Source organism: Bufo bufo, chromosome 4 (assembly GCF_905171765.1).
Source record: "Bufo bufo chromosome 4, aBufBuf1.1, whole genome shotgun sequence".
NCBI lineage: Eukaryota > Metazoa > Chordata > Amphibia > Anura > Bufonidae > Bufo > Bufo bufo.
Window position 1 is genome coordinate 51,819,551 of NC_053392.1, and position 72,089 is coordinate 51,891,639.

General features: G+C 43.8%; 1 protein-coding gene across 1 annotated transcript; it reads left to right on the forward strand.

The window, feature by feature from the left end:
• Positions 1-1,065: 1,065 nt before the first annotated feature.
• LOC120997229 (serotriflin-like) lies at positions 1,066-50,642 on the forward strand. Its single transcript, XM_040427225.1, has 10 exons — positions 1,066-1,124; positions 2,585-2,633; positions 2,727-2,825; positions 16,794-16,913; positions 20,672-20,791; positions 22,938-23,028; positions 29,948-30,090; positions 48,351-48,445; positions 48,664-48,749; positions 50,311-50,642. Exons 2-10 carry the CDS (start codon positions 2,589-2,591, stop codon positions 50,436-50,438), a joined length of 927 nt encoding a protein of 308 aa, XP_040283159.1. The 5' UTR covers positions 1,066-1,124; positions 2,585-2,588; the 3' UTR covers positions 50,439-50,642.
• The last annotated feature ends 21,447 nt before the right edge of the window (positions 50,643-72,089 follow it).

The window sequence follows — 72,089 nt, forward strand, 5'->3', positions numbered from 1 at the left end:
CGTCACTCCACAGGAGATGAACGTAGTTAGCAAGAAGCGGCGCTTGCATGGAGTGCCGGATTTCGCTAAACAGCTGGCTGGCGGGGATGCCAGGTGTTGGACCCACGCCAATCTGATACTGGTGACCTATCCTGAGGATAGGTCATCATTTTATATGGCACTTTTAATTACACTGGCCCGATGATCAGCCAGATCATCACTAACAAACGTTTGTAATCCTGATCTGCTGCAGGCAAACAACGAGTCAGTACGGGGATGAATGTTGACATTAGCGATCGCTTCTCACCATATAGTGGAGGAGATTGTTACATGTTATAGTAGCGGTCCCCTCTACTAATGAGCAGGAACACTACTTTCCCAACAATCGCCTGCCTGATCACATACTGTAGTGTATTGCAACCCTTAGATGATTCAATGGTTTCATTTTGAACCCAAAAGGTTCCCTCACAGATTTCAGTGGTTTACAAAAGTTCCCAAAAGAGGGACACCTTGTGATCACCTTACCATTGGGATTATCTTGAGTGGACAACTCCTTTAACAGTTAACTCCTGTTGGACCCCAAACCTTTACCTTTGATATTATAAGAGAAGGAGAAGAGACCACAAGACATTGAATAATGCTTTGAGCCATATATACCAGAACATCTGTAACCATATCTAGCCTCATTTTTTATGAAGGTCCTTGGGGATTCATGAGACCATGTCTGCTGCAGTAGAGTGAGATGGAAAACTGACCATCACGAGTCTGAATGCCTCAAGCCAGAGAAAACATAATCGTGCTGCCATATACTGAGATGAAGGTTACAAACAACAGGTAACTAGTATCATTTTAAGACAACGGATATGAGGTGCTTGCACCACGATATGTTTTAAGACTAAGTTACTTGTTGTCATACATTCTTGGAAATATGTAGCTGGAATGCACCATGTAGCTCATGTTATTTAATATTTTATGTTACAAGAATGTACCCATAAAATTGATTAGAATAAAAAAAAAGTCAGACAGGAAATCTTCCTGATTCCCGCCTTATATATACACCTTTCAGACCTGCTATAATTTACATCACCTGAGACTTTGCTTTCCAACACACAGAGCTCTGAGAAGAAGCCAAGATTCAAATTCAGGTAACAGACACCAGAAAGGATCATTACTTGAGACTACACTGCCTAGGTTCTTAGGTATTATAGGTTATTAGAAGTTACTCTATTTATGATTTTATATATATATATATATATATATATATACACATCCCAGAAACATCAGAAATATGTAAATGACTAGATTACTAGTATAAGTACAATGGTAGAACCCTAACCCTACGTGATCTGTAGATTTATTCCAGTTCTCTACATGACAGTGACCAAATGAATTAACCTAATCTATACATAAAGGGAGTGTCTATCATCTATCTAATTCAAATATTAGCATTGCCATAGCAAATAGGAAATAATTCTGTAGGGATGGGGATAGGGACAGATCTAGTGTGGGGGTATAGAAGTCCATGGAATGTCATGCTCCTCTCAGTCTATGGTAGGGACTGATATATTGTGCTGCTATGGCTACCGTGTCTTCCTCTTCCCCTAGCAGTATGGATAATCGCTCCTCCTCCATGGTGGTGAAGTCTGGGAAGAGTTTAGACAGTCTCCTGAAGTGAATGTCCATCACTGCTGAATATTTGAGTCACCACAGCAATATGTAGGCCTCAACCTCCATAGTCACACTTCTGGCACAGTCTGATCTCCCTAGGCTTGTAGTTCTGTCAGTGCCACACGGATTTGATGAGCAGGCTGTGGGCAATCAGTCTGTCCCAGCTCAGGATCTGTTGGTTTCTGGTGTTGAGTTGTTTATCCAGATATGGAGACATTTTGTACTCCCTGTATAGGCTCTGGTATATTGTCAGCTTATGTGTTGCATTAATGTAATTCATCCAGAAGCTGATATGTTCTTCTTTGCTTTTGTGTATCGTCTTCCGGAGTCCCCCTTAGTCATACTGTACTGGTTGGTGGTATGGTCAGGCTGGGTTTGGCTTGCTTGTTCCTGGGTGCTTCATTTTTCTGCAGCTTCTTGGTGCAGCAAGAATCTGTGATGATAGATGTTTAGACTACTGCTTTGCAGATAGGTCAGTTCTGAATGATAGCACCCTTTACGTGTAGGTTGGAATCTGCCCAGTTCTGCTCGTATGTGCTGTTTGAGGTGCTCTGGTGGACATGGAGATGATGTTTGAGAATTCCTGAAGAAATATTTCTGTTGGTCCAGAATCCAACTTTGGCAAGTCTGGGTATGTATTTTTGGGCAACTCTGATTAAATTGCTGAAGGAGGCTCTGAACAGAACCTCTGAAGGGGATATAAGTTTGTATCAAGTGAGACATCACCCACCCTAGTCTGCAGAGAGACCATTACCTTTAAGGACCATTGAATAATGCTTCATTTCCCCAACTGAAGCTTCATCTTAAGTTTTACACTGGAGTTTTCTTTTCTCTGTGGTCAATCAAACAAACTAAACAACTTCTTAGTGTTAAACAGACCTTCGAGCAGAGACTTGTAGTGCAATGGAAATTAGTCTTGAGTCTTCCTGTTTTACAGAAAGATGAAGCTGCGTCTTGAAAAGCTGCTGATGCTGACACTAATACAGGTCTGTTTAGGATACAAGTAAAATCTATATCATAAATATAAACCACTGTGTAGATACTGATACATTGTAACAAACTGCATAATGTACTCACAGGGGGAGATTTGTTTCATCTTCTCCATCCCTGATCACAATGCTGTGGTTTCCAACTCCGATGAAACAGATGCAGAATATCCTGATGACATCCCAAATCCAGTGAGTATTTCTTAAAGGGACACTAAGCCATAATCGTTTATGCAATAATGACTTTTTTCAGTGTTTGACAGTCTTTTTTCTGATACCACTCTTCCATTGGTGTATGATTTGGTTGATTGGTCTATTTTATTAGATATATATTGGGCAAACTAATATCAGCTGGACTTGTAAACCTCGTAATGTGTAAGAAGGTGTCCCAACTCTCCCTGATGGCATATTGTGTTCCCAACAGAGAAGAATCAGACTGTTGGATTTCCATATTAATGTACGGAAAGAAGAAAAAATAAAATTCTATGAAAAATAGAGGTTGAAGTATACTGTATATTAAGGGTGCATACCCAAAATATATAGAGTGACGGGCACCAGGAGAGAGGATAGGACAGCAAGTGAAAAGCCGATGTTGACACGGATGTGATAAGGAATATTAGACGGAAGGCTACCTAGTGGTCAGGGTATAGCAAGGCTAACTTGCAGAAATGAATGGGTATATGGCATAACATGGATATTGGAGGCTCAGAAAAAAAAGAGGGCACCCAGAAACACCACAAATAACCGTCAAGTTAAGACCCACTAAAATGGCGTCATTGTTGTGTCAGAATAAATGAGTACTAATAATATAGCACGAGGGGGAAAAAGTAATATTAAAATGTTATACAACCATTAAAAAATTCTGAAAGAGAGCACTGTACGAAAAACTTAAAACATAAGTAGAACTCATTTTACTAGGGGGATGTCTGTCGGATAAAGCTCAAGACACCTTCAGACAGAGCCCCCCTGGTTGGGTTTGCATCTAGAATAGTAGAAATGATGGCAGCCAGGTATCCAGCGTCTGGTCATTTTTCCTTTATTCAAAACTCAGGGCACCCACATTTCGGGGGTCTGAGGTGAAACCCCCTTCTTCAGGAGTGATATAGATACAGTATATACAAACATACATATAGCTGCAACTTATATATCATCATATGTATTTTAAAAAAAGCGGAACTTCAAATACCGGAAGTGACGTCATGAGGTACGTCACTTAGGGTTGCATGCGTTCCACAGTGGAACGCGCGCTAAAATTAAATAAATTAATAATAGTAAAATTAGTAAAAAAGAGAGAGAGATCCTCAGTTACAAGAGACTGGTCAGGGCGCCGGTTCCAGTCCTATGCGATGCAGGGTGGAACGCAAGGAGACGGATGTGTAGGAGGCTGGATGATGGAAGGCGACGGAGAGCATGACCCAGGAAGCCATGCAGTATCAGACATGCGTTCCACTGTGAAACGCAGCAGTATTTTATGCGATTTATGTATAGTTAACATGATGTCATGATTGGATAAAAAACTAAAGACCATAATGAGGTAAAATATCCCAATGTTTGTCAATAAAAGGTAATACTTTATAAAATATTCTTATATTAAAGGGTGCAGTTATAGTAAAAAATAAAATATAAATTTCATAAACGCAAAAAAGTAAAAATTTAAGAAAGAGAAAAAAAGGGAGATAAGAAATCCCTCATGAGTCCCTAAAAAACATGGGATGGGATTGTCAGTCACCCAGAGGTTAAGAGAAATCAATATATTATATAAAAGGTATACTTATGGGAAGTATATACAGTATATAGTGCATAAATATATAAATATGTAATAAAAGAACATATAAATGCACAAAAATACACCAATATATCCGATCAAGGTAAAAATAGGATTGGTATATCTATATATATAGTGCATAAATATATGTAAAAGTATAGATATGTAAATAAAGGAACATATAAACACATACTGTAAATATATTTAATCAAGGTATAAATAGAATGAGTCAATAGTTTGTATATTCCAGTGACTCATTTAGACCAAATGGTGTCAAGGTATTAAGACGAAATATCCAAAACATTTCTTTACGACACAACTGTTGATAAGATAAGATTGAGGTGACCATTCAATCAGGGTCACTCGTAAGGGAGTAGGGTCTCCATTATGGAACAATGTGAAATGATGTGAGATGCTATGAGTCACTATTTTCCTAGTAATGTTTGAATGATGCTCATTCATTCTCTTCCTTAGTGTCTGAGTAGTACGTCCCACATAAAGTAACTCGCAGGGGCATAGTAGTAGGTATACAACATTAGCTGTTCCGCAATCCATTCTGTGACGGAGTTAATGGTTTCTTTGTTTTGTGGAACTGAAACTTCTTTTGTATTATGTGTAATGATGGTGCAGCATTTACATCTTCTAATTCCACACTTGAAGGCCCATGCGTCTTTTTGTTTCTTGGTGTGCCTATTAGCAGTATTACATTTCGGACAGGAGGGGGCTATTAGATCTTTTAGCGTCTTTGCTCTACAGAAAATGATGGTGGGTACTCGAGGAATAATTTTGCCTGAGATGGGGTCTTTTAGTAGCACTGCCCAATTTTTTACTAGGGAGTTTCTAATACGAGTGTGTTGAGAGTTAAATCTGGTAATCAGACTAAGCTGATGGGTTTGTATTTGTGGCTCCTGCTCTTTAGATTTCTTTTGATTGCTATCACGTGGTAATAGGCTCTCCCCCTGGGAAACTTTAAGGATTCTTTTTGTGGATTCCTCGATACCTTTGGGTACCCCTTATCTTTAAATCTATTTTTTAGAATATTTATTTGGCTCCTTATTATCTGATTATCGGAGAAATTTCTCCTAATTCACTTCATTTGGCTAAATGGAATGTTTTGTTTCTATTTTTGGTGATGGCAGCTACTATATCCAAATAACTATTAGCGTCTACGGTTTTAAAGTATGTCTTGGTGGAGATCTTCTTATTGTAAACAGTAAGGTGTAAATACAAAAAAACTATCTCAACTGGGTTATATTCAAGGGTAAAAGATAGGTTGCAATCATTAGAGTTAAGAGATTTAACAAATAGATTGCGTTCGTCTATCTCTCCTTGCCAAATGAAAATTATATTGTCAATATATCTGCGATAGAATTTCACTTTGGGGTGTAATAGTAGTCCAAATGTTTCTTCAAAGATGCCCATAAAAAGGTTTATATATGATGGAGCAAATTTTGTCCCCATCGCAGTACCATTTATCTGGATGTGGTAGGTATCATTGAAGACATAATAATTATGGTGGAGTATGAAATTAATGGCTTCGAGAATGAACTCTTTCTGGGATTTTGGCATGGCTAAATTATTAGTGAGAGTATGGGTTATGGCTCTGATTCTTAGGTCGTGTCTGATGTTGCTATATAAGGATGAAACGTCAAGTGTAACCCATATGTAATCATCTTCCCATGTGAGCGGGTCAAATAGCTCAATAAGATGGGAAGCAACTCTTAGATAGGAAGGAAGCGCGGGAACATAATTCTGTAAAAAACTGGAGATGATAGGGGGTTTTCAAGAGATTTGTGGAATTTTTGTAAGAAGTAAAACCGGGATACGGATGGGTGTAAAATTTTTACAAAAGCTCTTTATTTTTTATTAATAATACCTTGTCCATACCCTGCATCTACTAATTCAAAAAGTGATTTTTTGAAAACCTTCGTTGGATCTTCTTTAAAGATTTTTTAGTAGCCTTGATCAGATAATATTCTCTGTGACTCTGTTAAATAATAATAATAATCCGCTCCCATGATGACCAAACCTGCTCCCTAATGCTACTTTCACACTTGCGGCAGTGTGATCCGGCAGGCAGTTCCGATCTGCCGCTGACTGAAAGCATTTGTGAGACAGATCCGGATGCGGATCCGTCTCACAAATCTATTGCAAGGACGGATCCGTCTCTCCGCTTGTCATGCGGACAGACGGATCCGTCTTGTACATTTTTTCACATTTTTACCGCATGCGCAGGCCGGAAGGACGGATCCGGCATTCCGGTATTCTGAATGCCGGATCCGGCGCTAATACATTCGTATGGGAAAAAATGCTGGATCCGGCATTCAGGCAAGTCTTTAGTTTTTTTCGCCAGAGAGAAAACCGTAGCATGCTGCGGTTTTCTCTTTTGCCTGATCAGTCAAAATGACTGAACTGAAGACATCCTGATGCAAACTGAACGGATTACTCTCCATTCAGAATACATGGGGATAAAACTGATCAGTTCTTTTCCGGTATAGAGCCCCTGTGACGGAACTCTATGCCGGAAAAGAAAAACGCAAGTGTGAAAGTACCCTTATCCGCACTTTTTATTACTACAGTATCTCTTTATTTTCCATAAGGTTCTTTAGAGCCAATTGTTCCTCAACAGTGAGATTGTTTTGGTAATCCTTTCCTAAATAACAATGAAAAGCCTAAAAGGAACAATCTTTCAAGTCATCCATAACCATGTTTCTGAACTTACAGACATTCTATTCCCTTCCACCTCTTACCTATTTCTATCCAACCAATCTGTTCGACTGGCAGGTATATTTATCTGTCAGTTTTAACGTATATATTTTTTGTGTATAGTTTTTAGAATAAAACTAATGATTTAATCGTTCCAGTTTTGCCCTTGTTACTTCATTATCTGGTCTATGCTAAGAATTCTGTCCTCAGAAGAGACGTACTACTACATTGTCTTATTTCTATAAATTGTTAATTGGTTAGCTATCCGGGGTCTATTCGCCCCAATTCAATATGAAGAGTGGTGGCAGCAAATTAATTTGATTTCTAGCGCGAATTCAATCATTTTATTTTACCGATTGTACATACAATTGCGATTGTATCATGTATGGGCACAGCAACCAATCCTAAACGTCTGCTGTGCTAACGTCTACTGTGCTCACAGTGGATTCGGCTACAGAAGTCTCTAGTGGATGAGACCTGTATGGCAACTGTGGCATAGTACGAGGGGATTGGTGGGTGGTTGTCACATGTGACAAAAGGACTTCCTGATAAACTCATAAAATGGGAGGGGATGGGACCCATAAGAGGGTCCACACCCTTGGTAGAGACACTGTCGGCGCAACTGTACGACCAGGTCAGCATTGCAACTGTACGACCCTTTTCTTTATTTCAAGGTAGACAATGCGTTTCGGAGCAGACAGTGCTTCTTTTTCAAGTCTGGTGGCTGCTTGGCGCGGTGCCGGGCATGCCCGGCACCGCGCCAAGCAGGACGCACCAGCCATCATCAGCCGCCGGCACACCAGACTTGAAAAAGGAGCACTGTCTGCTCTGAAACGCGTTGTCTACCTTGAAATAAAGAAAAGTGTGTATCAAATACTGCCCTGGTCGTACAGTTGTGCCGACAGTGTCTCTACCAAGGGTAAGGGTGTGGATCCTCTTATGGGTCCCATCCCCTCCCATTTTATTGTTCACCTCACAAGGGCTGGCAAGTGGCAACCCATCCAAGTGAGGACCAGACGACACTGGCAGCACCGACCTCACACTATCACCAACGCACACTAGTGTTATGCCTACGATAGCACAACCACACAAGATGAGCCTGAATTTCTCCAAAACGACCCTCTCCATCACGTACATACCACCCTATGAGCGCCTTTTCCCCTCTTCTTGCCATTTTTGCTGATAAACTCATAGGTAGTGCTAGGAATTGGTCTGGACTATTGGGGGATATATAGTGGGTGGATCGAAATGGCTGTATTTAGAGTGTCGGTGGGGTAATCGTTATCAGACTTAGAAGTTTAGAACTTAGAAGTTTCGCTTGCTGTTGAGGGTAAGGTGGAAATTGGTGTTTTATATATGGCCATAGGGGTTTTGTAAATGGAATTGTTCAGGTCCTCCACTGGAGAACCCACAATCTGTTCTAGTGTTGCTGCCTGGCATGAATTTGAATTAAGGGTCTTATCTTCCTTGGTGTATCGCCCCCAGAGCTAAGTCTTCTGGTATTGGCAGTATTGGGGTGCTCCCTAAGTTCAATATCCACAGGGGGATTTTTTGGAGGTTCATGAATGGAGTGGTGTTGGAGGTCCTGAACTGTACGGTTACCATATACCCAAGAGGAAGTGTTTCGGTGACTAGTGATGGGCATATGTAAAGGGATAGTGATCCCTGACTTGGAATAATTCTTTCTTCTAGTGGTGGAGATATGAAGGGTATCATTTATGCCAGGAATGGCTCCAGTAGTATGGTTTTGATGTTGCTAGCTCGTACTATTATTGTATATAGTTCTGCCTTTATAGTGTCTGCTGGCAACCTGAACATAGGTATAGGGAACCTTAGTGTTAGATCAGTGTGTGATTTATTCCTGGGGGTAGCCTCAAACTGTTCAGTCAGTGCTTTTTCATAAAGGAATGCTAATTTTCATAACCTTGATCTTCTTTTCTTCTTTGAAAGATATTCATATTAGCTTTCCTTCCAAAAAGATATACCTATTTGATGCCAGCAGAACTGAAATATGCTAATCTGCATATATTTTCCCAGAGAGCAAAGCAGCATTGGTTGCACTACAATACTCATCATGCATACTAGCCATGCTAGGTTGTGATGAGAGAGAGTACCCCCAAGACCCCAACAATGGCCACTCAGCTAACCTGGGCAACTTTTGTTTGCTCCTTTGGAAAGTAAACTGGCATGAATTCCTGATGCAGGGACACTCAGTGGGGTATTATGCGCGAGTCTTTCTGATTTGCCCTAAATGAACCACAAGAAATTCAGGATGAACTACTTATTTACTTTCAATATACTCATCTCTAGTATATACCAGACTTCCTTCCAAAAGGGAAAAAAAAAAAGTCAATGCTCAGACTTTTAACCCCTTAGTGACCACTAATAAGCATTTTTACTGAAGTAAACATAAGGGGTTTAAGCTAAACGACTGGCTTTATTGATTATATGTACCCCAAAAAATAAGCCGTTATGTAGCTACATTGATGAAAAAAACAAAAAAAGGTTATAGCTCTTGAAATGCGATTCAGAAAAAATGAGCATGGTCACTACAGGCCATAACCTGATTGCTTGGGATAGGGAAGTTCCAGAGAATGATTGAAGCTCATGAGAAGTCTTAAAAATGGGAGTGAGAGGTTTAGATTTGGATTACGGTGGATGTTAGTCTTAAAGGGGTTGTTCGGGTTCAGAGCTCAACCCAGAGATATCCCCAATTTCACCCATGCAGCCCCCGTGACAAGAGCATCGGAGCAGTTTATGCTCCGATGCTCTCCTTTGCCCTGCTCTAAATCGCGCAGGGCAAAGGCATTTTCTGGAGTTCAGGTGAGGAACTGGGCTCTCCATAGAGCTGCCAGTGAGCCCGGTGAAGTCACTGGCACTGATGAGCACGCTTTAGCGCTGCCTTAGCCTGTAAAATGGCTAGGGCAGCGCTAAAGTCCCCCCATCAGAGCCTATGATGTCACCTAACACACTGCTGGGCGGAAGCCTCCGCCCAGTAGTATGTTATTGTAAATAAAAGAGCCCTTGCCCTGCGCTATCCAGCGCAGGGCAAGGGAGCACATTGGAGCATGAAATGCTCTGATGCTCTTGTCAGGGGGTCTGCTTGGGTGAAATTATAAGTATGTCAGCTCTGAACCCGGACAACCCCTTTAAATCATTTGCAGAATGTAAAGCACCGATAGGGTGGTAGGTACAGTTTAGTGTTGAGCGAAGAGATCTGTCTTCGTACAGTATTAGAATGTATGGGCTCTGATGAGCCAAAGTTAGTTACTCTCGAAGTCGAGCGTGACTTTGTTGAACAATAGAAATGGCCTTGCAGTTCACCCGGCGGTCGTTTTGCGGCGAAATTGGTGCATTCGCGATTCGTCGAGCATGCGAACATGATGCGAACGCGATGTCCCCCGCGCCATAAATTCTTTTGCATTGCGTGGAACTTTGACCCATGACACATCCATCAGGTAAGACAGGACAGCCAATTGAGATGTTTCAGCACATGGACAAACCACCACCCTATAAAAAAAAAAAAAACGATCTGGCAGCCATTTTACATTCTGTGTTTTGCCAGTGTAGGGAGAGGTTGCTTTGTGGAGCAGGGACAGACTGTTAGGGACACCAAACGCTAGCTAATAGAGTCACAAAAGTATTTTTAAGGACTGGTATAGGTGTGTTATCGATAGGTGTGATATACTGAGGGGTGTGATATACTTACAATATACTTTCTAACATAGAAAGTATGTTAGTGCATTTGCATTGTGCAGCAGTTGTGTGCGGTTCTGCTACGATACCGCAGCTATATAGAGGGACAAATGCTATTGGAACAACTAATTGCAACAGGTGTGATATACCTGTTGCCCCAAATAAACAGGGTGGTGTGATATAACTGTTGTGGCAAAAAAAATAATTGAGGGGTGTGATATACCTGCTTCCACAAAATACTGATTAAGGGGTTCAATATACCTGTTTCCACCAAATATTGATTGCGTGGTGCGATATACCTGCTTCCACAAAATTTTGGTTAAGGTGTTCAATATACCTGTTTCCACCAAATATTGATTGAGGCATGTGATATACCTGCTTCCACAAAATACCGATTAAGGGGTTTGATATACCTGCTTCCACAAAATACTGATTGAGGGGTTCAATATACCTATTTCCACCAAATATTGATTGAGGCCTGCGATATACCTGGTTCCACAAAATACTGATTAAGGGATTCGATATACCTATTTCCACCAAATATTGATTGAGGCATGCAATATACCTGCTTCCACAAAATACCGATTAAGGGGTTTGATATAACTTCTTCCACAAAATACTGATTGAGGGCTATGATATACCTGCTTCCACAAAATACTGATTAAGGGGTTTGATATACCTGCTTCCACAAATACTGCTCTTCTCTAGAGACTTAGGCACAGGGTCATTTTGAAAATGACAGGCAGAGGAAGAGGCAGGCCGTTCCGCAGGGGTGGTAGGGGTGGGGTAGGTACACCAGGCCTGAGCCTAAGTGGGGAGTTGGAGAAAACGCGTGAGAGTACTTCAAAGGATGCACCTGAGTTGGTTGAGTGGCTCACTCAGCCTGCCGCTTCTGCACCCTCCTCATCCTCTGTATCTGCACCCTCCTCACACCCTGCTGAATGCACCCCCAAATACACCACCACCACCATAGCCCCTCCACTCAAGTCAGAGAAATTATTTTCCCATCCATTCCCAGACCTTACCGATGCGCAGCCATTCTTGACATCGCATGAGGAAGAGGAGGTAGCAACGGCCGCCACCCAGCGGTCTGACGACAGTACCCAGATCGTCCCAAGGAGGGAGGTCCCCGCTGTTACTGCCTACTCCGAGATCTCAAATGTCAGTGTTGGTGAAGGTGACCATGATGACGTGTCAATGGACGTCATGTGGGTGCCCACAAGAAAGGAAGAGGAGGGGAGTTCAGTGGGAGAGACGGAGCAGTAGAGAGGGAGGAGAAGGAGGAGAAGCGGGCAGAGCTCGCAGGGCACAGTAGGCAAAAAGCAGACTGCAAATGTATCTGGAGTGAGCCATCCACCATGCACGGTCACTTCTGGCGCTCCCAGGAAGCCGGCATATGGCTCCGCGGTGTGGGCTTTTTTTTATGTGTCAGCTGCTAGTCAACAGTGTTGCCATCTGCAGCCTGTGCTGTCAACGCATAAGTCGCGGTAAGCCCAACACTCACCTATAAACGACCGCCTTAAGAAGGCACCTGTCCTCCCATCACCGAGCCCAGAGGGAGCAATGCCGTCAGAACCCACAAAGCCACACTCTCAGTGCTCCATGTCCTGCTTCTTCTCCTTTTCTTCTCTCCTCCAATTTGTCCTCCACTCCACCTTTCACTGTGCCGTCGTCACATTCATCTGGCAGAAGGTAGGCTTCCATGACCCAAATGTTCGAGCGTAAAAAGTTAATGATGCCGGATAACCCTCTTGCCCAACAGCTGACCGCTGGCTTGTCGGAAATGCTAGCCCGCCAAATACTGCCATATAAACTGGTGGACTCGGAGGCCTTTAAAAAATTTGTGGCCATTGGTACACCGCAATGGAAGGTCCCCGGAAGGAAATATTTCTCCCAGAAGGGCATCCCAGAGCTATATGGCCATGTTCAGCGGCAAGTGAATATATCTATGGCACACAGTGTCAGTGCCAAGATACATCTGACCACAGACACGTGGTCTAGCAAACAAAGGAAGGTACTTAACTTTTACTGTCCACTGGGAGAACCTTCTGACGGCCGTCAAGCATGTAACCCGTGGCTCCCGTGTGGATTTGGTGTTACCACCAAGGATTGCATGCAGGCCTGCCTCTTCTTCTCCTCCTCCTACTCCATCTTCCTTCTCCTTCAGTGCTGACTCCTCCTTTTCCACTGCTACCGCCTCTTCCGCTGCGCCCCCCAAGCTCCCCAGAACCTATTTAACGTTGCCATGCTGTGCTGCAGCTGTTGTGCCTGGAAGCCAAGAGCCACACCGGTCCTTCACTGCTTTCAGCTCTGCGGTCACAGGCCGATCAGTGGCTAACCCTGTTCAAGTTGACAGTTGGTAAAGTGGTGTGCGACAACGGTGCCAATCTGCTGAGCGCACTGAAACAGGGCAAAATGACACCCGTGCCGTGCATGGCACACGCCCTGAACTTAGTCGTGCAGCGATTCATTGTCAAATACCTCGGGGTCCAGGACGTCTTTCGGCAGGCCAGGAAAATCTCTGTCCATTTTAGAAGATCTTACACGGCCATGGCTCGCCTTGCTGATGTTCAGCGGCGACACCACTTGCCCGTCAGACGTCTGATTTGTGACTGCCCGATGCGCTGGAACTCCACCTTGTATATGCTTGATAGGCTGCTCTAGCAGAAACGTGCCGTTAACGACTACCTGTACGAACAGGACAGGTTCTGGGGAGCTTGGTTTCTTTTCACCGCGCCAGTGGCTGCTCATGTGCGATGCATGCAGACTTCTGCGGCCATTTGATGAGATCACCAAACTGGTCAGTCGCAGCCAGGGCGCCAACAGTGACATTGTACCTTATGCCTTCTTTCTGGAATGTGCATTGCGTTGTGTCATTGATCAAGCCGTCGAGGCGCAGGAGCTGGAAGATGAGGAAGTCGCAAAGCTGAATGAATTTCCAGGGGGGGGGGGCTACTGTATCTGGGACAATTCAGCAGGAGTCTGAAGAGGAGTCAGAGGAGGATGGTGGCTGGGGGGAGGAAGAGGAGGAGGAGGAGCAACAAGAGCAGGCTTTGTGGGGGACTTTAAACTTTTTGGGGATCCCTGGTGTTGTCTGTTGCTGGGGTGAGGAGATAGAGGACGACATTCTCCTGGGCAATAAGCAGGAGCCAGGGCGCTCCACCGCTTCCAGTTTAGTGCAAATGGGGGGCCTTCATGCTCCAGTGTTTGAAGAGGGACCCCCGTATGAAAAGCATAAAGGGCAAGGACCAGTACTAGGTGGCAACGTACTTAGACACCTGGTACAAACAGAAAATGGTGGACATGTTACCAGCATCACAGAGGGCTGGCAGAATGCAGCATTTGCAGGCCCTGCTGCGAGAGATGCTGCATTCTGCTGTTGCGGGTGCTGGCAGAGGAATTTCCACCCACAGCGAAATAGGTGCGGGTACCAATCCTACTGCGCCTGCAAGAAGAGGGTGGTTTGAAGATGTGTTGTTCACTTCGGATATGAGATCATTCTTGCAGCCAACTTATCGACAGCAGCCCTCCGGATCCAACCTCAGAGAATGCCTAGATTGACAGGTGTCCGACTACATAGGGTTAATGACCGATGTGGACTCTGAGAAGCGAGGAATCCCTGGACTACTGGGTGTGCAGTCTTGACCTGTGGCCAGAGCTGGCACAATGTGCCATGGAACTCTTGGCTTGCCCCTCGTCCAGTGTCTTGTCCGAAGGGATGTTCAGCACAGCAGGGGGAATCGTGACCGATAAGCGCACTCGCCTAGCTCACGACAGTGTGGAATACCTCACATTTCTAAAAATAAATGAGGCATGGATCTCGGAGGAATTCAACACCTGTGACGACCACGTGTAATTGAATTTCCTTATTCCAGCCCACACATCCGCCACCACTCAGAACAAAGAATAGTCCTTGTCTTATGTATATACAGCGGCATAAAAGGCCTTTTCTGTCAGGTGAATTCCTAATTTTTGGGGCCTGTACTCCAGTGGCCTACAGTAAAATTTTTATCCAGTGACCGCCTAATGTACCTCCAGACACATCATCACAAGTTCTTTTCTGTCAGGTGAATGCCTAATTTTTGGGGCCTGTACTCCTGTGGCCTAAAATAAAAATTTTCTAGGCTCCAGCAAGGAACATTTTTGAGAGTTTACCTTTAAGACACATAAAAATGGCCCCTGATTAAAATACATTTTTTTTGTGGGAATTTTTGCCAATGTTCCCCCTCTGGTATATCACTGTCCATGTTGTGGGACTATTTGTGCACTTCTAGTAAGTATTTGGTGGCTGCAAATATAACCTGAATGTTTTTCAGGTTCGCCTGCCATTAAAGTTAATGGGGCCCGCCGCGAACGAGGGTTCGCGAACATTTGATTGTGAGCGCTCATTCGCGAACCGTCCCAGCTGATGTTCATCCATCACTATTGAACAACTTTAGAAGTTGATTTTTGAAGTGCAAACCACTTTAAAACTTGAAACCGAACTCGACCTTAGTTCCAAGGTACTAGTTGGAACCAAAGCCGCATTGCTATCCATGCATTGCTATTGGGAAGGAATTGTGATCTGCTTGGAACTTTGCCTTAATACTGCTGGATTTAGTCCTACTCCTATCCTGCAGTTTAGTAAAGAGAGACTGATTTATTTGTATCTACTGGCCTGGTTACTGACTCCTTCTTCATGTAACATAGTTTACATTGTAACACAGTTTATAAGGCTGAAAAAAGACATTTGTCCATCCAGTTCGGCCTGTCATCCTGCAAGTTGATTTAGAGGAAGACAAAAAAAAAAAAACTGAGAGGTAGAATCCAATTTTCCTCACTTTAGGGTAAAAAAAATTCCTTCCCGGCTCCAATCAGGCAATCAGAATAACTCCCTGGATCAACGACCCCTCTCTAGTAGCTATAGCCTGTAATATTATTACACTCCAGAAACACATCCAGGCCCCTCTTGAATTCCTTTATTGTACTCACCATCACCACCTCCTCAGGCAGAGAGTTCCATAGTCTCACTGCTCTTACCGTAAAGAATCCTCTTCTATGTTTGTGTACAAACCTTCTTTCCTCCAGATACACAGGATGTCCCCTCGTCACAGTCCTGGGGATAAATAGAGTATGAGAGAGATCTCTCAGTACTGACCCCTGATATTTTTATACATACTGTAGTTATTAGATCTCCCCTCAGTTGTCTCTTTTCTGAAGTGAATTATCCTAATTTTGATAATCTTTCAGGGTACTGTAGTCCAACCATTTCAGTTATTACTGTGCAGACACTTAATCCATATGTCTACCTTGCACCCTGCCAAAACACTTAAAGGGGTTCTCAGGGTTTATAGCTGAACCCGAACATAACCCCTTCCTCCCTCATTCTTCCCCCTTGCCCTGCGCTGTATCTTTATCTGTATCTGCATTTTATTTAGATCCGTTGACGTACTGGCTCTGCATGGGAATGCTAGGCAGAGCCTTCCACCTAGCATTGAGCTTGGTGACATCACCGGCACTAATGAGCGGTCTTTAGTGCTGCCGTAGCCTGTAAAACAGCCTAGAGCAGCGCTATAGACCGCCCCTTAGTTAAGGTGATGTCACCAGGATCACTGTTAGATGGAAGCCTTCGTCTAGTAGTGTAAAAAGGTAAACAAAACAGCCGTGATGAAGTGCTGCGCAAGGGGGAGCATCAGAGCATAAATATGCTGAATAAGTGACATCAAGGGCACCACAATCATAACCAGGCAGAAGCCCCAATACCAAGGTGTGCGCGAGTGGAAAAAAGGTGTGCCCTCCAGTCACTGTATGGCCTCAGGGAGAGACAAAAAGGAGAAATTGCCACTGTGAGTACTACTACCACTCTCTGCTCCCCTCTACTGGGCAATCTGACACCGAGGTCCTATCTCTGAGAATTGGGCCACAACATTGGTGCATTACATGCTTTGTTTTCCCCATGCACACTTGTCTTTCCAGGACTGATTTTATGTCTCACATATGCTCTTATTTTACAGAATAAAGCTTATTTACCTCCTCATGTCAACGAGTATGTCAATGTGAAGAACAGAAAGACTGTGCAAAAACGAGCGGTTGGAAGACAAGTGAATATCCCTGCTTCGGTTATTGAGAGCATGGTAGGTGTAATGCCAATAAGCGATAACTGGTAAATACTATGGAATACTGGTATACATTACTATGGATCCTAGAGGAAGACTTCTGCTGTTCAAACTCTTCAGGAACAGCTTCCCAGTTTACAAATAACTCCCAACATTTCCATGCTAAATCTCTAGATATTTTAAACTTAACCCTATCCTGTCTTACTAAGTAATGCCCCAAGATCACATAAAACTTTTCTTTTTACATACCTGTTTCACATTTGCCAACATATCCTGTGACATTTAAACCGCAAAAAAATATATATAAAATCCTGCACAATGTGATAAATACATATGTGGATGTACATGGCTACATTTGAAAAGAAAAATCACTGAAAATAATGCATCAACACAATAGATGCAAAAACTATATATAGACTAAACCCTCATTCTAATATGATAAAATCTGAGATTTATAGCCAATATATTTTGATCAAAACACATCTGTGCCTGCCTACCTGCGCCAAGGTGGTCTCAGTCAGGCAGGTCCTACTCTAATGCCTACCTCTATGCCGTTGGGCATCTACATTCAGGAGAGCAGACCCTCCAGATATAGGGGCACATTTGTTAAGACCGGCATATCCAACACCAGTTCTAAATGTAAGACAGCTTCCAAGTTGTCTAACATTTAAACCTTTTTCTATGCCTAAAACAGGGGTAGAAAATGGTGAAAGAGACAGGCCACCCCACTTTTTTTTAGATCTGGCCTGAGTGGGGAGAAGTAGTCATCTGAGCATAAAATACACTTAATTTAGGTGAATTTCAGCTTAGTAAATGACCCCTATATTGTGTTACTTGTTACCTCTATCTGCAATCAAGGAACCAATGAGAGGAAGAGCACACATAGTTATATGTACCTCTTAATCAAAGTCACTTGTGAAATAGGGGGGCAAAAGTGCACAAAAAACTGCTACTCCCAAGGTGGAATAATAGGAGCGCATTCAGACTTGAAGAGTATACTAAAAACATAATCTCAGATTTTATTACATCAGAATGTTAGTCTGGAATCAGAAGGTTTAGTCTGTATATAATGTTTGCATCTATTGTGTGAGTGCAATTATTTTCATAGATTTTAATTTTTTAAATTTAGCCATGTACATCCGCATATTTATTTATCACATCATGCAGGATGTTTTATCTTTTCAGTGATTTTTTTTTTCTGTTTGCAGTACATACTTGAAGGAGTGGCACCTTTAAGTTTGAATGTGCACCTATTCCACCTTGGAAGTAGCAGTTTTTTGTGCACTTTTGCCCCTCCTATCTATCAGGCGACTTTGTTTAGGTGGTACATATGGCTGTGTATGCTTCCTCTTATTGGATGCTTTACCACACACAGAGGTAACAAATAGCAGCACATTATATGTACAGGGTATGCTCTCCTGCATGTAGATGCCCAATGGCATAGAGGTAGGTATTAGAGTAAGTTCCTGCCTGACTGAGACCACCTTGGCGCTGGTAGGCGGGCACAGATGTGTTTTGATCAAAATATATTGGCTGAGAGTTTCAGATTTTATCATAGCAGAGTGATTTTTCTTTTTTGACATTTAAACCCTACCCACTTGACTGCTCACCCGTTTCATTGGGACCAATCAGTCCCACCACCCCAGGAAATTCCCGTAAACTGCTTACTTGGGGGCAAATTGGCATAAACATTGCCCCCTTTCTCACACATTGGCTGTCGTTCCCACTTGATTCTTTTGGCAATTATACAGTTTATGAGAAATTAAAGGGATCATTTGATAAATGAAAAAGAAAATATCTGGAGTAATGAACGCTATGATTTTTCAATATCACTGTAAAACACATTTTCTCCTGTGCAATTTCCTCTTTTTTACCTTTTTTACTCATCCCTCTCTAACACTGGTCTCTTCCCTTGATGTTGGTGGACAGCAGCTCATTCAATGTGACTACTAAGCACCAACTAACCTCTTCTCCTGTCCTCCTCCTCCTCTGCATAGAAAATGGTCCCTCACACACAGCCCTAGCAATTCCACTAATAGAAAGGACTATGTTCTACCATGTAATGTCCTTCTCCACTGTCTAGACAGAGGTATAGCTATATATTTCATTGAACTTAGATAAATGAATGAAAGGTGCGAAGGCCACTTAAAGGGGTTATCCAGTATCTACAACAGCCCCCCCATGTGCCGGGCCCCTCCATGTGAATATACTTACCCTGCTCCCCGCACCGCTCCTGGTCCCCGCACTGCCGTTGCTGCTTCTCCCTGTACACGGATGAAAAAATCCGGTGTCGGGGGGGAGCAGCCAATGGCAGACGGGGACGAGCCTCCAAAACGTCAGCTGCGCAGGGAGCGGGGTAAGCATATTTCCACGGAGGGGCCCAGCACATGGGGGGGCTGGTGTAGATATTAGATAACCCCTTTAACCTGCTTCTCTATGAAACCACAATGCCAGCTTTAAGAGGAAGAAGAAAGCAGGGAAGCATTTTGGGGGTGTGGCCTATGTATTAAGGGGGCTAAAGTAAACAAGTGTGACTTTAGATGGTCCACCCCAGCTTCTCCTCTTCCGGCTCTGTTTGATTAACAGGTCTCTCGCTATAAGCCAAGGGGGAGGAAGCTAGCAGAGATCCATCATCCCCATGACTCTTCTACTCATTGCTGGCTCATTTTTAAGCAATATTTTCTCAGAAACATCATAGCTGTTTATAACCAGGAAACCTGTTGAGCCATGGTTTGCACTCAATCAGTCTTTTGACAGGTTCCCTTTATATGGGTTATCATGCAAATGTAAAGGAAATCTGTCACCAGTTTTATGCTGCTAACGCATGCCAACAAGTCCTGATATTCATGAGCTTCCGGCTTTTTACTCCCACTGGCCACTGATTGACTGGTTTTATTTTTTTCAACTGAGTTAGCAGCAGCGGGTGGAGAAAAGCAGGATCTCTTGGATGTTCAGGACTTATTGGCATGCACTGGAGCTCTTCAGGCCAAGTGACCTGACATTTTATTAAGGGGATATGTCACTAGTTGATGTTGCCCTTAGTTAGGACACCATGAAATTGGAGACCGATTCCCTTTAAAACTTTTTCAGTCACATACCTAGAGAACTTTCTTACCTCGTCAAGCATCTGCATCTCACAGGATGGATTGAAATTAGATCGTTAACTTCTTCCCCCGCATAAAAAATAATTCCTCACATATAGTCCCAGAGATACCTAGGGTATGTAATGCCCCACAATTCCCTTCTCCACTTTCTAGAAAGAGAGAGTGATACATTTTTATGAATTTAGAAGTAGGCATGAATGAATAAAAGGTGTCTGGGCCGCTCCACCTGCTTCTCTAAAAGATCACTATGCTGTTTCTGAGAGGAGAAAACGAGAAGGGAAGCAACTTAGTATGTCGGTCTACCACTGAAGGCAGGAGAAGGGAAACCAGAACTTTTGGCCATAGGAAGAACAGATAAAATGCAGATATGAACCTGCCATTGTGTCTTTGGCAGATCTGATACATGTGAACATTCACCACAAAAGGTTAGATTACCACAAGGGGGTAGTGGGTCAACAAATGCATCAGACTATGCAGGATTTGCTTCTTGTAGTCTGGAGCGATGGAATCACATAATTCTGCATAGTAGCTAAAGACACAAACGGTGGAGAATTTTAAAACTGTTGACAAAGTTGCTTCATTTTTTTAAATCTTAGGTACCAGGGAGTAATACTAAATTGTTTGCAAACTGTACCCACGCTTTAATTAGGCTAACATATTTCGATATTACAGGCTAATACCCCAGTTTCAGCTTTGTCAACCAAGATCCCAGCTAACCAGAAAGTCATTCTTGATTGTCACAATAACTATAGAAGAAACGCTAGTCCAAGCGCAAGAAATATGCTGAAGATGGTAAGTAAAAATTATGTAAAATAAGATATACAGTAGTGGTACAGTAAGTACGGCTTCATAATAGATTTACTTACCTATTTGCTTCTATCAGATTCTAGTGGCATAAAAAAATACTCCTTGGCACCATCTAGTGGTAAGTCCAGTGAACCTTTCCAAGTTCCTGGCAGTGTTATATGCTTAGTTCCTTAATAACTTAGTGATATACATGTAGCCCAGGAATTATGTAGATTTTGTGGCCTGGTGTCACGGCTATGTCTCGGTCTTGTTGTTGTGCGCCGTGACAAAATAGCCGTGCATGCTGGTTGCCAGGGGCAACGTGTTGTTTTGCAGCATGTGTGTGCTTTCCTCCTTTGACCTGCTCCCTTTTCCCTGTGTCCAGGCCTAGTTGCTTTCCTATTTCCCTCTTGGTGTTCGGTGGGGAATATTCCCATGACAGTATGTCCCACTAGGTGGCACTCAAGGACTGGGCAGATGAAACACCCAGGACAGGAGCATAGCTCCAGCACCAACAGAGGCTGGAGGACAACTGACTCCACTCTACAAGCCACAGGCAATATAAACACCAAGTGACCACACCCAGCCAGGTAGTTAACCCCTCCAGAACCAGACAGAGAGGGAACCAGGAGAAAGGAGGAAAGCACACACACGTGTCACGGCGCACAACAACAATACCGAGACACCTGGATACCTTGTTGAGCTGTATTTTATCTTTTTTGAGATGATCCAATCTGGGCCACTGGAATTTTTTTTACCCTTTATCAACAAGATCCTCTGTTATCTCCTGCAGTGTGATTGATTTGTGTTTTGGAAATCTTAGATTTTTTTCCTCCTTATCATTCAGTTTTTTCATGATCTTTTTGTTTTGGGCTTTGATCTTCATTCAGGATATATTTTTACAGGTCCATGAAGTACTGGAGCCAGATGTTGTCGTTGTGAATATGGAGGTTGTTGTTCTTACAGTTTGTGGCCATGTGGTTCCAAAGTTCTCTGAAAGAGTTATCTTGGAGGCCATCTTGAATTTGGAGAAGTTTGGTAGAGATGTGACTTTGCTTTGTCTTTTTGAAGATGGCTATGTTGTACAGTTGTGCAGTGTAGTAGACTTCCCTCAGCCCAGAGTTGTTTGGGTCTGTATGTTTTATATTTAAAGCCATTCCTAGGGCCTTCCTTATGGCTTTACACTCCATGTCAAACCAACTGCTGGGATGTTGCTTCTTCTGGGTTCAGCTCGTACACATTATTATAGAAGTTATGGACTTGTGGAGCATCTCTTTGATCTCCGGTCTGTTGAATGCGTCTGTATATTTTGGAGGCAACCTCTTGGACCATTTAAATAATGGAGTAAGGCTAGAGACCAGTCTTCTGGTGCGTTTGTGTGGGTGGTTTTCTTGTGTATTTAATGTATAGGGGCAGTTGTTGTGGTCTGAGAGGTGAATTTGTGGAGTGACAATGAAGCACCAATGTTTTCATTGTCCATATCTGTTATGGGGTAGTCTACCACACTGTTGCCTACATGGCCCCATATCTGGAAATAACTAACCCCAGAGACCTATAGATCCTGAGTCGGCACAGATAGATAGATAGATAGATAGATAGATAGATAAATAGATAGAAAAGGGGACTCATAGCGAAAACTGAGACATTTGCATGATGGCTATAGGTCAGTCAATGGGTACAACATAGTTGTAGGCTACTGCAGGCATTGGGACAAAAATTCAAGAATTCAACTTGCTTTTTAAATACCTTGCCTCTCTAGCACTAACGGTACATCTGAGATATATAGATATATCAGAGATACCAAGATCCACATTATGAAATCGCTTACACCAATGCCCTGTTGCCCAAAAATATATAACATTTTGAGAATATTGCACCCCGCCTGCCAATTTTACAGCAGGACATACAGGACCTAGTGGGCCCAGCCTGATTATTATAATTTATATGCTAGAAAAAGCATACTGTACTTGAATTTTACACAAGTTCTTTATTGGTTTAGATTTTGGTTCTGGTGCAAGGCGGGCCGATATGAGCCACATAGCTTAAGGAAGCCATACAAAATACTGGTATTAATAACTACCCCCCCTTGCCAATAGCTTTTCTATTCTGAAAAAAAAAAATATAATAAATATGTAGCATTTTCTATTTACAGATTTGGAATGCAAAGGCTGCAAATACAGCTGAAGCTTGGGCCAAAAAATGCAAAGAGGGACACAGTCCTCAAAATGAAAGAACAATACCCGGTAAGCATTAATAGAATATTTTTTTCCCCCCTAACTTTGATATAGGATGGTGATAATAGTGTATTTTGGCATTGATTACAAATGAAATGTGGTGTGTCCGAGTCACAATTTAACATAACTAATACTGCACAAACAGTTGTATGGGTTATGCCTTTCATTGAGCTTATTGAATTCATAGCAGTGAGAAAAAGTAAGTGAACCCTTGAATCTAATAACCTGCAGATCCTCCTTTAGCAGCAATCACCTCCATCAAAAGTCTCCTGTAGTTGCAAATAAAATTTGCATAAGGTTGAATTTTGGACCATTCCTCACTGCTAATGTGCTTCATGCACAACCCTTTGCAGCTCATGTCACCACATCTCGATATGGTTAAAGAGATTCTACGCCTTTTTATTACTGGTGATGATCTGTCCTTTTGTCGTTTGATAGATCATCAGCATTGGATCGGCAGGGGTCCAACACTGGGGACCCCCGCTGATCAGCTGTTTGAGAAGGCAGCGGCACCTGCTGTAGTGCTGTAGCCTTCTTGCTGTTTCCCGTAGGCCCAGTGATGTCATGACTAGTGTTGATCACGAATATTCGAATTGCGAATTTTAATCGCGAATATCGGCACTTCGAAAATTCGCGAATATTTAGAATATCGCAAAATATTTTCGTAATCGTGAATATTCTATTTTTTTTTTAAATACCAGTTCATTCGCATTTTTATGCGAATATTTTAGGCGAATTTTAGGCAAAATTTTTGCAATCAAGAAAATAATGCCTGGAGATCATGAATTCGCGAATTCTCGAATATATGGCGAATATTCTCCCAAATATTCGCGAAATATCGTGAATTCGAATATTGCCCCTGCCGCTCATCACTAGTCATGACTATTATCACTGGCCAGGGCGTGCCTGAACCCCGTTCACTTCATTGGCCCAGGCTTGTGATAACAGTCGTGACTTCACTGGGTCTGCAGGAATCAGCGAGAAGGCCATGGAACTACTGTGAGCGTCACTGCTTTTTCCAACAGCTGATCGGCAGGTGTCTGAATCCCACTAATAAGATGCTAATGAGCTATTCAAAGGATAGATCATCAGTAATAAAAATGTGTAGAACCCCTTTAAAGCAAAGACTCGGGCTTCACCATTCTAAAACACAAATCTTTTCAACCATTCTTTAGTTGATTTACTAATATGCTTTTGGTGATTGTCTTCTTGTATTACCTAATGTCTCTTGACCTCATGGACATCTGCCATTATATTCCTCTGTAAATTGTTCTCACACACCTTTGAATTCATTGTTCCCTCAATAATCACAAGGTATCTATGGCAACTATGTTGCTATGGCAACAAAGCAGCCCCAAACTATGATGCTTGCTCTACCATGCGGTGCAATGAAGATGAAGTTTTGTGCATTTGTTGTGCACATGTGCTAGAGTTCTACTTATGTCATCTGTCAATAGAACATTTTCCCATAAGCATTGTGGAACATTCAGATGGTCACAGGACATACCAGCCACAATAATTTTTTTTTGGACAGCAGTGGTTTCTTTTATGGGGTCCTTCCATGAACACCGTTCTTGTTCTTTGTTTTTCTAAGGCAGAATGCACACGGCCGTGTTCTGCGGCCGAGAGCGGTCCGTGGTATGCCGGGCTGGATTCCTGTTCAGAGCAGGAGCGCACGGTGTCATTGGTTGCTATGACACCGTGCGCATCATGCCGCCGCTGCTGTACAGTAATACACTCATATAGAGTATTACTGTAGTGCAGCGGCGGCATTAAGCGCACGGCGTCATAGCAACCAATGACGCCGTGCGCTCCTGCTCTGAACAGGAATCCAGCCCGGCATACCACGGACCGCTCTCGGCCGCGGAACACGGCCGTGTGCATTCGGCCTAATAGTGGACACGTGGACAGGCTGTAGCGTCTTCTGTAGGTCTTTTGTTGTTACCCTTGGGTTTTTTCACACCTCTTTCAGGATTGCCCCTTGTGCTCTTGGAGTGATCTTAACAGATTGTCCAACTCATAGGAAAAGTAGCAACTGTCCTTAATTTTATCCATTTGTGGATAACTAGTCTAATCATGGATTGTTGTGCTCCCAAAGGTCTTTAGCAATGCTCTTGTAGTCTTTTCCAACTTCCTCTCTATAACATGTTTGCAGAGGTCTTCTGAAAATTGTTTACATCAAGGGATCATTAACACTGAACAATCTTTCTGGAGAAGAACAGATTGGTCAGTAACCAGCCTTTGTGTCCCTTTATTTATTGAGAAAAACACTAGTGAAACCCACAAATCCAAACTTGTTTTCCGAACTGAAATACATTTTAACAATTAGATCCTGAAGAAGTTATTAACACAGAGGTTCATTTACTTTTTCCTTCTGCTCTGTGGATCATTACTCAATGTTCTCAATAAAAGTCATGTTTGTGTTATTACACTGCGTGCAGAATAATTAGGCAAATGAGTATTTTGACCACATCATCCTCTTTATGCATGTTGTCTTACTCCAAGCTGTATAGGCTCGAAAGCCTACTACCAATTAAGCATATTAGGTGATGTGCATCTCTGTAATGAGAAGGGGTGTGGTCTAATGACATCAACACCCTATATTAGGTGTGCATAATTATTAGGCAACTTCCTTTCCTTTGGCAAAATGGGTCAAAAGAAGGAATTGACAGGCTCAGAAAAGTCAAAAATAGTGAGATATCTTGCAGAGGGATGCAGCACTCTTAAAATTGCAAAGCTTCTGAAGCGTGATCATCGAACAATCAAGCGTTTCATTCAAAATAGTCAACAGGGTTGCAAGAAGCGTGTGGAAAAACCAAGGCGCAAAATAACTGCCCATGAACTGAGAAAAGTCAAGCGTGCAGCTGCCAAGATGCCACTTGCCACCAGTTTGGCCATATTTCAGAGCTGCAACATCACTGGAGTGCCCAAAAGCACAAGGTGTGCAATACTCAGAGACATGGCCAAGGTAAGAAAGGATGAAAGACGACCACCACTGAACAAGACACACAAGCTGAAACGTCAAGACTGGGCCAAGAAATATCTCAAGACTGATTTTTCTAAGGTTTTATAGACTGATGAAATGAGAGTGAGTCTTGATGGGCCAGATGGATGGGCCCGTGGCTGGATTGGTAAAGGGCAGAGAGCTCCAGTCCGACTCAGACGCCAGCAAGGTGGAGGTGGAGTACTGGTTTGGGCTGGTATCATCAAAGATTAGCTTGTGGGGCCTTTTCGGGTTGAGGATGGAGTCAAGCTCAACTCCCAGTCCTACTGCCAGTTTCTGGAAGACACCTTCTTCAAGCAGTGGTACAGGAAGAAGTCTGCATCCTTCAAGAAAAACATGATTTTCATGCAGGACAATGCTCCATCACACGCGTCCAAGTACTCCACAGCGTGGCTGGCAAGAAAGGGTATAGAAGAAGAAAATCTAATGACATGGCCTCCTTGTTCACCTGTTCTGAACCCCATTGAGAACCTGTGGTCCATCATCAAATGTGAGATTCACAAGGAGGGAAAACAGTACACCTCTCTGAACAGTGTCTGGGAGGCTGTGGTTGCTGCTGCACGCAATGTTGATGGTGAACAGATCAAAACACTGACAGAATCCATGGATGGCAGGCTTTTGAGTGTCCTTGCAAAGAAAGGTGGCTATATTGGTCACTGATGTGTTTTTGTTTTGTTTTTGAATGTCAGAAATGTATATTTGTGAATGTTGAGATGTTATATTGGTTTCACTGGTAAAAATAAATAATTGAAATGGGTATATATTAGTTTTTTGTTAAGTTGCCTAATAATTATGCACAGTAATAGTCACCTGCACACACAGATATCCCCCTAAAATAGCTAAAACTAAAAACAAACTAAAAACTACTTCCAAAAATATTCAGCTTTGATATTAATGAGTTTTTTGGGTTCATTGAGAACATGGTTGTTGTTCAATAATAAAATTAATCCTCAAAAATACAACTTGCCTAATAATTCTGCACTCCCTGTAGTTTAGATTGTTGTTGTCTTTAATGGTGGCTGAGATAAGAACCAGACCACATTTTATAAGTAATAAATATAAAAATTCAGATAACACCAAATTAGTAATCAATTAAAGAATCCAGGTAGTTCTAAAAAGTTCACTTATGTTTTCTTGCTACTATAGCTCTTTGAAGAGAACTCCTCAGCTCCACTACATCACATACTTTTTCCATTCTGTTTGATTCTCCCCTTTTCTCAGTTCCAAATTAAGGGTAATTTGCAGCACTTTCACTGCAGCAAAGAGAGTCCTATGGCTCTGAATTATACTTCACGTGCTGCTTTATTATTATAATTTTTTTATTTATTTTAAAGCGCCATTAATTCCATGGTGCTGTACATCAAGATAGGGTTACACATAAATAATATGGGAAGAAAGGGATCCCCAGAATTCCAGAGGGGCATGTATGGCCTATAAGTAGGCCTACATGCCGATTAAGGCACTCTCTTCCCAAGGAGAAATAGTACCCCCAAAAAACATAAATATAAACTACAGTAAACAAGAAACTATTAGCAGACTGGTACAGAAAGGGAGAGGACCCCTGCCTTACAATCTACAAGGGAAGGAGAAGGAACACAGTAGGTGAGGGTAAAGGCTGTTTATCTGGCTGTGGGGGGCAGCGTGCCTATTGCAGGTGGTAGGCTTTTCTGAAGAGGTGGGTTTTCAGGTTGCTTTTGAAAGTTTGGATGTTGGGGGAGAGTCTGATGTGCTGGAGTAGTGAGTTCCAGAGTAAGAGAGAGGCACCTGAGAAATCTTGTAGTCGATTGCGTTATGAACAGATGAGCTTAGAACAAAGCAGAATGTCTTGTGAGGATTGGAGATTATGTGTGAGGATGTATCAGGAAAGCAGGTGAGAGATGTAAGGAGGGGACTGGTTGTGGACTAGCTTATATGTAGTTGTAAGTATTTTGAACTGATTTCGTCGAGCAATGGAGAACCAATGAAGGGATTGGCAGAGGGGAGCAGCAGAGGAGAAAAAAGGGTAGAGGTGGATTAACCGGGCAGCAGAGTTAATAATAGATAGGAGGGGTTGAGAGTGCTAGATTGGGGGGCCACAGAGGAGAATGTTGCAGTAGTCCAGTTGGGAGAGGCACTAACATTTTAGTTGACACAGGAGTGAGGATTGAGCGAATACGAGAAATGTTCTTGAGTTGAAAGTGGCAGATGTTGGTGAGGGTTTGGATGTGTGGCCTAAAGGACAGAGCAGACTCAAATGTTATCCCCAGGAAGTGGACCTGCAAGACTGGAGAAAGTGCCATGCTATTAACTGTAGTAGATAGGTCAGGTAGGGGGGACTGTGTGATATGGGGGAAAGACGATGAATTCCATTTTCTCCATGTTGAGTTTTAGGAAGTGTGAGGAGAAACATATAAATATACAGTAGCCATACAGAAATGCTGGGATTTTGGATAGCAGGGAAGTGACATCTGGGCCAGAGAGGTAGATTTGAGTGTTATCAGCATAGAGGTGGTATTGCAAGCCATGGAACTCTATAAGCTGTCTCAGGCCAAATGTATAAATGTAGAAAAGTAGTGGACCCAGGGCACACCCTCGAGGGACACTAACAAAGAGGGAGAATGATGAGGAGGTGGTATATGAATGGGAAATGCCGAAGTCTGGTAAAGTACGAGGAGATCCAAGAGACGGCCAGGTGTTTGATGCCAAGGGAAGAGAGGGTTTGTAACAAGAGAGAGTGGTTGACAGTCAAGGAGGAGGAGCACAGAGTAGTGACGATATGGTGCCAATCAACCTGTAACTGTAAATGTGTATTACAAGTAATGCAGCTATAAATAGTTCTGTTGAGTTTTTTTTTTTTCATCCCTCTGACTTTTCAAAATGCATGTTATCTCTCTCCATTCCTGCCAAGAAGGTGGACTCTTCCTGATGCATAAGATTTAAAGGGGTTGTTTCATGAACAATATTTATCACCTATCTACAGGATAGGTGACTCTTGTATGATCACTGCAGGTCTGATCACTGATATCCCCACCTATCATGAGAAGGGATTGAGTGATAGTACACCAGAGACCTATAGCCATAATTTCCTCCAGATCCCTCCTAATTTTGACTGGCAAACAGCAAGAAATGGTCAGTATTCACTTAAGGGTGAGGCCTATTATGTTTGTTTTTTCCCTAGAGTAGTGATGAGCGGGAGGTGCCATATTCGATTTCGCGATATTTCGCGAATATTCGATTGCATATTCGTCTTATATTCGTCGAATTATTCTATTTATCGCAAATAATATACGATTTAATTATTCGCATATTTTTTTTTCCAATGTGTACTGTTATTCCACTTTTGCATACTGCTCCCCGATAAGCTTCCCCGTAACCATGGGAACGCCTGTGCGTTAGAATATACCATCGGATCTGAGTTTTCATGATCTCAGGGAAAACTCAGATCCGATGGTATTTTCTAACCCACAGGAGTTCCCATGGACGCTTGTCGGGGAGGAGTATGCGAACAGCTGTACAGATAGGAAAAAAATAATGCCAAAATTCTAAATAACGAATATATTCACTATATTGCTATGTATTCGTTTTTTAGAATATTGGTCATTTTATTTTCCATATGAAAACATGATTCCCCCCTGCTTAAGTTGCTTGTGGACCAATATCTTATTGACCCACAAGAAAGAAGCAGTGAGGAAACATGTTTTCAGATGTTAAAAAATGACGAATATTCAATATAGATAGAGTAGTGTTGGAGGGCTTGTAGTGCCTTCAGTTGCCTTACAGCCTGAGACAGAATGATCTTAGTTGATCTTCTTACACAGTTATCACAGTTTTGATTGCAGTCAGAGACAAGATCAGATCATTAGGAATATTTGTTAGTTTATTTATTTTTGTGTATTTTCTCAATGTAGCGTATTGTTTGTTTAACTATTACATTCATTTTTTCAGACTTAAGATGTGGTGAAAATTTATTCTACTCTGCCTTCCTAGTCCCCTGGAATATTGTGATTGATTCTTGGTACAGTGAACATGTGGACTTTAAGTACGGAACAGAGCCCCCATCAGAACCAGAGGTCGGTCACTACACACAGGTAAGTGACCCGCGTAAAGTACTTTTCTTGAGGCTGACAATAAGACACTAAGAGTGACAATTAATTTGCTCTATATTATCCGTGTCTATTTTGAGTGGTGTCTCAACTATGTTGGGCATAAAAGAGCTGGTGCCGAAGCCCAAAAAAATGTGGACCATATCATATTGGAAATATTTTTTTTTTTTCTTGGCCTGCATCTGGTATTACAGTTAGAGATGAGTGGATTTTAAAAAAATTCGGCCGGTTAGCCAAATAAAAAAAATAAAAATTAGTTCAATCCAAATTTATTTGCGGCTAATCGCGTAAAAAAAATTGCTATTTCCTGGCTGCAGAGAGCCTTTATAGTGGTTTAGAACACTGTGCCTTGCAGTAACACGCATAGGGAGTCTGCTGTGGTAGTGAAATTATACTGTGAGTCTGTATGACATGCAGATGACAGGCGTCGCTCTTAGAATCACTGCACACTTCACTTATTTGGGCAGTCACGGGGCCAAAACTGACCTAACAACTCAGCCTTACAGCTCGATTTTAGCGTCAAGAAGAAGCGCACTCCTTTTACTCCATTGTCAGCTGATTCCACATAGATGTCTACAGAAACTCTTCAATTAAACGCTTATACAAGTAGAGCCCCCCCCCCCCCCCCCCGACAGAGTAGAGAGAGTGTCAGCAGTAAGTTTGTGATGAAGTCACTGATTATTTTGTCCTTCCTCTGATCCGTCAGAACAATAACCCCCAAAAAACGGATCCTGTCTGTGGAGCATCCGCCTTCACTCGGTCAGCATTTGGTCAGTAATCCATCAGTAATGCTAATGCCCCCCAAAAAACTGGAGTGGATCCAAAACAGAGATAACATGTGAATGGAATATTTGCATGTCTTCTGTGTCTTGTACTCACTCATGCTTTTGGCTACCAAATCACAAACCAATACTAATGGGATCATACAAGCCTTACAGCTGCTACACAGACAGGATCCGTTGTGCGTCTCATTTTTCCTTCCTTCTGACAGATCAGAAGAAGGGTCAAATAAATGATGATGTCAGCCAGGCCGAAAGGCAAAATAGTGGCCCAGTTATGAAGTGGGGAGGGTGGGAACTGCATGAGAAGTCCTCAGAGTGGACCTATGACATAGTGGTGAGGTGGAAGCAGCATGAGGAGAGCACAGAGTGACCCAATGTCAGAGTCTGGAGGTGGCAGCAGCATCAGGAGGAGGCCACAGAGTGGCACAATGACAGTGTGGAGGTGGCGGCAGCCTTAGGAGGCCATAGAGTGGCAAGGTGACATAGTATGGAGGTGGCAGCAGCATCAGATGACCACAGAGTGGCAAGGTGACATAGTGTGGAGATGGCAGCAGCATGAGGAAACCACAGAGTGACCCAGTGACAGAGTAGGGAGGTGGGTGGCAATAACAGTACCCGCTGACGATGGTGGGTGTAAGAAGGAGCACTTGCAATCAGATGTGTGGCATCAGCGGGTGGCAGCCTCAGAATAGTAGCTGAGGCAGGTAGCAAGAAGAAACCGGTCTCTTTTGTCAAAGTGTTGGTGTGGCACCATGGATGATCTAGCCTGATGCATCAGGCATTGGTGGGTGGAAATCCTGGCTGATCCACGCCTGATTCATCTTGACAAAGGTCAGTCTCTCCACACTTTGAGTGGACACGCGAGTTCTTCTATGGTCCCCGCCGCACTAAACGCGCGCACTGATGCCACACTACTGATACTACTGGTCGAGCAGGACAGCTTTTCCAGGGCAAACTCTGCCAGCTGCGGGCACAAATCCAGTGTGGATCTTCAATGTGGGGTGGCAGGGTGCTGTCCAAGTATACCATCACCTGCTGGTTCAGGTCCTGCTCCAGGTCTAGCTGCTGATGCTGGTGAGTAGTTTCTTCACTAGGCGGGTGAAGGAAGCTTCTCATCAGCGACTCTAGACTCAAGTTGTTGCTAATGGAGCTGGAACTACTCCTACCCCCCCCCCACCCTGCCACAGCAGCCATTGCAGAGGGCCCCCCCGGTCAGACCTGCAAGAGGATGGACTATGGCACAGATAGGCAGCGGCCAACTGAATACATAGGATGTCTCTATAGTAGTTCAGTTTGTCCTCCCTCTCAGCGGGTGTAAAAAAGGCCCCCATTTTGGACCAGTAGTGAGGGTTCAACAAGGTGGAGAGCCAGAAGTCATCCCTCTGCTGAATGGTGACAATTCAGCTGTCACCACACAAGCAAGTGGTCTACCCCGGGCACATTTGGTCCCGACCTCCCACTGCTGCCACCCTGCTGACTTCTATCCACGCTAGCAAATTGCTGGCTCCACTGCTGCATCACGGGCAAGCTGACACCCTCTTCTCCCAATGATGAGGAAGCCCCTTCATCACCCAGCTCCCAAATGCAATCAGCTACATCATCATCATCGAGTAATGTCTGCATGTCACTGATGTCCTCCTCAACCGTCTCTGGGTCAGGAGCCTGACCGCTCGCAAAACCAGCTCCCACTCCACTCTCCTCATCACTACTTGCCCACCTAGTGGAGGAACCAGTAGATGTCTCCTCCACATCTTGGCTTGCCAGTAGCTACTGACTGTCTTCTAGTAGCTCGTCCTCACTGTATAGTAGAGCTGGGCCCACAGCATACAATACTTCTCTGGCTGAGGGAACAGAAAAGGACAGAGGCAGGTTGAGGACCGGTGAGGGCACAGGGCCTGCTCCCAGGCCATGCAAATTAAGAGTTGTGTCTGACGAACCCACTGACTCTTGGCTGGGGGTATCTGATGTCACTTGCGACAAAGTCGAAGATCGAGCTCAGGCCTCTCGAAGTGACCCCTGCTGCCACGGCCCCTTACTCTGATGCGACCTCTGCCTGGGCCAGAAACATTTAGGCTTCTGCAACTCCCCTGTTCAGGGCCTGGCACTTCTCTGTCTGACATACTGTTAGATCAAATAATTAAATAAATAAAAAGAAAATTAAAACACCCCAAAAAAGTCTGTAATTTTCTCACTTCACCACACAACGGATAATAAGCCCTTTTTTCACACTAATACACTCAAAAAAGGGCTTGGGAAGATATAACTTCACCACTGAACAGCAAATATATATTTATTTTGCCACTAATACACAACAAAAAAAGCTTTATAACAAATAACTACACTTCTGAATGGCAAATGTATTTTACTTTTGCCACTAATACATGCCACAAAAGGCTTTAGAACATATAACTGCACAGCTGAACGGCAAATATATTTTACTTTTGCCACTAATACACGCCACAAAAGGCTTTAGAACATATAACTAGAGATGGCCTTGCGGTTCGCCCGGCGGTCGTTTTGCGGCAAATATTGCTTGCAGGCGCCATATTCTTTTGCATTGCGCCAAATTTTGACCCATGACACATCCATCAGGTGGAACAGAACAGCCAATTGAGACGTTTCAGCGCATGGACACATCCCCACCCTATAACAGAACCTGATCTGGCAGGCATTTTACATTCTGTGTTTTGCCAGTGTAGGGAGAGGTTACTTTGTGGAGCAGGGACACCAAACGCTAGCTAATAGGGCCACAAAAGTCCTTTTACGGACTGGTATGGGTGTGCTATCGATAGGTTTGATATACTGAGGGGTGTTATATACTTATAATGTACTTTCTAACATAGAAAGTATATAGTGCATTTGTATTGTGCAGCAGTTGTGTGCGGTTCTGCTGCGATACCACAGGTATATAGAGGGACAAGCACTATTGGAACAACAATTAGCAATGGATGTGATATACCTGTTGCCCCCAAAAAAACTTATTGAGGGGTGCAATATACTTGCTTCCACAAAATACTGATTAAGGGGTTTGATGTACCTGTTTCCACAAAATATTGATTGAGGGTTGCAATATACCTGTTTCCACCAAATATTGATTCAGGTGTTCTATATACCTGCTTTCACAAAATACTGATTTAGGGGTGCGATTTACCTGCCTCCACAAACTACTGATTGAGGGGTTTGATACCTGCTTCCACAAAATACTGATTGAGGGATGTGATATACCTGCTTCCACCAAATATTGAATCAGGTGTTCTATATAACTGCTTTCACAAAATACTGATTGAGGGGTGGGAAATACCTGCTTCTACAAAATACTGATTAAGGGGTTCTATATAACTGCTTCCACAAAACACTGATTGATTGTTGCAATATGCCTGCTTACACCAAATATTGATTGAGGCCTGCAATATACCTGCCTCCACAAAATACTGATTGAGGGGTTTGATATACCTGCTTCCACAAAATACTAATTGAGGGGTGCGATATACAGTACAGACCAAAAGTTTGGACACACCTTCTCATTCAAAGAGTTTTCTTTATTTTCATGACTATGAAGGCATCAAAACTATGAATTAACACATGTGGAATTATATACATAACAAACAAGTGTGAAACAACTGAAAATATGTCATATTCTATGCCTTCAAAGTAGCCACCTTTTGCTTTGATTACTGCTTTGCACACTCTTGGCATTCCCTTGATGAGCTTCAAGAGGTTGTCAGGTGAAATGGTCTTCCAACAGTCTTGAAGGAGTTCCCAGAGATACTTAGCACTTGTTGGCCCTTTTGCCTTCACTCTGCGGTCCAGCTCACCCCAAACCATCTTGATTGGGTTCAGGTCCGGTGACTGTGGAGGCCAGGTCATCTGGCGCAGCACCCCATCACTCTCCTTCATGGGTAAAAAGCCCTTACTTTCAAAGTTTTCCCAATTTTTCGGCTGACTGACTGACCTTCATTTCTTAAAGTAATGATGGCCACTCGTTTTTCTTTACTTAGCTGCTTTTTTCTTGCCATAATACAAATTCTAACAGTCTATTCAGTAGGACTATCAGCTGTGTATCCACCTGACTTCTCCTCAACGCAACTGATGGTCCCAACCCCATTTATAAGGCAAGAAATCCCACTTATTAAACCTGACAGGGCACACCTGTGAAGTGAAAACCATTTCAGGGGACTACCTCTTGAAGCTCATCAAGAGAATGCCAAGAGTGTGCAAAGCAGTAATCAAAGCAAAAGGTGGCTACTTTGAAGAACCTAGAATATGACATATTTTCAGTTGTTTCACACTTGTTTGTTATGTATATAATTCCACATGTGTTAATTCATAGTTTTGATGCCTTCAGTGTGAATCTACAATTTTCATAGTCATGAAAATAAAGAAAACTCTTTGAATGAGAAGGTGTGTCCAAACTTTTGGTCTGTACTGTACCTGCTTGCAAATATTGATTAAGGTGTTCTATCTAGCTGTTTCCACAAAATACTGATTTAGGGGTGCGATATACCTACTTCTACAAAATACTGATTAAAGGTTTCTATATACCTGCTTCCACAAAATACTGATTGAGGGGTGGGATATACCTGATTCCACCAAATATTGATTGAGGCCTGTGATACACCAGCTTCCACAAAATACTGATTGAGGAGTGCGATATATCTGCTTCCATAAAATACTGATTGAGGGGTTTGATATGCCTGCTTCCAGAAAATACTGATTGAGTGGTGCGATATACCAGCTTCCACCAAATATTGATTCAGGGGTTCTATATACCCGTTTCCACAAAATACTGATTAAGGGGTGCGATATACGTGCTTCTACAAAATACTGATTAAGGGGTTCTATATATACCTGCTTCCACAAAATACTGATTGAGGGGTGCGATATACCTGCTTCCACAAATACTGCTCTTCTCTAGGGACTTTGGCACAGGGTCATTTTGAAAATAAAAGGCAGAGATAGAGGCAGGCTGTTCCACAGGGGTGGTAGGGGTCAGGCAGGTGCACCAGGCCGGAGCCTAAGTGGGAAGTTGGAGAAGGTGCGTGCGATTACGTCAAAGGACGCACCAGAGTTGGTTGAGTGGCTCACTCAGCCTTCCGCTTCTGCAGCCTCCTCAACCTCTGTATCTGCACCCTCCTCACTCTCTGCCATATGAACCCCCAAAGACACCACCACCACCACTCGAGTCACAGGAATTATTTTCCCATCCATTCCCAGAACTTACCGATGTGCAGCCATTCTTTGCATTGAATGAGGAAGAGGTGGTTGCAACGGCCGCCACCCAGCGGTCTGATGACAGTACCCAGATCAGCCCAAGGAAGGTGGTCCCCACTGTTGCTGCCTACTCCGAGATCTCTAATGTCAGCGGTGGTGAAGGTGACGTGTCGATGGATGTCACGTGGGTGCCCACAAGAGAGGAAGAGTAGGGGAGTTCAGAGGGAGAGACGGAGCAGCAGAGAGGGAGGAGAAGGAGGAAAAGCAGGCAGAACTTGCAGTTCACAGGAGGCAAAAATCAGACTGCAAATGTATCTGGAGTGAGCAATCCTCCATGGACGCTCACATCTTGCACTCCCAAGACCCCGGCACATGGGCTTTTTTTAATGTGTCAGCTGTAGTGTTGGTCGAGCACCAAAGTGCTTGGGTGTTCAGGTGCTCGGGTTGAACACCTCTACCGAGCACAATGGAAGTCAATGGCAGAACCCAAGCATTAAAACAGGCACCCCTACTCTGAAGAGGGGAGGGTGTCTGGATCATAGGAAAAGGTCAGAAATTGATGTAAACTCCACCGAAATGGTTCGGGAACAGCATGGGGAGGATGTCTGGATACATCTTGGGCTCCTAGGTCACTGCTGGGAACGATGTTGTCTGATGTAGTACGCCACTTTTACAGACTGACAATAATATGCACAAAACTGAAGATAAAATCGATTTTATAGGAAAAAATGTTGGGAAACATTCTTTCCTGTATATTTACTTGTATATAAAGTGCTGCCAAAAATTACTAGGAAGAGGCACTCTGGTACAACTTGTATATCACAAAATGGAGGGCCTCATTCACATTGTGATACAATTGTTCAGGTAGTGGGACTCCTACACTCAAAAAGCCTATGCACTAAGTGAAAGGACTTCCAAAAATTACAAGGAACCGGCACTCCAATACACCCTTTATTACACATAAAGAAGGGCATCATACACCCTTGAAAAATTATGATGGATGGCCTGCTGGTGACCGTCCAAAACATTAGGAGCAAGCAGCCTGCTGCTGATCTGACCATCTAAAACATTAGCGGTTAGGGTCTGCTGCAGAAATGACTCTCTAAAACATTAGGGGAGAGTGCCTGCTGCTGATCTGAGCATCGAAAAAAATTATGAGCGAGTGCCTGCTGCTAAGCTGACCATTGAAAAAATTATGGGCGAGTGCCTGCTGCTTAGCTAACCATTGAAAAAATTATGGTTGAGAGCCTGCTGGTGAGCTGACCCTGTAAAACATTATGGTCGAGTTCTGAGGCGGTGTGCTGACGCTTCCCCACTGCAGTGCTACACTGCTTCCAGCTACCTACCGACTGATGGCTGACTGGTGCTCAAGAGGATAATTCTTAGGTGGAACTGGAGGAGGAGATGGAGGAGGAGAAGTGGGGGTTGGAGCCACTAACGTAGTTGGTGACGGAAATCCTGATGGAATTAGGGTTCGCAATCCTTGGCGTCGGTAGCACCTGTGCCATCCCAGGGTACGACTCGCTCCCGGCCTGCACAAAGTTTACCCAGTGTGCCATCAGAGAAATGTAGCATCCCTGGCCGAAAGCACTTGTCCATGTGTCAGTGGTTAAGCTTATCTTCTCAGTAACTGCGTTAATCAGGGCACGGGTGATGTTACGGGACACATGCTGGTGTAAGGCGGGCACAGCACTACGTAAAAAATAGTGGCGGCTGGGGACTGCATTACGAGGGATGGCCGTCGACATCAGGCTGCGGAAGGCCTCAGTGTCCACAAGCCTAAATAGCAACATTTCCAGGGCCAGTAATTTGAAAAGTTGCGCATTTAGTGCTATGGCCTGTGGGTGGGAGGCTGGGTATTTGCGCTTGCATTCACATGCCTGGGGTAAGGACATTTGTACGCTGCGCTGGGACATGGAAGTGGTCGCTGATGGTGCTTGCGAAGGTCCAGGTGCAGGGCGGGAGGCATCCGGGCCTGTGCCTTCGACAGGGGATTGGCCAGCACGTAACACAGGGGAAGTTGAGGCAGTGGTGTGACCCGCAGACACAGATTGTGGACCCAGGCGTTCGGCCTACCTATTCGGGTGCTGTGATGCCATGTGGCAGATCATGCTGGTGGTGTGAGGTTGCTAGGGTTCACGCCCCTGCTAACTTTTGTATGGCACAGGTTGCAAATTACAATTCTTTTGTCGTCCACACTTTCCTCAAAAAAGCGGCAGACTGCGGAACACCTACCCCTTGGCAAGGTAAATTTCCGCAAGGGTGTGCTTCGGGCAACAGATGCGGGCCTGTTTGGTGTGGCCCGCCTTCTCCCTTTTGCCACCACACTGCCTATTCCAGCCTGTTGCAGTGCTTTGGATCCCTCCCCCTCTGTACTGCTTTCCTCGCTCGGTTTGCCACCTTCCAAGGTTGGGTCAGTGACTTCATTGTCCACCACCTCCTCTTCCACTTCCTCACTCTGCTCATCCTCCTGACTTGTTGACCTAACAACAACCTCAGTTATTGACAACTGTGTCTCATCTTCATCATCAACCTCTTGAGACACCAATTGCCGTTGACTTATTGGCAACTGTGTTTCATCATCATCATCCACCTCGTGAAACACTAATTGCCGTTCCCCACCGTTATCTTCTTGCGACTGTGGATGCTCAAGAGTTTGGGAATCAGGGCACAAGATCTCATGTCCCTCTTCAAGTAGGCTTGTCGAGAGGCCCAAATGAAGGAATGGCGCTGAAAAGAGCTCCTCGGAATATCCGACTCTCCATTGTGGGAGGAAGGACGATCAGGGTGAGGATTGTGTTGACCAGACTCTTGGCTACTGAGACTAGGCTTGGTGGAAGACAGGGTGGTGATTAACTGACTGGAAGCATTATCTGCTGCAATCCAACCGACCTCCTGGTCGCACTGGTCTGACTTTGCGAGCGTTGTCCTGCGCCACCCTGCAAACTGGGACATGAAGCTAGGTATCGTCGATGATTGTTTTTCTTGTGCTCTGGCAGCAGGCACAGTTTCAACGCGCCCAGGGCAATGGCCTATACGTGCACCTCCAGCATCACAGCCACTTCCCTGTCTCTTATTGCTCGCCTTCTTCATATTAAATGTTATATATGCTTGAAAGTATGTCACACGTACAATAGCATAGGATTTGTAAGTGTATGCACAAATTAAATTAAAAAAGGTATTTGGGATGTGGAAACGTCACACAGGAAATATACCGCAGTTAATGTCGCTGATATCAGCAGTGGCTAATAAAAAATGACAGGCAATTTCACAGGTATTTGGGATGTGGAAACGTTACACAGGAGAAATACCGCAGATAATGTCGCCGATGTCAGCAGCGGCTAATATAAATTTACAGAGAATGTTACAGGTATTTGAGATGTGGAAAAGTTACACAGGAGATGTACCCCAGGTAATGTCATTGTCCACAGCGGACATCATCTACGGAAAAAGTAATCTGGATGTCACTGATATTTTTTGGATGTGCAAACGTTACACAGGAGATGTAGCGCGGCTAATGGCACTGTCCGGAGCAGACACAGTCTATGGAAAAAGTGTACTGCATGTCACTGATATTTTTTGGATGTGCACCCGTTACACAGGAGATGTAGTGCAGCTAATGTCACTGTCCGCAGCGGACACCATCTACAGAAAAAGTACACTGGATATCACTGATATTTTTGGGATGTGCACACGTTACACAGGAGATTTACCCCATGTAATGTCACTGTCCGCAGCCGACACCGTCCACGGAAAAATACACTGGATGTCACTGATATTTTTCAGATGTGCACACGTTACACAGGAGATGTAGCGCAGCTGATGTCACTGTCCGCAGCGGACACCGTCTACGGAAAAGGTACACTGGATGTCACTGATATTTTTTGGATGCGCACACTATACAGTAGACAGGAGATGTAGCGCAGATAATGTCGCTGTCTGCAGTGGCCTAACTATTGCACGCTATTTAGAGCAGGATGCACTAAAAATAAATATTGATTCCACATAATAGTCCATAAAAAGACTTTTGGGTCTGTAAAGTTTTAGCAATTTAGCTCAGGTTGCGCTAAAAATATATATTGCTGCTGCCACACACAACAATAGTCCTTAAAAGGTCTTTTGGGTCTCTGAAAAGTTTTTCAACTTAAAAACAAAATATAAAACATCACTCCCTACACTATCTTTCCTTTCTTCAGCACAGCTTTTCCTGACTAACACTAAGCCGAACACATGTCATCGGGTGCTATATAGCACTCGATGGCGCGTTTCGGCCAGCCAATCACTGTATTGCCAGTAACTAACATGGCTACGGCTCTACAGTGAAGGGCAGTACTTATCTGCATGTTTATTGGCTGCGTAGAAGCCAACAAACGTGCGGAGAGGAGACTCGAGCATTGCGCTCGAGCACATGCAGTATTCGGCCGATCACCGCCATGTGCCGAGCATAGAGATGTTGGACCTGAACTAGTGTTCGGTCGAGCATGCTCGATCAACACTAGTCAGCTGCCTGTGCTGCCAACGCATAAGTCGCGGTAAGCCCAACACTCACCTAGGGACGACCGACTTAAGAAGGCACCTGGCCTCACCGAGCCCAGTAGGAGCAACGCCGTCAGAACCCACAATGCCACACTCTCAGCGGTCCACGTCCTGCCTCTTCTCCTTCTCCTATCTCCTCCTATTTGTCCTCCACTCCACCTTCCACCGTACATTCATCGCGTTCATTTGGCAGAAGGCAGGCTTCCGTGGCCCAAATGTTCAAGCGTAAAAAGTCGATGACTCCTGATAACCCTCTTGCCCAATGGCTGACCGCTGGCTTGTCAGAACTGCTAGCCCGCCATCTACTGCCATATAAACTGGTGGACTCGGAGGCCTTTAGAAAATTTGTGGCCATTGGCACACCAGAAGGTCCCCAGAAGGAAATATTTCTCACAGAAGGGCATCCCAGAGCAATATGGCCACGTTCAGCAGCAAGTGAATATATCTCTGGCACACAGTGTCGATGCCAAGATACATCTGACTAGTGATGGACGAACATCGGCCGGGAGGTTCGCGAACGCTATCAAATGTTCGCGAACCGCAAGTTTGCAGCGGGCCCCATTCACTTTAATGGCAGGTAAACCTGAAAAACCTTCAGCTCATATTTGCAGCCACCAAATACTTAGACACCAAATAGTCCCACAACATGGACAGTGACATACTAGAGGCAGAATTAATGACAAAAATTCCCACAAAAAATATGTATTTTAATCAGGGGCCATTTTTATGTGTCTTAAAGGGTTTCTACCACTTAGTTTTCACATAATTAGCTTTCAGACACTAGCGATCCGCTAGTGTCTGCTCTACCAAACAATCCTAATATAATAGCTTTTTGTGCAGCCATTCGCTAAAAAACGAACTCATATTGATATGCTAATGAGCCTCTAGGTGCTATGCGGGCTCGGTCTACCTTCACAAAATGTCGCCGCCCAGCGCATCCCTCCAGCCCGCCCATCTCCTCCGGAATGCGATCCTCCCTGTGAGCCAGCGGACGAATTTTCGCGCATGCGCCACAGGGAGGATCGCATTCCGGAGGAGATGGGCGGGCTGGAGGGACGCGCTGGACGGCGGCATTTTGTGGAGGTAGACCGAGCCTCTAGGTGCTAATGACGCCCGCATAGCACCTAGAGGCTCATTAGCATATCAATATAAGTTCATTTTTTAGCGAAATGGCTGCACAAAAAGCTATTATATTAGGATTGTTTGGTAGAGCAGACACTTGTTTGAAAGCAAATTATGTGGAAACGAAGTGGTAGAAACCCTTTAAAGGGAAATTCTCTGAAATGTGCCCTGTTGCAGCCTAGAAAAGTTTTATTTTAGGCCACAGGAGTACGGGCTAAAAAATTGGCATTCACCTGACATTAAATAAATTCTGATTATGTGGCTCGCGGTACATTATGCGGTCACTGAATAACAATTTTACTGTAGCCCCCTTTTTTTTTTTTACTTTTTTTGGGGGGCAACTGGTATATCACACTAGTAGAAATTATTTGTTCCCATGGTGTTTGTCACTATCTGTAGCTGAGGTAATGTAGCAAAACCGCAAACAAATGCTGCACTACCCAACTGCACTATATAGAAAGTATATTATTGGTATATAACACCACTGCTTCAATCAGTTTTTTTGGGGGGCAACTGGTATATCACACCAATAGAAATTATTTGTTCCAATAGCGTTTGGCACTCTGTGTAGCTGCAGTATCGCAGCAGAACCGCACACAACTGCTGCACAATACAAATGCGCTATAATATACTTTCTATGTTAAAAAGTATATTATAAGTATATTACACTCCTCAGTAAGTCACATCTATCGATAGCACACCTATACCTATAAAAGGACTTTTGTGGCCCTATTAGCTAGCGTTTTGTGTCCCTAACAGTCTGTCCCTGCTCCACACAGCAACCTCTCCCTACACTGGCAAAATACTGAATATAAAATGGCGGCGAGATCAGGTTTATTTATAAGGTAGGGGGTATGTCCATGTGCTGAAACATCTCAATTGGCTGTCCTGTAACACCTGATGGATGTGTCATGGGTTGAAGTTCTTCACAATGTAAAAGAATATGGCGTCGGCGGACATCTCCATATGTTCGCCCATTCGACGAACCGCGAAACGAGCAAAGTTTGCCACAAAACGACCGCTGGGCGAACCACAAGGCCATCTTTACCATCTGACCACAGACACAAGGTCTACCAAACACGGGCAGGGAAGGTACATAACTTTTACTTCCCACTGGGTGAACCTTCTGATGGCCGTCAAGCATGTAACTCGTGGCTCCCGTGTGGATTTTGTGTTACCGCCATGGATTGCATGCAGGCCTGCCTCTTCTTCTCCTACTCTTACTCCATCCTCCGTCTCCTCCTCGGCTGATTCTTCCTTTTCCACTACTACCGCCTCTTCTGCTGCACCCCCCAAGCTCCCCAGAACCTAGGGCTACTGCATCTGAGACAAGTCAGCAGGAGTCTGAAGAAGAGTCAGAGGAGGATGGTGGCTAGGGGGAAGAGGAAGAAGAGGAGCAAGAAGAGCAGGCTTTGAGGGGGACTTTAAACTTTTCGGGGATCCCTGGTGTTGTCCGTGACTGGGGGAAGGAGACCGAGGACGACATTCTCCTTGGCGATGAGCAGTAGCCAGTGCGCTCCACCGCTTACAATTTAGTGCAAATGTGGGCCTTCATGCTCCAGTGTTTGAAGAGGGACCCCCGCAAAAAAAGAATAGTGGGCAAGGACCAGTACTGGGTGGCAACGTACTTAGACCCCCCGGTACAAACACAAAATGGCGGACATATTACCAGCATCACAGGGAGCTGTCAAAATTAAGCATTTCCAGGCCTTGCTGTGAGAGATGCTGCTTTCTGCTGTTACGGGCGTTGGCAGAGGAATTTCCACCCACAGCGAAACAGGTGCAGGTACCAATTCTACCACGCCTGCAAGAAGAGGGTAGTTTGAAGATGTGTTGGTCACTTCAGATATGAGATCATTCTTGCAGCCAACCCATCGACAGCCGCCCTCTAGATCCAGCCTCAGGGAACACCTAGGCCAACAGATGTCCGACTACATCGGGTTAAAGGCCGATGTGGACGCTCTGAGAAGCGAGGAACCCCTGGACTACTGGGTGTGCAGGCTTGACCTGTGGCCAGAGCTGGCACAATTTGCCATGGAACTCTTGGCTTACCCCTCATCGAGTGTCCTGTTAAAGCACATTCAGAGCAGCAGGGGGGATCGTAACCGATAAGCGCACTCACCTAGCTCATGACAGTGTGGACTACCTCACATTTCCAAAAAATTTATGAGGCATGGATCTCGGAGGCGTCAACACCTGTAACGACCACATGTTATTGAATTTTCTCATGCCAGCCCACACATATCCGCCATTACACAGAACAAAGAATGGTCCTTTGTTTACTTATATACAGTGGCATAAAAGGCCTTTTCTGTCAGGTGAATGCCTAATGTTTGAGGCCTGTACTCAACTGGCCTGCAGTAAAATTGTTATCCACTGACACCCTAATATACCTCCAGCCACATAATCACTTGTTATTTTCTGTCAGATGAATGCATAATTTTTGGCGCCTTTACTCCACTGGCCTGCAGTAAAATTGTTATTCAGTGAACGCCTAATGTACCTCCAGCCACATAATCACTTGTTCTTTTCTGTCTGGTGAATACCTAATGTTTGGGGCCTGTATTCCACTGGCCTACAGTAAAATTGTTATCCACTGACCGTCTAATGTACCTCCAGCCACATAGTCACTTGTTCTTTTCTGTCCGGTGAATGCCTTATGTTTGGGGCCCGTACTCCAATGGCCTAAAATAAAAATTTTCTAGGCTCCAGCAGGGCAGATTTTTGAGAGTCTCCCTTTAAGACGCATAAAAATGGCCCCTGATTAAAATACATATTTTTTGTGGGAATGTTTGCCTCTGGTATGTCACTTTCCATGTTGTGGGACTATTTGTACACTTCTAGTAAGTATTTGGTGGCTGCAAATATGACCTGAAAGTTTTTCAGGTTCGCCTGCCTTTAAAGTAAATGGGGCCCGCCGCGAACGCGCGGTTAGCAAACATTTGATCGCAAATGCGTGTTCGCGAAACGTCCCAGCTGATATTTGTCCATCACCACATACACTCACCTAAAGAATTATTAGGAACACCATACTAATACGGTGTTGGACCTCCTTTTGCCTTCAGAACTGCCTTAATTCTACGTGGCATTGATTCAACAAGGTGCTGATAGCATTCTTTAGAAATGTTGGCCCATATTGATAGGATAGCATCTTGCAGTTGATGGAGATTTGAGGGATGCACATCCAGGGCACGAAGCTCCCGTTCCACCACATCCCAAAGATGCTCTATTGGGTTGAGATCTGGTGACTGTGGGGGCCATTTTAGTACAGTGAACTCATTGTCATGTTCAAGAAACCAATTTGAAATGATTCGAGCTTTGTGACATGGTGAATTATCCCGCTGGAAGTAGCCATCAGAGGATGGTTACATGTTATCATTCTGTTTACGCCGAATTCGGACTCTACCATTTGAATGTCTCAACAGAAATCGAGACTCATCAGACCAGGCAATATTTTTCCAGTCTTCAACAGTCCAATTTTGGTGAGCTCGTGCAAATTGTACCCTCTTTTTCCTATTTGTAGTGGAGATGAGTGGTACCCGGTGGGGTCTTCTGCTGTTGTAGCCCATCCGCCTCAAGGTTGTGCGTGTTGTGGCTTCACAAATGCTTTGCTGCATACCTCGGTTGTAACGAGTGGTTATTTCAGTCAACATTGCTCTTCTATCAGCTTTAATCAGTCGGCCCATTCTCCTCTGACCTCTAGCATCCACAAGGCATTTTTGTCCACAGGACTGCCGCATACTGGATGTTTTTCCCTTTTCACACCATTCTTTGTAAACCCTAGAAATGGTTGTGTGTGAAAATCCCATTAACTGAGCAGATTGTGAAATACTCAGACCGGCCCGTCTGGCACCAACAACCATGCCACGCTCAAAATTGATTAAATCACCTTTCTTTCCCATTCTGACATTCAGTTTGGAGTTCAGGAGATTGTCTTGACCAGGACCACCCCCCTAAATGCATTGAAGCAACTGCCATGTGATTGGTTGACTAGATAATTGCATTAATGAGAAATAGAACAGGTGTTCCTAATAATTCTTAAGGTGAGTGTACAACTGCACCACTAAACGGCAAATATATTTTTCTTTTGCCACTAATACACGATAACAAGTGCTGTAATTTTAGCACTTTTACCACACAACGGCTATTAAGCCCTTTCTTTCCCACTAATACAAGCCAAAAAATGCTTTAGAACATATAACTGCACCGCACAAGGGCAAATTAGACGTATAAATATTTCCTTGTAATAAACCCTGTTAACACCCCAATAACAAGAACGGTTTGCTGGAATTACAGAGCTGTGTAATCGCAATTTGGATCCCCAGTCAGTGCAGCAAGGTGTAATAGGATTGTTCCTATTACCCAGGCTGTAACCTCCCCTACTGAACCCTGTTCAACATACTGTAAATGCTGTGGAATGATTCCTCCCTGTCCTTTTCCTACACCTTGAATAATTTTTCCCTGCACTTGTAAATCAATTTTTTAGCACAATGAAGTTTTTCCTAGCACTGTCCCTAGCGCCTGCAGACGTCTCTCCCTGCACTAATTTCACTGGAAAAATGGCAGAATCCAAGATGGCTGAGGCTATTTATAGGGCTGTGACATCACAGGGCTGGCAGGCTGCTGATTGGCTGCATGCATGGCATTGTGGGTTATCCCGCCTTCCCAGAGTTCCTTGCCTCATGTCCTCAAACATACAGCAGCCATTTTAGGAAAAAATGTGATTCGTTATGAAGAGATTCGCTCATCTCTAATTACAGTTCATTCAAATTAAACAGGCAGAGCTGCAATACCAGACACATCCCATGGACAAATGTGGCCTTGCTTTTTTGGGGGAAAAAATTTGATCCTCTACTCAGAGTTATATCAAGGGGAGAAACAGAACTGGATCGCACATCCACAATGCTATGCTTTGATCTAATTCAACTCGCTTCTCAGCGTAATATTAAAGTGTACAGCCCCCTATACTGCAAGCTGTACAAGAGGCATTAGTGTACATTTTTATCAAAAGGCATAAGCCCACTCACCACGCCAAGGTTGCCTCTTTGAGTGGGACCTACTCTGACAAATAGGCGCAGCACAGTGCAGTGACAAAGCGGTACTGCCCTTGGGGGCGGCAGGACCCAGGAGTCAAACAGCAGCCCTGCTATCTGGCAATCCCACCATGGCACTGGGTCCCACTGACCCACCAGTACAGCGCCACAAAATCAAAGGCCACCACGCAGTACTGCACCATGTGAACAGTTGTAACACAGCAGTTGTCTAATTGACTTGCAGTTCCTGATAGCAATATACATGTTGTGTTAGGCAACTGTTCACATGGTGCAGTACTGCGTGGTGGCCTGTTTTTGTGCCACTGTGCTGGTGGGTTGGTGGGACCCAGTGCCATGGGTGGCATTGTCAGACAGCAGAGTTGCTGTTTGACTCCTGGGTCCTGCCACCCAGTAGGGCAGTACCGCTTTGTCACCACATTGTACTGCGCCTTTTTGTCAGAGTAGGTTCCACTCAAAGAGGCGACCTTGGCGTGGTGAGTGGGCTTATGCCTTTTGATAAAAATATACACTAATGCCTCTCGTACAGCTTGCAGTATAGGGGGCTGTACACTTTAATATAGAAGCAAGTTTAATTAGATCTAAGCATAGCATTGTGGATGTGCGATCCAGTTCTGTTTTTCTCCCCTTGTTATACTCAGATAGATAATGTTAAGCTCCTGGACCCCAATGCAAAATAATCTGTGACAGCATCACCATTTATGATGTAAAACGTACAGATCTAGTCTCCTCAAAGGGTGCAGAGGGACCTTTTTGGCCCCTTCATAGTTCAAGTATTACATCGCTCTACCTAACTCTCAGGCTCCTTGTTCAAGGAATCAGTATGGATCCTAGACTGATGATCTCACCAACCAAATCACTATATAAGCACAGGAAGGGCCAGTATGAAAGGTAGGCAGAGTAGAGGACAACATCCCAATGAAGGAGGGGCTCGGACTTTAAATTTCTTTGTACAGCCAACCAAATATGGTGTCTGGTAATTCTTCAGTTACTGGATGAATGGTTGTAGCTCTGATGCACCAAGAGAGTTTGTCCCAATAAAGCAAAGACCTCTTTAGGTTTTCACCATATAATTTGCCTTGAAAGTACAGGAATAATTTAGAAAAGAGATGTTGTCAGAAATAATTTGGGAAAAGGCAACCAATGATCTAAAATAACAATAGATCCCCGATATAGCATCACCAATTACTGGCCTCAGCATGCTTTTGCCATACACTATTGGGTCCAGTCATTGGCTGCAGTGGTCATAGATTAGTATGTCATCATGGCAGCCAAGTAAACAAAGACCTGGGAGGAGCTAAGGCTCTAACAGGTAAGTATAGATTTTTTGGGTTATTTTATCAGATTATCTGATCTCAAACAACCTCTTTAATGGGGTGCCCCTACAAATGTACAGTGATTTTTTTTTCATGTATATATTATGACTTATCCAGAGATTGAGCCCCTGCTCCCTACCTGGCCTTAAGAGTCTAATAGGATAATACATCCTTTATCTTCTGCTGCTGGTTTCAATCCATTGCTAATTAAATGATGTATATTTCAGATGATGTGGGCCACTTCCCATGCAATTGGATGTGCCATCGTGGAATGCCCAAACTCTGTAAACAGATTTGTCTACTGTTGCCACAACTGTCCAGCGTAAGTATAACAACGGCAATAATTTATGCATTACATGTTCCTATATTTAACACGGTTCACTTCCCAAGCCCCCTATTGCAATAGCCTGGGCAAAGACCAGCAGCTTGTTGGCGCCCCCTCCTGGCAACCAGCACCAGGGTAAATGCTCCTATAACTTCCCTCCCCTATGAACACTCTTCCAGGTATGTTTATTCAACCATTTATCTTTCCATTTGTAGAGGAAATAAAGGCTCCAAAAAGCACCCCTGGAAAGAAGGGAAACCATGTGCAGATTGCCCCAACTCGTGTGAAAACAACCTCTGCAGTAAGTCCATGATCTGTTCTCCAGAGGTTCACAAACTTTACAGCCCATGTCCCAAGTACTTCAGCCAACAAGCTACTGTATCCACCATACAAAATCCCTGCTATGTTAGCTTCCACAGTGCCCCATTACATTGCCAGAGACAGTACCCCCATAAGTACGAGAAGCCAAGTTGTCACCATAACATTAGTTTTCAAATTTGTAGGTCAAGTATGCCATACAGGACACCACACCCACATTTAATTACTCCATATGCTCAGGAAGCCCATTGCTTTTACATTGCCCATATTATAGTGGCCATTTGTCAGATAATATGATCCCATGTGAACGGAAAGCCATGTTGACCACATAACATTAGTTTCTAACATCCCCACATTACATTGTTAAGTAAAATACCTCAAGAGTGCATTAAAGCAATTTGCCCCATAATATTAGCTTCCACGTATGTACAGGACACTATTGTTTCCATAATATTAGCTTCCACATATGTACAAGACACTATTGTCTCCATAATATTAGCTTCCACATATGTACAGGACACTATTGTCTCCATAATATTCGCTTCCACATATGTACAGGACACTATTGTCTCCAAAATATTAGCTTGCACAGTGCCCACATTACATTATCTCTATATGCACAAAAAGACACATTTCCCTCATGGCATTAGCTTTCAAATTGCCAGATAATGCACCCTCATAAGTATAGAACACCACATTGCCTTCATAACATTAGCTTCTACAGTACCCTCATTACATTGCCTAGTAATACACTGTCACAAGCCCAGGGAGCCACTTTTGCCCTATAGCATAAGCTTATGCAGTGCCAACAATGCATTGCTAGGTTACTCGTATGTTTTGAGCTCAACCATCTTCTAAATTATTTTGGGGAGGTAAGTGGGCAGTGGTTGACTTACACTAAACATCTTCCAATAAAAGAATTGCCACTTAATGTGAGCATTGGACAATTCCATCGAAATATGAGGACACAAAGTAGCCCTGGAAAAAACTAAAAGTGGCCTTATGTCGTAAGCTGGTCCAAATTGACAGAAGGTAGGACAACTCAAGTAGGCAGAGACAACTCAAGTAGGCAGGGATTACTCATGTAGGCCTGGACAGCAATACAATAGTGCAGAACACAATACTGCCCAGGTGAACTAAATACCACAAGTGCAGCACAAAATACTGTCCCAGCAGCCGAAAATACCTCCCTAGAAGTACCTGACATTCACAGCTTAATTAAGACTAGGAGAATCAGGTTGTAATTTACCTGTCTGGGGGTCACAAGGAGAGCTCAGGCAGAACTTCCTGATTGTTGGCCCACTAGGAAGTTTCCCTGTAAGGTCTATGGCCATTCCACCCATGTCTGCATTTGTCCTGCAGTCTCCTCTCGTCTCAGGAGAATGTAACAAATGGTCACACTGAAACCTCCAAACTGGGAGCCGTTCCTCGCAGTGGCTCTCCGCTCTGGCTATGATGCTTATATGACTTATTAGGGGACCATCATTTCTTTGGTGATGAAAGATAAATTTAAAAGGAATCTGTTTTTCCCCCCTTTTTTTAAGCAAATCCTTGTCCGGTTGAAGATAAATATACAAACTGTGTGAATTTCCAAACTACTTGTTCAAGTAAACCATCCATGACGACGGACTGCACTGGTACCTGTCAGTGCACAAAGGGAGAGATCAAATAAGTGCTGTCGGCGGTCATTGGTGTCGTCAGGCATGGAGATTGTGACCCCGGGAATTTCAGCTGATTATAATTTTGTTTTACTATTAATTCATACACAAAGTAATGGAGGTTATTTATCGTATTATTAATCCTGGATGACTGTCACCCTCATTGTAACCACTGATGACATAAAATGATTTTTTTCCTTTTTTTGTGAAAACTGATATTTTGTTACTTTTTTATGACTTGAATGGATGTCCTCTTGCATGGATGTATGCAGGGTTTTGTAAAGGGTGGGGGGAGGGTTGGGAGCTCATGCTTTGAACATGTGAACACACATGGACGTGTCCAGAACTGTTACGAAGAATCGGTCACCTCGTCATAAGTAATGGCACCAGACTGTGTATAAAACGAAGTACGGTAGAGGTGCGTAGTATAGACATGCAAATATTACGGTGCCATGTTCTCCCCCAAAAACAAGGGTGTAAAGACCTGCTAAGATAGGATAGGTATTGGAGGATTCTGACCTTTTATTTGTCACGGTTTCAAGTGGCACAGATACACAATGCTCAGATAACGCCTAGAAAACTTCACATGCACAAATATGTACATCAAAACACACAACTACAATGACACCCACATCTATACACTGTGACACATGCATATCTACATACATTTACACACACATCTATACACCGTGCCACACACTCAAAACATATTTACAGGCACACCTACAGTGACACAAATGCAGACACACATTCTGTATTTCCCTGCAACATTTCTTTCTGAAAGACCTCCTCCTAAGGTAGCAGCATCCATTACTCCCTGCCCCCTTCCATGGTACCTTTGAAAATCTTTTCTTCTCTCTTTCCAAACTCATGTCATTGAATAACGCTCCTACTTTCTATTTGCCTTTTATCAGTAGATGAAATAAGAAATAATAAGAAAACATACAGTGAGTCTAAATGTATAAGAGCTGGAGGAGAAGGACCACAGGAGGAGGGAAACGGTTTGGAACAGCCAGGGAACATTTCCGAAGGGAAGGTTCTAGCCCCATTTCTCCTCGTGTACACCTCTGGCCTCATGAATGAGCAAGACAGCTTTAACCATTGAGCAAAGAGTGCACCTACACCTGGGTCCGAGGAGGGCCACTGCTGTCAACTACATTGGTGTCCTAAGGCCCGGTCATTGGCTTTTTTCCCCTGCCATTCTCTCTAGAAGGCCACAGGCACAACAGGCCCACAGAGGAGTCAGGAGTTCATCAAAGCTGGAGGGATGAACCTGCTGCATCATCAACTACTTGCAGCAGGGGGTATGGGGTACTTTGCAGTGACTTCACTTTTCCAACTTTTTGGTGTTTAATCTACTGTGTATACCAGGGGTGGCCAACCTGAGACTCTCCAGCTGTTGCAAAACTATAACTCCCAGTATGCCCACAGCTATCAGCCTACAGCAGGGCATGGTGGGAGTTGTTGTGTTTTAGAACACCTAGAGAGCCCCAGGTTGGCTATCCCTGGTGTATACGATGACAGATAATGGGCAAAATGTTAAGGAGGCGCCCCAGTCATAATTCTGCTCCTTTGTCCTGCGGCCACAGAAGGTCCTGCCATACTATAGTATACCACACTAGTGGTATAACATGGCGGACAGCCAGTAATCATCCCTCTGCCGAATGGTGATAATATGGCTGTCAATAGGCAAGCAACTCAGAATGCTTCTGGCCATTTGCACAAGGGACTCTGTGTCCACTGCATACTGCCATGGTGTGTTGGAGTCATCTTCCTGGTCTTCCTCATTGCACTCCAGCTCCTCCTGCTCCTCTCCTGTCACTTGTGCAGATAAACCACCCATTTCAGTATACATTGCTTGTGTGTGGATGTCCTCCTCCTCCGCCAGTGCAGCCCCCACAGGGCTCACGTCTCCTGACCCCTCCTGGCCAGGACGTGAAGGAGTGAACCAACATCATTCATCCCGAAGCCTTCCTCTACTCATATAGTTGGTCCAACATGTGGAGAGTGGAGTTCCAACGTGTGGAAACGTCACATATGAGGCGATCTTATCTTATAGATCTTATAGATAAGACTTCCCTATTATACAACTTATGAAACCAAATACGTTTAAATATATTGCATTTTTTCAACCCAATTATAGAATGGAATTACTTATGTAAAAAAAACCAATGTGAACGCCCCAAAATCAGTAGTATCAGACCGCAATTTCACCCCGATTACAGAATCAAGGATTAATGGAATAACTTTTGTAAAAAAAAACATGTGAACACCCCAAAATAAGTAGTATCAGACCACAATATTTACCGTATTATGGAATCAAGAATTAATGGAATTACTTATGTAAAAAAAAAAGAACAATGTGAACACCTCAAAATCAGCAGTATTATAATGTTTTTTTTAACCCCAATTGGTGCAGCAAGGTGTAATAGAATAGATCCTATTACCCAGGCTGTACGCTGTGCAATTGGTCCCTGCTCTCTTCTTTATAGTGTCTCCCTTATAGTCTCCCTATTATCTCCCTACATTATGAATAATCTGTCCCTGAACTTTTCAAAACTGATATTTTTGAAATAAAGTCTTTACTAATCACTGTCCCTAGAGCCTGTAATGTCTCTCCCTGCACTAAATTCACTGGAAAGTGGCGGAGACCGAGCAGGAGGAGATTGCTGGCTGCACGGCATTATGGGTTATCCCTAGTTCCCGGACTTCTTACTTTCACTTTGTAACATGTGCAGCAGCGATTTTGGGGAAAATCTGATTCATTACCACAAAGCACAAAAAAATTTGGATTCATGACAAATCAAATTTTTCCTGAAATCCGTATTAAATTCCACTTCATCAACTTCGATTTGCTCAACACGAGTCGTATCCTAAGGGGAACCAATGACCCCTCTAACACATAGGAAGACACCAGTCATATAGACTGCATCTTGTATCTAGGAGGCCCCATTATAGGTTTTTGCACTAGGGATCTGTAGCATTAAGATATTCCTCTACATTACTGTACCCTACACAACTCTGTACTGCACTGTATAATACCACACTATATTGTCCCATACTACACAATACAATACTTTAGCATGCTACACTATACAACACATGACAACACCACTATACTATACTGAACAACACTATACTCTACTGTACTAAACAGCAAAACACAATACTATACTACATAACACTACACTATACTATACAACAATAAACTATGCAATACAATAGTAATCTTTATCATAGTACACTATACAACAGGTTACTATATTGTACTACACAACACTATTCTAGACAAGGCTTCACTTTCCTATTGTATACTACACAACACTATAATACACGACACTGTACTGCAAAATAAAATGCTACTCTTTACTATACTGAACAACACTATACTTTACTGCACTACACAACACAACACTGTACTACCCAATACTACACGACTCTACACTTTACTACACTATACTACACAATACAGATACTATAGTATACTACAATACAAAACACTATATTATGCAGTACAATATTACACTTTACTATAGTATACTACACAACAGTTCACTTTAATATACTGTACCACACAACACTATACTAGAAAACACTGCACTTGAATATAAAACGCTATACTATACTACACAACCCTGTACTACACAGTACAATTGTACACTTTACAATATTATACTACACAACACTGTAGTACACAATACCGTAGTACACTATACTGTACTATACTACACAATACCATACCACACTATACTGTACTATACCACACAATACCATACTAAACTATACTACACAATACCATACTACACTATACTGTACTATATTACACAATCCCATACTACACAATACTATACTACACCATACTACACAATACCCTACTACACTGTACTATACTTCACAATAACATACTACACTGAACAATACCATACCACACTACACTGTACTATACTACACAATACCATACTACACTATACTACACTGTACTATACTACACAATACCATACTACACTATACTGTACTATACTACACAATACCATACTACACCACACTGTACTATACTACATTATACTATACTACACAATACCATAATACACTGTACTATACTACACAATAACATACTACACTGCACAATACCATACTACACTACACTGTACTATACTACACATTACCATACTACACTATACTGTACTATACTACACAATAACATACTACACAATACCATACCACACTACACTGTACTATACTACACAATACCATACTACACTATACTGTACTATACTACACAATACCATACTACACTATACTACACAATACCATATTACACTATACTGTACTATACTACACTACACAATACCATACTACACTATACTATACTACACAATAACATACTACACTGCACAATACCATACCACACTACACTGTACTATACTACACAATACTATACTACACTACACTATACTGTACTATACTACACAATACCATACTACACTATACTGTACTATACTACACAATACCATACTACACAATACTATACTACACCATACTACACACTACCCTACTACACTGTACTATACTTCACAATAACATACTACACTGAACAATACCATACCACACTACACTGTACTATACTACACAATACCATACTACACTACACTGTCCTATACTACACAATACCATACTACACTGCACAATACCATACTACACTACACTGTACTATACTACACAATACCATACTACACTATACTGTACTATACTACACAATACCATACTACACTACACTGTCCTATACTACACAATACCATACTAGACTATACTACACAATACTATACTACACTATACTGTACTATACAACACAATAACATACTACACTATACTGTACTATACTACAAAATACCATACTACACTACACTGTCCTATACTACACAATACCATACTAAACTATACTACACAATACCATACTACACTACACTGTCCTATACTACACAATACCATACTACACTGATCTATACTACACAATACCATACTACACTACACTGTCCTATACTACACAATACCATACTAAACTATACTACACAATACCACACTACACTGTACTATACTACACAATACCATACTACACTGTACTATACTACACAATACCATACTACACTGATCTATACTACACAATACCATACTACACTACACTGTCCTATACTACACAATACCATACTACACTACACTGTCCTATACTACACAATACCATACTACACTGATCTATACTACACAATACCATACTACACTACACTGTCCTATACTACACAATACCATACTAAACTATACTACACAATACCACACTACACTGTACTATACTACACAATACCATACTACACTGTACTATACTACACAATACCATACTACACTGATCTATACTACACAATACCATACTACACTACACTGTCCTATACTACACAATACCATACTAAACTATACTACACAATACCACACTACACTGTACTATACTACACAATACCATACTACACTGTACTATACTACACAATACCATACTACACTGCACAATACCATACTACACTACACTGTACTATACTACACAATACTATACTACAGCTTACTATACCATACAGCACTATAGTACACTAATGTAAGCTATCCTACGATGTAATACACTACTAATAGTCTTACATATAGTATAAAAATACAAGATAAAATATAATTGATATATTTTATACAATAAAAACAGCAAACAATGATGAATGAGAAGATAACAGAGGAGGAGAAGTGACATTTCTGTTTGGACGGTGTGGAGCTGATCTTGGCGCCTTTCATCACACGTGTGCTATAAGGAGATAAGCCCCGAGGTTTTATCTCACATGACGGCACCAGAGCCGTTCCGATCAGTAAGCAGGTTTCCCTGCACACTGTATGCATCATACTAGACATACTGAAGAGCCTTTTAGTTCCTAAAGAACAGCACAAGATCAGGGTGTGTTTTCAGCCTCTAAATGTGCACAGTGAATGTTTCGATTCCCTGACAGCAAACTGAGAACTTGAAAATGTTGGTGAATTGAAACACAAAGTATATTAGAAAGCCTGTTTGTTCCGCTCACATCTATGGCATGTTTGTGCTACTGCAGTTCAGCTCCATTCACTTGAATAGGGATCACACGCAATATCATATGCAGCCCATAGGGGGGCACTGTTTCTGTGAAGCAAAAGCAGACCCTAATTCCCTAATCTTAGACAACCACATCCTTACTCTAATCCTTACAGACAAGGGATGGACAACCTGCGGCTCTCCAGCTGTTGTAAAACTACAACTCCCACCAAGCCCTGCTGTAGGCTAATAACTGTATGCAGACTGGGAATGCTGGGAGTTGTAGTTTTGCAACAGCTGGAGAGCCACAGGTTGGCCATGCCTGTTCTAGATTAACAAATAATACTATTTCCGAAGCCTTACACCAGTCATGATTTCGCTCTCAGTGCCTGTACAAGAGTATCAGTCATAGAACTGCACATTCAAAAACTTAAAGGGAACCTGTCATCAACTCTAAGCTGACCTCACTGAGGGCAGCATAAAATACTGACAGAAATGCTGATCTCAGCGATGTGTCACTCAGGAGCCAAAACTGAGAACCAGCATCATAATGATTGCAGCTCAGGTCCTGAAAAGAGTCAAATCTACCTGAGAAGAGTCCTGGTTATTATAATCTCCTGCTCTCCCGCCATCTGCTGATGATTGGCAGTTCTCTCCTAGACAGAAAGGGAGAAAACTAGGTAGAAGACTGTCAGCCATCAGCAGGAGAGCAGGACTTCATGAATAACCAGGACTCTTCTCAGGTGGCCGTGACTCTTTTCCATCCCCAGTCTACAATGATTGTGATGTTGGTTCTCGGCAACCACTTACTTTTAACTTATAAATGACAAATCTCTGAAATCAACTCGCCAGTCTGTACTTTATACTGCCGTTAGTATGGGCAGCATAAAGTTGATGACGGGTTCCCTTTAAAAAGGGCCTATTACCACAACGAACATAAATAGTTTATTTTTAAAAAAAATTGAATTACACATGAAATCACAACTCTATATTTTGCCATCCCTCTATTGTTTGTACTTGAAGTTTATCAATGATATGCCAAATGGGTGATACCAGTGCGTCACTGCACAGTCTGACGCTTGGAGTTCTGTTCGGATAGTATGGTATACATTCCCAACGTTAACATCCAGTTGACCATTTGTCATTTTTCAGTAGGAATAATAGAGGAAAGACACAATATGGAGTCATGATATTAGAAACTGGGCAATTTCCCAGGGCCCCCTATGTCTAAGGGGCCCCACGCTTTAGTGCTGCTGTTCAGCTGAACATCCGAGGAAGCAAACGGGCGGACAGCTGAACAGCTGCACTTTACAATGCAGTGTACGTCCCCCTCGCTCACATGTAAGAGAAATCATTACCACAGTGCTGACAGGACCTGCGATAATGTCAGATGCAGGAGGCGGAGCTCAGCAGAGAAGAGGGGATGAAGGACCTGCTATGACCTCATCATCATGTGACCAGAACAGGAGGCGGAGCTCAGCAGTGCAGTAAAGTAATAATAAAAAGACCAGCCATGCATGTGAGGTAGTATGAGGAGAGGACTACAACTCTCAGCATGTCCAGGCCATTATTATATAATATCAGGGTGCATTACAACACCCTGGAGATCCGGGGAGTTGTATACCTCCTCTTATAATGTACTCTGATATTACATAATAACTGCTTGGACATGCTGGGAGTTGTAGTCTCCTCTTATACCTCCTCTTGTAATGTTCTCTGATATTACATAATAACGGCTTGGACATGATGGGAGTTATAGTCCCATCCTCTTATATGTCCCCCTGCAATGTGCTCTGATATTAAATAATAATGGCTTAGACATGCTGGGAGTTATAGTCCTCTTTAGAGTTGAGCGGACACCTGGATGTTCAAATTTGACGAGTTCGGCTGAACTTGAAAAAAATGTTCGGGTTCGGGACCCGAACTTGAATCCGAACCCTATTGAAGTCAATGGGGACCCGAACTTTTGGGCACTAAAATGGCTCTAAAATAGTCCTGGAAAGGGTTAGAGGGCTGCAAAAGGAATCAAAATGTGCTTAAGAGCATGAAAACTGTTCTGCAAACAAATGTGGATAGGGAAATGACTTAAAATAAGATAAAATACAGAAAAATTAAAAATAACAATCTGGATCTAGGAGGTTGAGGAGGCGGTGGATGGGTGGATGTGGCGGTGAAGGAGGAATAGGTAGCCAACACTGATTTGTGTTATTTTTTATTTTTAAATTGGGGTATCCCATATAACAAAATAAAACAAAGAATAAGTGCACTTGAGTACAAGAATGGATGGTTGAGGCTGGTATAAATGTCTATTCTGCACAAGGTACGGACAAGTCCTGTGGGATCCATGCCTGGTTCATTTTAATAAACGTAAGCTTGTCCACATTGGCTGCGGCCTGTGATAATGCTCTCTGCCGTACTAAACACACGTTCACACTGTACACTGGCTGCAGGGCAGGTCAGCACCTCCAAGGCTGACAAAGCTTTTCCACATTTTGGCCATGCTAACCCTGCCTTCTCAGGTGCTGGTGGTGCCCCAGCTGCGTTGGCGACCTCTTCCTCCTCCTCTGCCTTCGCCTTGTGCTTCCACTGTGCCCCCGCTGTCAGGTGGGAATGTTATCATCAGCGTGCGCTTGTAGTCGCGCATCTTCCGATCAGTAACAGATGTTTTCACTAAATTTAGTTCCCTGTCAGCAATGCAGAGCAGGGGTTCATTCACGGCAAAAGGGGGTTCATGTCACCCAGCAATAGAACAGACGATTTTGAGAGATTTAGGCCCCTGTCAGCAATGCAGAGCAGGGGTTCATTCACGGCAAAAGGGGGTTCATGTCACCCAGCAATACAACAGAGGATTTTGAGAGATTTAGGCCCCTGTCACCCAGGCACAGCAGGGGTTCATTCACGGCAAATGGGGGTTCATGTCACCCAGCAATAAAACAGAGGGTTTTGAGAGATTTTGGGCCCCTGTCACCCAGGCAGCACAGGGGTTCATTCACGGCAAAAGGGGGTTCATGTCACCCAGCAATAAAACAGAGGGTTTTGAGAGATTTAGGCCCCAGTCACCCAGGCACAGCAGGGGTTCATTCACGGCAAAAGGGGGTTCATGTCACCCAGCAATAGAACAGACGATTTTGAGAGATTTAGGCCCCTGTCACCCAGGCACAGCAGGGGTTCATTCATGGGAAAAGGGGGTTCATGTCACCCAGCAATAGAACAGAGGATTTTGAGAGATTTAGGCCCCTGTCACCCAGGCACAGCAGGGGTTTGTATATGCCAAAAATTGTAAAATGTCACCCGACAATTGAAAATAATAATTTTTTCAATTTAGGGCACTAAAATTGGTTCTTTTTTGCATTAAAATGGCTCTAAAATAGTCCTTGAAAGGGTTGAGGGATGTAAAAGGCAGTAAAATGTGCTTAAGAGCATGGCAACTGCTCTGCAAACAAATGTGGATAGGGAAATAACTTAAAATAAAATAAAATATCTAAAAATTACAAATTATTAACCTGCAACTCAGAGAAGGAGGTGGTTATGGATTCGAAGGTTGAGAAGGCGGTGAATGTGATGTTGTAGGTGGAGGCAGCAATGGAGGAGGAGGAGATAGCCAACAATGTTTTTTTTTATTTTTTATTAGGGTAGGTAGCCCCCAAAATATTGGTACAAATAAAAAAAAAGAAAGCAAAGAATCATTGCACTTGACTTGAGTACAAGAATGTATGTTTGATGGTGGAATAAATGTCTATTCTGCACAAGGTACAGATAAGTCTTGTGGGATCCAAGCCTGGTTCATTTTAATGATCATGAGCTTGTCCATGTTGGCTGTGGACAGGCGGCTGCGTCTGTCTGTAATGATGCCTCCTGCCGTGCCAAATACACGATCAGAGAGTACACTGGCTGCAGGGCAGGCCAGCACCTCCTAGGCATACAGGGCAAGCTCTGGCCATGTGGTCAATTTGGAGACCCAAAAGTTGAATGGGGCAGAACCATCAGTCAGTACGTGTAGGCGTGTGCACAGGTACTGTTCCACCATGTTGTTCAAATGCTGCTTCCTGCTAACACGCTCCATATCAGCAGTTGGGGCCGGTTGTTACGGCGAGGTGACAAAGCTTTTCCACATGTCGGCCATACTAACCCTGCCTTCTGAGGTGCTGGCGCTGACACAGCTGCGTTGGTGACCTCTTCCTCCTCCCCTGCCTTCGCCTTGTGCTTCCACTTGTTCCCCGGCATCAGTCGGGAATGCTCTCAGAAGTAAGGACGGCACATTGTATTTGTATTGGGGATCCAGCAGGGTGGCCACCCAGTAGTCAACACACGTTAAAATGTGGGCAACTGTGCAGTCGTTGTGCAGGCACTGCAGCATGTAGTCGCTCATGTGTGCCAGGCCGCCCAGAGGTAAGGACAAGCTGTTCTCTGTGGGAGGTGTATCGTCTGCGTCCTCCGTATCCCCCCAGCCACGCACCAGTGATGGGCCCGAGCTCTGTTGGATGCCACCCCGCTGTGAACATTCTTCATCCCTATCCTCCTCCTCCTCCTCCTCATCCTCCTCCTCCTCGTCCTCCAGTAGTGGGCCCTGGCTGGCCAAATTTGTACCTGGCTTCTGCTGTTGCAAAAATCCTTTTTCTGAGCCACTTCTAAAAGACTGGACTGAAAGTGTTAGAGATGACCCCTCTTCCTCCTCCTCATCCTGGGCCACATCCTCTTCCATCATCGCCCTAAGTGTTTTCTCAAGGAGACATAGAAGTGGTATTGTAACGCTGATAACGGCGTCATCGCCACTGGCCATGTTGGTGGAGTACTCGAAACAGTGCAACAGGGCACACAAGTCTCGCATGGAGGCCCAGTCATTGGTGGTGAAGTGGTGCTGTTCCGCAGTGCGACTCACCCGTGCGTGCTGCAGCTGAAACTCCTCTATGGCCTGCTGCTGCTCGCACAGTCTCTCCAGCATGTGCAAGGTGGAGTTCCACCTGGTGGGCACGTCGCATATGAGGCGGTGAGCGGGAAGGCCGAAGTTATGCTGTAGAGCAGACAGCTGAGCGGCGGCAGGATGAGAACGCCGGAAGCGCGCACTTTATGCAGCAGCTCAGACACGTCAGGGAAGTTTTGAATGAATTTCTGCACCACCAAATTCAGCACATGCCCCAGGCAAGGGATGTGCGTCAAACCGGCTAGTCCCAGAGCTGCAACGAGATTTCGCCCATTATCGTACACCACCAGGCTGGGCTTGAGGCTCACTGGCAGCAACCACTCGTCGGTCTGTTGTTCTATACCCCGCCACAACTCCTGCACGGTGTGGGGCCTGTCCCCCAAACACATTAGTTTCAGAACGGCCTGCTGACGTTTACCCCTGGCTGTGCTGAAGTTGGTGGTAAAGGTCTGTCGCTGACCGGATGAGCAGGTGGTAGAAAAGGAGAAGGAAGCCGAGTAGGAAGAGGAGGCAACAGGAGGCAAAGAATGATGCCCTGCGATCCTTGGCGGCGGAAAGACGTGCGCCAAACAGCTCTCCGCCTGGGGCCCAGCCACTACATTTACCCAGTGTGCAGTTAGGGAGATATAGCGTCCCTGGCCGTGCTTACTGGTCCACGTATCTGTGGTTAGGTGGACCTTGCCACAGATGGCGTTGCGCAGTGCACACTTAATTTTATCTGATACTTGGTTGTGCAGGGAGGGCACGGCTCTCCTGGAGAAGTATTGGCGGCTGGGAACGACGTACTGTGGGACAGCAAGCGACATGAGCTGTTTGAAGCTGTCCATCTCCACCAGCCTGAATGACAGCATTTCAAAGGCCAGCAGTTTAGAAATGCTGGCATTCAGGGCCAGGGATTGAGGGTGGCTAGGTGGGAATTTACGCTTTCTCGCAAAGGTTTGTGAGATGGAGAGCTGAACGCTTCCGTGTGACATGGTGGAGATGCTTGGTTACGGAGGTGGTGTTGTTGGTGGCACATCCTCTGTTTGCTGGGCGGCAGGTGCCAACGTTCCTCCAGAGGCGGAGAAAGAGGCCGAGGCAGCAGCAGAAGAGGGAGCAGGAGGGGCCTGAGCTCTTTCTTGGTTTTGAAGGTGCTTACTCCACTGCAGCCCGTGTGTCGCATGTAGATGCCTGGTCATGCAGGTTGTGCTAAGGTTCAGAACGTTAATGCCTCGCTCCAGGCTCTGATGGCACAGCGTGCAAACCACTCGGGTCTTGTCGTCAGCACATTGTGTGAAGAAGTGCCATGCCAGGGTACTCCTTGAAGTTGCCTTTGCTGTGCTCGGTCCCTGGTGACGGTGGCCAGTAGCAGGCAAACAGTTTTGGCGACGGCTGCTCTGCATTTGCACCCTGCTCCCGCTTTTGCTTCGCTGTTGGCTCGGTCTCACCACTGCCTCTTCCTCCGAACTCTGAAAGTCAGTGCACGACCTTTATTCCATGTGGGGTCTAGGACCTCATCGTCCCCTGCATCGTCTTCCACCCAGTCTTCCTCCCTGACCTCCTTTTCGGTCTGCACACTGCAGAAAGACGCAGCAGTTGGCACCTGTGTTTCATCATAATCAGAGACGTGCTGAGGTGGTATTCCCATTTCCTCATCAGGAAACATAAGTGGTTGTGCGTCAGTGCATTCTATGTCTTCCACCCCTGGGGAAGGGCTAGGTGGATGTCCTTGGGAAACCCTGCCAGCAGAGTCTTCAAACAGCATAAGAGACTGCTGCATGACTTGAGGCTCAGACAGGTTCCCCGAAATGCACGGGGGTGATGTGACAGACTGATGGGCATGGGTTTCAGGCGCCACCTGTGCGCTTTCTGCAGAAGACTGGGTGGGAGATAATGTGAACATGCTGGATCCACTGTCGGCCACCCAATTGACTAGCGCCTGTACTTGGTCAGGCCTTACCATCCTTAGAACGGCATTAGGCCCGACCAAATATCGCTGTCGATTCTGGCGGCTCCTGGGAACTGAGGTAGTAGGTTCAGTAGGACGTGTAGCTGTGGCAGAACGGCCACGTCCTCTCCCTGCACCAGAGGCTCCACCAACACCACCACCACGACCGCGTCCCTTATTAGATGTTTGCCTTATAGTTAGCGTTTACAAAGCAAAGTAAAAAGTGGTTAAGTCTGTTAAAAATAATTAACCGCCAATAAAAACCCTCATGTAGGGTATATGACAGCGGTATTTGTGGCCTAAATGTGACAGTCACTTATGCACGACTAATCCCAGATGTGCAGTATATTAGAGGGTTTTTTCACCCCAGTAACCAAAAAGCCGTATTTCTGACCTAAATGTGATAGTCACTTATGCTTGTCTAATCCCAGATGTGCAGAATATTAGAGGGTTTTTTCACCCCAGTAACCAAAAAGCCGTATTTCTGGCCTAAATGTGACAGTCACTTATGCACGACTAATCCCAGATGTGCAGTATATCAGAGGGTTTTTTCACCCCAGTAACCAAAAAGCCGTATTTCAAGCCTAAATGTGACAGTCACTTATGCTTGTCTAATCCCAGATATGCAGTATATTAGAGGGTTTTTTCACCCCAGTAACCAAAAAGCCGTATTTCTGGCCTAAATGTGACAATCACTTATGCACGTGTAATCCCAGATGTGCAATATATTAGAGGGTTTTTTCACCACAGTATGCCAAAGCCGTATTTCTGGCCTAAATGTGACAGTCACTTATGCTTGTCTAATCCTAGATGTGCAGTATATTAGAGTTTTTTTTCACCCAGTAACCAAAAAGCCGTATATTTCTGGCCTAAATGTGACAGTCACTTATGCACGTGTAATCCCAGATGTGCAATATATTAGAGAGTTTTTTCACCACAGTATGCCAAAGCCGTATTTCTGGCCTAAATGTGACAGTCACTTATGCACGTGTAATCCCAGATGTGCAGTATATTAGAGGGTATTTACCCCAGTAAGCAAAAAGCCGTATTTCTGGCCTAAATGTGACACTGACTTATGCACGTGTAATCCCAGATGTGCAGTATATCAGAGGCTTTTTTCACCACAGTATGCCAAAGCCGTATTTCTGGCTTAAATGTGACACTCACTTATGCACGTGTAATCCCAGATGTGCAGTATATCAGAGGCTTTTTTCACCACAGTATGCCAAAGCCGTATTTCTGGCTTAAATGTGACAGTCACTTATGCACGTGTAATCCCAGATGTGCAGTATATCAGAGGCTTTTTTCACCACAGTATGCCAAAGCCATATTTCTGGCTTAAATGTTACAATCACTTATGCACGTGTAATCTCAAATTTGCACTATATTTAACAGATGTATTTTTTTAACCCCAGTAAGCAAAAAGCTGTATTTCTAGACTTGCAGACATGCAGAGAGCCTGTGCTGGTGCACTATCGTTGCATAAAATGGCTGCCGATTATGTATTGATAGTGACTAACTGAAGAAAAAGAAGTTCGTTTTCAGTAGTAGTTGGCTCAGGGCAGGCTTAAAAAAATTGTGCACTGCACCCACAAAACACATTTGCTGTAGATCGCTGAGTACAAAAAACTGTTCTTGATAAGATTTATCCCTGATCTCTCCCTCACAGCAGCTGCAGCCTCTCCCTACACTAATCTGAGCAGAGTGACGGGCGGCGCTACGTGACTCCAGCTTAAATGGAGGATGGGTCACATGCTGCAGTTGGCCAATCACAGCCATGCCAATAGTAGGCATGGCTGTGATGGCCTTTTGGGGCAAGTAGTATGACGCTTGCTGATTGGCTGCTTTGCAGCCTTTCAAAAAGCGCCATAAAAATCGCCGAACACCGAACCCGAACTTTTACGTAAATGTTCGGGTCCGGTTGCTGAAAACCCTAAAGTTCGGTACGAACCCAAACTTTACAGTTCGGGTTCGCTCAACTCTAGTCCTCTTCTGTTATACCTCCTGCAGTAATGTGGTCTGAATTAGGGACGATAGGGGAGGGTAGTCATCCGACTAGGGTGCCACTTCGCTACCCATAAAGGTGGGCGCACATGGCGGTCCAACTTCACAAGCCTCAGGTTGCTAGGCCTCAATCCTGTGAGGCGTTAGAACAGAGCAAGAAACCGCAATGACATCACTGCAACCTCCTGCTCTGGGTCTCGCATGATGACATCATCATGTGAGACCCGGAGCAGGAGTGGTGATGTCATTGGGACCACATGCATCAGGGCGCAGCAACACAAGCCACAGATGAATCTGTGGTCTGCATCGCAGATAGCGGCGGGAGGACGGGAGCAAGGCAGTTTTTTTTATACTAAGTGTCCACACTGCTGGGGGCACCAGGGATGGGGGAAAGGAGATCATTATATATACTTGGCACTACTGGGGAGGAATGGAGGAGCATTATTTACATACTGGCACTTTAGTGGAACATTATATATATATTGGCACTATGGGGGGAAGCATTATATATTAGAACTAGTGGGGGGCACTACAGGGAGACATTAAAGCCACTGGGAGCATTATGGTTATATTATTACTACTAGGGTAATAATTATTATTATTTGACGCAATATGGAGGGCATTGCTACTAATGGGGGCTATCTTGGGGAGTATTATCACTATTGGGGGCACCATTACTAATAAGGGCAGTCTGGGTGTATAGTATAGTATAGTGTTTGTGGACATGGCTGGGGAGCACAACAGGCACAGTATTGGGGTAGCTTCAAGAGGTTATCCGGGTTTCTTCATATTGATGACCTATCCTTAGGATAGGTCATCAATATTAGATCGGCGGGGGTCTGACACCTGGCACTCCCGACGATCAGCTGTTTGAGGAGACGCTGTGCACTCGTGCAGTCTCCCTTCTCCCTTCCTGCTCTGCTGCTGTATGTCTATAGGACAGCAGCAGTGAACAGCACACACCGTCTCCTTAAACAGCTGATCGTCGGGGGTGTCGGACGTCGGACTGTGTTTTTAGCACATTATTACAAGATGTGGGCCCCCTCTTGATTTTGCCCAGGGCCACATTTTGTCTAAAACCGGCCCTGCATATATGTAAGGCACACAGCTTGATGGTTGTACACATAAATGTAAGGCACAGAGTTTGATGGTTGTACACATAAATGTAAGGCACAGAGCTTATTGGCTACACAAACGTAATGTAAGGTAGATAAATTGGTAGTTACACAAACATAAATGTGAGACACAGGATTGGCGGTTACACAGGTAAATGTGTGTCGCAGAGCTTGGCAGTTAAACGCATAAATATTTGGCACAGAGCTTGGTAGTTACCCATGTAAATAAAAGGCACAGAACTTGATAGTTACAGAGAAATAAATGTTAGGCAGAGAGCTTTGCAGTAAAACAAACATAACTGTGAGGCACAGAGATTGATGGCTACACTCACATACATGTAAGGCTTCGTTCACATCACCGTTCAGCCTTTCCGTTCTCCTGCTCCGTTTAGGAGCAGGAGAACGGAAAGGACAGAGAAGGCACATAACTGAGCTGAACGGAGCCTAGGGACCCCATAGACTATAATGGGGTCCGTTATGTTTCCGCTCAGGATTTTAGAGCGGAGACAGAAGTTGTGCATGCAGGACTTTTGTCTCCGCCTCAAAATCATCTTCTGAGCGGAAACATAACAAACCCCATTATAGTCTATGGGGTCCTAAGGGCTTCGTTTGGCTCAGTTATGTGCCTTCTCCATCCTTTCCATTCTCCGGCTCCTAAACGGGGCAGGAGAACGGAAAGGCTGAATGATGATGTGAACGAAGCCTAAGGCACAGAGCTTGATGGCTACACTCACATAAATGTAATGCACAGAGCCTGATGGTTATACACATACAGTCAGGTTCATAAATATTGGGACATCAATACAATTTTAACATTTTTGGCTCTATACACCACCACAATGGATTTGAAATGAAACGAGCAAGATGTGCTTTAACTGCAGACTGTCAGCTTTAATTTGAGGGTATTTACATCCAAATCAGGTGAACGGTGTAGGAATTACAACAGTTTGCATATGTGACTCCCACTTGTTAAGGAACCAAAAGTAATGGGACAATTGGCTTCTCAGCTGTTCCATGTCCAGGTGTGTGTTATTCCCTCATTATCCCAATTACAAGGAGCAGATAAAAGGTCCAGAGTTAATTTCAAGTGTGCTATTTGCATTTGGAATCTGTTGCTGTCAACTCTCAAGAAGAGATCCAAAGAGCTGTCACTATCAGTGAAGCAAGCCATCATTAGGCTGAAAAAACAAAACAAACCCATCAGAGAGATAGCAAAAACATTAGGCGTGGCCAAAACCACTGTTTGGAACATTCTTAAAAAGAAGGAATGCACCGGTGAGCTCAGCAACACCAAAAGACCCGGAAGACCACAGAAAACAACTGTGGTGGGTGACCAAAGAATTATTTCCCTGGTGAAGAAAACACCCTTTACAACCGTTGGCTAGGTCAAGAACACTCTCCAGGAGGTAGGTGTATGTGTGTCAAAGTCAACAATCAAGAGAAGACTTCACCAGAGCGAATACAGAGGGTTCACCACAAGATGTAAACCATTGGTGAGCCTCAAAAACAGGAAGGACAGATTAGAGTTTGCCAAACAACATCTAAAAAAGCCTTCACAGTTCTGGAACAACATCCTATGGACAGATGAGACCAAGATCAACTTGTACCAGAGTGATGGGAAGAGAAGAGTATAGAGAAGGAAAGGAACTGCTCAAGATCCTAAGGATACCACCTCATCAGTGAAGCATGGTGGTGGTAGTGTCATGGCGTGGGCATGTATGGCTGCCAATGGAACTAGTTCTCTTGTATTTATTGATGATGTGAGTGCTGACAAAAGCAGCAGGATGAATTCTGAAGTGTTTCGGGCAATATTATCTGCTCATATTCAGCCAAATGCTTCAGAACTCATTGGACGGCGCTTCACAGTGCAGATGAACAATGACCCAAAGCATACTGCAAAAGCAACCAAAGAGTTTTTTAAGGGAAAGAAGTGGAATGTTATGCAATGGCCAAGTCAATCTCCTGACCTGAATCCGATTGAGCATGCATTTCACTTGCTGAAGACAAAACTGAAGGGAAAATGCCCCAAGAACAAGCAGAAACTGAAGACAGTTGCAGTAGAGGCCTGGCAGAGCGTCACCAGGGATGAAACCCAGCGTCTGGTGATGTCTATGCGTTCCAGACTTCAGGCTGTAATTGACTGAAAAGGATTTGCAACCAAGTATTAAAAAGTGAAAGTTTGATTTATGAATATTTTTCTGTCCCATTACTTTTGGTCCCTTAACAAGTGGGAGGCACATATGCAAACTGTTGTAATTCCTGCACCGTTCACCTGATTTGGATGTAAATACCCTCACATTAAAGCTGACAGTCTGCAGTTAAAGCACATCTTGTTCGTTTTATTTCATATCCATTGTGGTGGTGTATAAAGCCAAAAATGTTAGAATTGTGTCAATGTGCCAATATTAATGGACCTGACTGTAAATGTAAGGTAGATAACTTGGTAGTTACACAAACATAAATGTGAGACACAGGATTGGCGGTTACACAGGTGTGGCGCAGAGCTTGGCAGTTAAACACATAAATGTTAGGCACAGAGCTTGGTAGTTACCCATGTAAATAAAAGGCACAGAGCTTGATAGTTGCACAGAAATAAATGTTAGGCAGAGAGCTTGGCAGTTAACATAACTGTGAGGCACAGAGTTTGATGGCTACACACACTGCCATCATATACTTGCTCGCGGGGAATAAGTAGAATACAACAGTCACAGAATGCACACAGATTTGCGTTCACATTTAGTGATCCTATGTGATGGAGAGTACCCTATAGTAACGTACCCACTCAGTGTACATAAACATACACGAACAAAGGATAAACTGAGACTAGACGGGTATAGTAGCAAAATATACATATATTTTATTAGACAATACATAAAAAAGTTAATTTATATGTGATGTATCACATCAGATAAAAAGGTGGACTACACCTGAGGGGACATAACATAATTACATACAATTAGGGGAAGAGGGCAGTGAGGCTGACAATAAGCTAAGATTCACAAATGTCCAGAAAAAGTGCAGATGCATATCTCCAACTTTGTACACATATATACACGCACATAGGACAAGACCTATCCTACATGTAAAAAATTTCACAAGTATCCACAATTTTGCTGGTATACACGTATGTATCTCTGGAAAAAAGGCTGCCAGTGCATCGAGGACACAGATCCCAACTCGAGACATACACGTGTATAGCAACTAGTCACTCGAATGTTCCCATCCACTTGTGAAAAAAGACTAATGTCTAAATCTCAGCAAAAAAGTGCGTATGTGCATAATATCATCTATTATAAAAATAGAGATAAAAAACCGAGTCCTATAGACATGCGTGAACATATATGTACATATCACCTTGAGGGCAAATAAGGTTACTGCCAGTGCCCTAAAAATAGAGCCATGTATGGAGGCATATGCATATACAGATATATACACACAGGAATCGATCACCTAAATAACGGTGTCTAAACAGGTAAAGTCAAAGATCACAGAGGTTGATCCCTGCAACAAACACAAGAGTAACTAAGTTGTATCACAAAGACATTAGTTTACAGAGCAAAGAGTAGCCTCACACTATGAATTTACATACCCATAAATTGAAAAACTGTCCAACTCAGGAGAGCCACGTACCCCGACGCGCGTTTCGGCTTGAATGCCTTCTTCTGGGGGATGCTCACGGGGAAGCTGTCCGCTCCCGTCTTGATTTAAGAAAACCTGCCAAAGAACCTGCAGTGAGCGTGATGCACTCACCACTTGATAACGCTGGCCGTGCGTGGTGGCGTTATCACTGATGATGTCACAGCATGCACCCAGTGTGATCACGTTGTGACCTCATCTCGCTCGCCACAGGTCCTTTGGCAGCTTTTCTTTAATCAAGACGGGAGCCGACTGCCTTCTCCGCAAGCAAGTGGATGAGGTGAGTATCATTTTTTTAAATCTTTTTTAACCCCTAATAAGCTTAATGTGAGTCACAGATGCCGCAATCATTGTCAAACGTGGCATCTGAGGGGTTAAATGAGGGGGTGCGACATGATCGCCGTTCCCCATCATTGCGCCCACTCCGTACAATGACAAAGTAATTTCAAACAAATTGAATTTCTTGTCAGTTTGGTAAAGCAGACACATCGAATTCTTCAAAACTTCGTTCATCTCTTGTGACTACCTCAACATGCTACGCTATGTGTTTGACTTGATGGACCTGGGTGTTTTCTCAGCCTTACCCGTTTACGTATGTAACCATTAGCAAAAAAGAAATGCCCAGACTGTGGCACCACCACCATTGTCATCATATTTCTTATCTGAAGTGTGACAGGGTTGATTATGTTAATGGTTCATTATTGTACCATGATAAGGAAGCATTTTCAGCGTCCAAACCAAAAATAGCCCAGACCTGTAAATACAAGCCGCAGCCATGAGCACTTCCTGTTCAGCTAATTATCTTACAGAAGATGAAATGAGCCATCGCATAGTCTAAGGGAGCACCAAATGTTGGAGCCTCCTGTCCTGGTCATTGCCTTTCAAGACCTCATTTAGTTCTATCAAACATTACCAGCAACAACAACATCTTTACATTAGATTAAAGCAAGGAAATTCCAGTCCCTTCCCTTTCCATATGTACATTACAGGACTTTCATAAGTAATTGGAGCATTTACTTTATATGATGGCGACATCATGTTCAGTAATGAGCTTCAAAGGGTCTTCTAGATACTCTACAATATGACCTTCATTAATGTCTGACCTATGCAATGAAAGAGAGTCATTTGTCTAGACATGGAGGCTTTAAGTATGTGGGCATGCCCTCTGTTAACAGACCTAAAGTGGCAATTATGGGTCCTTTAATTACCAGTGGCACCACTATGCTATTTTAAATGTAACCCTTGATTCAAAGAGTGTTCACACTTCTAGACTGTAACCCCACTCGAGAATGGATTCAAAATGGAGGTGAATGCAGCACATTTCAAAGGAACAGAACTTTACGCTGACTGGCGCACAGGTCATCATGGTCACAGTCAAGGACACTTAACTTGGCAGTTACAGTCTCAGATGGGTTCAGAGCTTGACGGTTATAGGTAATGGCATACACTCGGCAATTCAGTCTATAATGGGCATGCAGATTGATGGTTACAGTCCCTATTGAGCTCACAGAGAAACTCATAGTGCCTAACAAACACAAGACCACCAACACCTCGGGACTCTCTCTTGGCCTCTGTTCATAGCTACAAACCAGTGTGCTGGAGTCTGAGTTACTGGTCTAAATCATGACTCCTAAGTCCCAACCTTCCCAGATCCAGTGGAACAGTCCCACCATTCCAGGACTGCTGGTGGTTTGGCTGAGGGAGACATGATACAAAGACTGGAGAGAAGAGCAGATCTTCTCTAAATCCTGGGTGCATGAGTATTCAAACTAAGGGTGCATCACTGTGTATAGGGACACTTATGAGGGTCTCATACATTGTGTGTGGGGGCATTTATGGGGGATTTATACCATGTTGGGAGCATTTATGGAGGCCTCATACTGTGTGGGTGGCACTTATGGGTGCCTTATACTGTGTACTTATGGTGGCATCATACTGTGTGAGTAGCACTTTATGGGGAAACTCTCTTTATGG

Coding starts and splice junctions, on each gene's coding strand:
- LOC120997229 (XM_040427225.1), top strand. CDS start 2,589: ATGAAGCTGCGTCTTGAAAAGCTGCTGATGCTGACACTAATACAG. Junction 16,914..20,671: donor CTTCGGTTATTGAGAGCATG/GTAGGTGTAATG, acceptor TCGATATTACAG/GCTAATACCCCAGTTTCAGC. Junction 20,792..22,937: donor CAAGAAATATGCTGAAGATG/GTAAGTAAAAAT, acceptor TTCTATTTACAG/ATTTGGAATGCAAAGGCTGC.